Source organism: Miscanthus floridulus, chromosome 4 (genome assembly GCF_019320115.1).
Source record: "Miscanthus floridulus cultivar M001 chromosome 4, ASM1932011v1, whole genome shotgun sequence".
NCBI classification, from domain to species: domain Eukaryota; kingdom Viridiplantae; phylum Streptophyta; class Magnoliopsida; order Poales; family Poaceae; genus Miscanthus; species Miscanthus floridulus.
In genome coordinates, this window is record NC_089583.1 from 3,361,883 (window position 1) to 3,433,971 (window position 72,089).

Here is a 72,089-nt window from a genome sequence, read left to right on the forward strand (position 1 = left end):
CGAGTTCTAAAACTTTGTGGTTCTAAATTTTCCCATTTAAGATAGTTTGAGAGTTCAAATGTTGATTACAAAATTCATACATGTTAGTACAAAAGGAGAATATAAACACAAGTGACTTTGTGGTTCGGTGATAGGAGGTGGTACATGTGATAGTTCGAGTCTCCGCGACTACGTACATTTGTACCAAACGAATTTAGGGAGGGTTGACTAAGTCAACCACCACTAAAAATCATTTTCAGTGATGGTGGACTTAACAAATTTAGGAACGGTTGACTAAGTCAACCACCACTGAAAACCATTTTAACTGACGGTGGACTTAACAAAACTAACACTGAAAATATTTTTTTATGGGCGGTTGTGTCTTAAGAGAACTGCTCGTGAAAATCACTTCTCTTTACAATTGATGGCATACTAACGGGTTTTGAGAACCAGCACTAAGATCGTTTTTTACCGTGAATAAAAATCATTTCTATAGTAGTGATAATATACTATAGGTGTAGCCTGTCACAATATGTGAATATAATATGCCTGCCGTATAGTATAGTTGACAACGAACAAGTATAACATAGTTAAGCACAGCGCGACTTCCATCTGGGGTCTTTTTTTTTTAGTGCTAGTTCCGTATACGCATCAACTAGAGCCAGCTGCCTGTGCAAGCAAAAGCCAAGCGCACACACACAGCGAGAAAGAGTAGGATTATATTGTGTCTGTCCGAATTTATTAAAAAGCAACAATATTTATGACACAAAATATACATAGTATAAAAATATAATCTATATGGTGTATCTAATATAACGATTTTGATTTGGTGTCACAAATTTTGGCTCTCATCCACTAAAAATCATTTTTAGTGACGATGGACTTGACGAAACTAACCCTAAAAATAGATTTTTAAGGGCGGTTGTGTCGTAAAGAACTGCTCCTGAAAATCACTTCTCTTTACAGTTGATGTCATAGTAATCGGTTTTGAGAAACGGCACTAAGATCTCTTTTGACGGTGAACAAAAATCATTTCTATAGCAGTGACAATATATTATAGATGTAGCCTGTCACAATATGTTAATATAATATGCCTGCAGTTTAGTTGACAACCAAACCACTGCGACTGCCATATGCATGGGATTTTTTATTTAGTGCTAGTTCCGTATACGCATCGCCAGCAGCCAGCTGCTTGTGCAAGCAAAAGCATAGCACAGAGAAAGAGAGAGAGCAGGGTTGTGCCTATCCGATTTATAAAAGAGCAACAATATTTATGACACAAAATATACATAGTATAAAAATATATTATATATAGGGTGTGTAATATAATGATTTGGATTTTGCGTCATAAATCTTGGCTCTCATCCACTGAAAATAGTTTTAGTGATGGTGGACTTAACGAAACTTTACCCTCAAAATAGATTTTTAAGGGCGGTTGTGTCTCGAGAGAACTGCTCCTGAAAATCACTTATCTTTACAATCGATGTCATAGAAACGGGTTTTGAGAAGCGACAATAATATCCTTTTTGACCGTGAACAAATGGCATTTCTATAGTAGTGATAATATACTACAGATGTAGCCTGTCACAATATGTGAATATAGTATGCCTGCTGTATAGTTGACATTTACAAATATAATGGATATGGTATAGAAATTACAGAAATGTAAACGTACTGTTCTTTGATTCGGAGAATGGAGTTTTCATTACCTATGTTCCAGAATAATAAATTTTCAAACAAAATGAAAAATCCTTTCAATCATTGTTGGAGTGAATCAATTTCTTGTCAGAAACTGGACGACAATTCGTTTTCACCCACATATCGAACATACCTTTCTTTATGATGAACTAATATCAGAGACACGTCTATCCATATGTAGTCTCTAATATTTCTGTGACATGAATCCTTGAGGTTCGTCTACTCTAGGATACACATCATAGACGGCTTATAATTCAGAGACGCAACTCTTTATAGCCTGTTTACTCTAGAATACACATCAGAGATGAATTATAATTCAGAGATGTGGCACTTTAATTTTTAGCTCGTCACCATCTATTCTAAGTAATATAGCAAAGATGAGTATAGATGTAGAGACGTGTGTAGTTTTATATATACATGTCTGTCGGTACGGGACCCACGGGATACCTCGCAAGGAAGGGAGAAGATCTAGTCTAACTAGGATTCTTCCCCTGTAATCTTAGTAGTAGTATTATTCTGTAATCCTACTAGGAACTCTCATTGTAATCCGACTAGGATTCTGACCTCCTGACTATATAAAGGAGGGCAGGGATCCTAGGGACATGAGACTTTTACAACACAACACTGGACAATCAATCCAACGCAAAGGCTAACGCTGACTAGACGTAGGGCTATTACTCGATCAAAGATCGAGGGTCCGAACCAGGATAAATCGACTGTCTCTTGCGTTTACCGTCGAGTTCTGCATACGCTGAAGCCCGAACATACTGCCCCGGGTACCCCCGTGGCAGGCTATCGGTGGTCAAACATCGACAGCTGACACGCTAGGTAGGGGAAGTCACCAAAATTCTCCGCGCAAGTTCGATGGCTCAAATCATCATCAAGCCTACGTTTGCGTTCGAAGCCGGCGCGACGTTCATCTTTGGCTCTTGTCTACGTCGCTGATGGCACTAGAAGCTTCCACCGCTACATCGTGGAGGCCTCGGAGGAGAAGCATCTCGACAACAACTCCTGTCAAGAAGCTACGGAAGATTTCATCGAAAGATTCAACCAAATTTTCGATCTGAACAATACCAAGTTCGAGTACAATTCGGACTCCACAGCAACTCGGACTGGTCCTCACGAGCAGGCAACCCAGCCATCGTGCGGATCGGATACCACTCTGAGTCGATTCCCATTTGGACTCCGAAACGCGGCCATGGTCCATCAAACGGCTCTACTCAAGATCCAATCCGGATTGGAGTCAATTGAGGACTACAACCACGACTACGACTCGGACTATCTTGAAGAATCCCCTTTATCAGGACCGCTGCAGGGCCTGGTATCACATCAACACCACAAGGCAGATTTGTCTACTGGCCAGGCATGAAGCCATCCTTCCTTGTCCAGGACAACGAGTCATGCTTTATCGCACACTTGGATATCCTCCCATACCAAGAGGGTACTCCATTATCACCAATCCGTGAAGAAGATGGTTCCACGGAAGTCATAACCTCAAGCTCTAGAAGCCACTCCCCGGACAGAGAACTCTTTGCCGTAATCTCTTCGGCGGACGGAGCAGGAATTAGCGATCAACATCAACAACAGAGAACTCCCCGTCAGGAACGACACCCGGATGAAGTATCCCAAGACGAACTATCCGCCAACGCCCCTGGGGATGAAACTAACAGCCAAAGAACTCAACGACGAGCAAGGAACGCTCAGAGAGCAGAGCGTCGTCAACTACTCGGCTGCATGCCCAAGTACTCGGCCACGAAGCTCAAGCTAATGCTCGGGGGCTATAACCACTGGGGTCCCCTGAGTGCAAAATGTCAGGATCGCATGCTGATTCTACCACATGGTCATCAATCAAGCTAAGTCATGGTTTAATATTTTTTCAAAAATTCTTTAATCATCATATATCTCCGGATATTATCAATATGCCTCCGCGGCTCTACTACAGTTGCATCCCCGACTACTCAAGTCTTCTCTTAACGGTTGTTAATTTACACGGGTTGTTGAGGCCTTAATCCGTGAAGCCTACTCGCCGGAAAGGTGCGAGAGGTGTTTAAACGTAACAGACTACCTACCTAGAGAAATTACATAGCCTAATAAGAGCAAGACGCGAAAAAATTTAATATGCATTTTATAATATCTTCTCTTAACGGTTGTTAATTTACCCGGGTTGCTGAGACCTTAATCCGTGAAGTCTACTCGCCGGAAAGGTGCGAGAGGTGTTTAAACGTAACAGGCTACCTACCTAGGGAAATTACATAGCCTAATAAGAGTAAGACGCGAAAAAAATTAATATGCATTTTATAATACTGGGACATACTTCCAACTTGATATCTTGTATATCAATTATTACATACTTTCGTATAATTACTTTGCAGGGAACCATTTTCTGGACCACGTCATCAAATAAGGAGCTCGCCCACCGCTGGCTGCCTTACTTGGCAAGATCCTACATATCCTCAGAAGAGGTTTTCAGTTCTTTGAACAACTCAGATTCAAGACCCTCCAACTTTTTGTTCCAAATAGCAAGAGGCTCGGGGGCTACACTCAGTGAGTGCACTTTTTCTTCAAAAAAGCGCACATCACTCTAAAAAAAGCACATACCACCCGAAGATCCCAAGAAGCGCTACATGGTTTCACTCAAGAAAGCACTCGGACGACGCTTGTTCCTGCTCGACAAGACTTGAAGGAACAAGACGAGGCTTCCAGAACTCAACCATGAAGTGCTCGGGGGCTTGTCGGTGCGAGACCCACGGGATACCCCGCAAGAAAGGGAGAAGATCTAGTCTAACTAGGATTCTTCCCCTGTAATCTTAGTAGTAGTATTATTCTGTAATCCTAATAGGAACTCTCATTGTAATCCGACTAGGATTCTAACCTCCTGACTATATAAAGGAGGGCAGGAATCCTAGGGACAGGAGACTTTTACAACACAACACTGGACAATCAATCCAACGCAAAGGCTAACGCTGACTGGACGTAGGGCTATTACTCGATCAAAGATCGAGGGTCCGAACCAGGATAAATCGACTGTCTCTTGCGTTTACCGTCGAGTTCTGCATATGCTGAAGCCCGAACATACTGCCCCGGGGACCCCCGTGGCAGGCTATCGGTGGTCAAACATCGACAATGTCTCTTATTTACGGTATACTTCAGAGACGGTCACAGTTGTCACTGACGAGTGAAATTGTCGTCTCTCTATGTTAAGTGTGTTAGTGACCCGATGTTATGCCCCATCTGTGTTAATTTATTGCCGTGTCTTAGTGGATAAACTTTGGGTTTCTCCCTTTATGTATGCAAGGATTTTCATGTGCCTAATAGAGTCCTTGATATAAGTGTGCTGTGTAAAATCTGGGAAGCTTTTGCTTCTTGATGACCCAACTCTGAAGCCATCAATGAGACCGGGTAATTTCATTCTATTGATAAATCCAACGGTTTGTAACATTGATATGTAAGCGGCCATGACCTGCAGTTGGTTAGTTAACTAGTACATTAAATATAGTGCTTTTGAACTTTTTTCTCTCTGATCATACATATGGTGCACAATGAGATATTATAGTCATGTAGTGATGTGTATGACTAAATGGTTGTTGTGCGAACTAACTATAAATAAACGTGAGACACGGATTTGTATTTAACATGTCTATGATAAGGAACGTCGGAGGCATGTTCTAAAAGAACCATGTCTCTGATGCAAGGATATTTGCAGACGCGCCGAAAAACGAACTGACTACGAGGCGGGCTACATAAAAAGCGTACGTCTTCGATTAAGCACACAAAGATCATACTTTTTAACATCACCGTCCGTGACATTGATATATGGAGACAGGTTTTCTTAGTAAATGTCGCTACTGCCTACATATGAGAGACATTTTTTACTAGTAACCGTCTCTATTATGTTCATATCAGAAGCAGTTTTGCGTTTTTAACCGTCGCTATTACGAACATATCATTGATTAGTTTTTATTAGTAGCATCGCTACTGTGTATATATCAAAGATGGTATTTACTATTGACATCTCTATTATTTTCATATTTTTTTCAGAGACAATTTTTCATTAATGACGATCGCTAATGTGAACATATCAGAGACGATTTTCTTTAGTAATTATCTGTAGTGTACATAGCAGAGAAGTTTTTTTTCCTAGTAAGCGTCTGTGTGGTACATAGTAGAGATGGTTTTTTCCTAGTAACCGCCACTATTATGTGTACATTAGAGATGAGGTTTTCTCAATAACCGTCACTACTATGCATATATCAGAGACGGTGAATAACCTATCACTAATGTTGCCCACATCACATACGTATGTTTTGATATGCTTCTATTCACCGTCACTAATGTGCATCTTGAACCATCACTAATTTGCTTTTCTATCATAGTAATGGCTTCCCAAACACCAAATCTACCGAAGGCATCCACTAGCGCTGAGAGCCAAGGTGCCAATTTGGTGGGAAGTGGCGATCTGCTGGTAGTTATAGTAGATCCCGTGTAGGTGCAAGCATGTGAGGCAGTGTGAAGGGACAGAAGACGACGCCGGAGAGGGGCCTGTTGTGTGCTGGCACCCACGCCCAAGCCACCACTTGTCAAAGCATAACCTATTAATAACAATCGTCATTAAGCTATGCAAGGTGGAGAGAGGGTATCCTAGCTGGTGGAGTATTTGTTTAATTTTCTGGTATAACATAACTCTGGTCAAGATCTAGCTGCTAATAATACGCACGCTAATAATACATGCTTCAGACATGCGTGCTTCAGTATCCTAGCTGCTAATAATCCTTTTTATTTCGCAATGATAGAGTTGGGTATACATAATGTTTCGTACGTAGTGATAGAGTTGGGTAATTCAGACATAAATTTAGGATTTATTTTTTTATATATAAAAAATCTCTCATAATAACTGCCGGAGATGGATAATTTAGATTTAGCATGGAGAGGTTAAAATTTAAATTGTCTTTCATGTTAGATGTAGCTTGGCGTTTGATGGACGACCCCTCATCAATATATAGTAAACAGTAAGAAAAGTCACCTGTAGATGTATGTAGCTTTATTTTGCGTTGGATGGACCTGCATGGATCGGAAGACATGTAAGAATAGATGCAAGATCAGTGCCCGGCCGGCCTCTCCATGCCGTGATCCGTATTTGACGCGGAGGCAACATACATGTACGTTATTTCCAGATCAGATGGGGTACCGTGAATATAATATGCCTGCTGTATAGTTTTTTGAGGAAATGCCTGCTGTATAGTTGACAAAGGAACCAGTATAATTAATGTAGTTAATTAAGCACAGCGCGAGTTCCATCTGCGCGGATTCTTTCGTAGTGCTAGTTCCGTATACGCATCGATCGCCTATATATATAAGATGGATGGAGCCAGCTGCCTGTGCAAGCATGTAAGCCAAATGGATCACAATCACACACCAGATTAAGTGGCTAACCTACCAAGAATCAAGAACGCGCAAGAATGAACGCGATGAACACGAAGAGTCTGACAACTGCCGGATGGCAGAGCTATTTTACTCTGAATGTTCTGACAAGTACAAAGCAGAGAACAGAGAGTTCTCACGTGTTAACCACACCTTAACACACACGCTAACACAAACAGAAGTTAGCCTAGCACTTATATATGATAGATAAAACACTTAACACAGTGATACAAGGTGACTAAAAACAACTGCAGACAACTTGCATGTCGTGGGCGCGCTCACCGCACGCTGTCTGTCCATCAGAGTGCAACCGCCCATTTCAAACTCCCAGGCTCCTGCCTTGCGCTTGCTTTGGACTTCTGCTGCTTCCATGTCACCAACACATTGACAATTAGTCCAACATACTCCCCCCTAATGGTCCTGGGTGAGCTGATATCTCGATCCATAAATTTCATCAGTAACAAGTGGTCGAAGCCGCTGACACTGAACATGAAGGAAAATCCTACAAAGGGCTCTTCTCCGAGCAAAGGTCATCAACGAGGTGGCCATGGGACGAAAATAAGCAAAAATAAGCACCAAATGCTTTACACCCATCAATCTATGTAATGTGATATATATATATATACAAGGTAATTTCCAAATGTTTGGTCAATCGCCTAAGACCCTTTCTGGAACATGTCATCTCACCATGAAAGCGTGGATAAGTTGGGAGGAGAAATACCCAACTTTTGAATTGTACAGCGCTAGCGTGCAAGACTCGTCCAACACCTACCCAACGCAAAGGTCAGACACGCATATGAGTGGGCTAGTCAATACCGATCGACACTGTCAGCTAGCTTAGTGTTCTTATTATACATATGCCTGTGCCCTCCTTGAGTATGCATTGGAGTTTTTACAAGAAAGAAACGCATACATACATAGAGCTTGCTAGCACAAATACACAAATCCAGATCAAGCTACGATGGTGTCGCTAATGGAGATTTTCCTGTCTGCAATCTTAGGCGACCTAGCCACTAGATGCATAGATTTCCTGGCGAGCAAGCACCCCAATAAGCCTCCTGCGCTGGACGACATGGAGGATCGCCTCCGCAGGGTCCTGCTCCGGGCGCAGGTCATCGTCGACGAGGCCATGGGGCGGCGGATCACAAACCAGGCCATGCTCTGGCAGCTGGACGCCCTGACAGACACCGTGCACCGAGGCTACTACGCCCTCGACACCTTCAGATCCTTTCAGCAGGCTGAAAAAGAGGAGCCCAGGCCCAGCAGCAATGGTCAGACGACGATCGTGAGTCACAGGCTTTCTTCCCATTTCTCCAGAGTCGATCCATGTCTCTCCAGTTGGACAAGCAGAGCTGCACAGATCTCAAAAGAAATGCAGCAGGTGCTTGACACTTTGAGCGCCATGATCGTTGATGCACATGAACTAGTCCTGTTCTTGGCGAACTACGGTCGCCCCATGTACCGCCAGCCTTACAGCATGTATCTCCTGCTGGGAAACTGCATGTTTGGTCGCCAGATGGAAGCACAATATGTCATCGACTTCCTACTGCACACACAGCCTGCTGATGGTGTCAAAGAACCGGTGGAGGTCCTGCCAATTGTCGGTCCCTGCACAGTAGGAAAGAGCACACTAGTCGCTCATGTTTGTAAGGATGAAAGAGTCCGTGACCATTTCGCAGAAACCGTGTTCTTGAGCGACCATGACTTTGCGTATGATGGGCTAGCAGCTTTCAGAGAAGGATTATCTGCAAAAAATCGCACGTCATCAGATCATGGGACAAGGAGAATGCTTCTTGTTGTGGAGGTAGCAGGAATAGACCTCGACGAAGATGTATGGAACAGGCTGTATTCTGCATCTAAACATTGGATGCCCATGGGTAGCAAGATCATACTCACAAGTCGGTCCGTCAAGGTCGCAAAGCTTGGAACAACACAGGCTCTAACTCCGAAGCCTCTATCAAATGAGGCATACTGGTACTTCTTCAGGACGCTTGCGTTCGGAAGCGCAGATCCCACGTTGTCGCACCCAAGGTTCATCAATCTGGCCATGGAGACTGCCACGGCGCTGAACGGGTCCATGACCATTGCAAATGCCATTGCCCGTATGATGAGGGACAGCTTCGACGCCCATTTCTGGGGCAAGTTGGCAGCGTTCATGAGATTGCAGTTTCAGAAAAATGTGTCCAGGTTCGGTGAGCATCCATACGACCTTATAAGCCAGAACAAACCCGTGTATCTCGGGAGGATGAGGTCTGAACAGATGATTTGCTACCATCAGTACCGGCACTCTTCACAGAAGGAGGTTCCCAAGATCACCTGGCACGAAGTGATTAATGGAGATGCAAAGCTTCCTGCTGGGAGATTCCAAGTCCTGGCATGGAGTTCTCAGATACCACCTTACTATAGCTATATCTATGATTGTGAGGTTCAGGAGCTGAAATCTATAGGCAACAAGAGGAAGCGCTCCGCGAAAAACGGAAGCGCACCTTCGATATGTTTGTGATTGTTAGGCTATCATATATAGGAGTATAAAATGAGTGCATGTTTTCATAGGTATCCCAAGTTATTGGCATGGGCAAACTGTAAGGTATGTAGAACGTTTACAAGGCATACATATATACCCATAGTGTATTACTTACTACTCATTCCATAAGTAAACTGTAAGTGACCATTAGCAGTTCATATCATCCAATGGTGAAGAGGTTACCAGTGGTTTTAGTCCAGAGAGCATCCTCAGAATCTGGGTTTTCAAAAGTTGCACTGTTTTCAGCCAGGAAACGGGGCAGAGCCCACTGTTCCGGCGCTATTTTAGCTTTCGGGCTCCATTAGCAAGCTCACATGGGTCCACGACTAAACAGAGCTAGTAAGCCGTAATAGGTCTAGTTTCGGCCCAAGCCCAAAGAGCAACCTAAGGAGGATATATATATATATATATATATATATATATATATATATATATATATATATATATATATATATATATATATATATATATATATGAAAGGCCAACATTCCCTTTTCTTTGTTCCAGAAGCCCAGTCACCTTGACATTGGCCCTGGACCCACTTGTCATCTACTGTGGACATTTCACAGTTCAGGTAAATAATATCAATCAATTTTCAGAAATTCTAAGGAATGTTCTTGCTCTTTATATTTTCTGGAACTAAATCTTTCGGGTAACCTTTGGGGGTTCTGAAGGGGAGCCTTGGCGCAGTGGTAAAGCTGCTGCCTTGTGACCATGAGGTCACGGGTAAGTCCTAGAAACAGCCTCTTGCAGAAATGTTGCGTACAAAAGACCCAAGTGGTCGGACCCTTCCACTGACCCTGCGAAGCGGGAGCTACGTGCACTGGGGCTGCCCTTTTTTAACCTTTGGGGGTTCTACATTCATCCCTCCATTTCAACTCTGATTTCGATGATTATTTTTCCACCTAAAAATTCACCTCAATTGATGGCCTACACCTTCCCCCTAAGTTAATAATATACTTCGGGATTAATTTGAAACTATGTAAATTCTATTCGATATCAAGAGACTTTTCCAGCAGAAAGGCATGAAGCATAAAATCAGCATGATCTTTTCCTAAGAAAAAGGAATATAGTTCTAAAAGTGATATAGTTATTTCTATATAATCCCAAATCCATGATCTCAACCATCAAACCTTATGATCTATCACTTGGCTACAGGGTTGGTAATACTCTACGATATGCCTAATTAAAAAAGAATGCAACATGTCTCCTGTAGATTGTAGAATCTGACAAATCAAATTTCATCCACTGCCTTAACATATTGTTTGGTGAAATACACATGTTCACTAAACTACACATTAAGGGTGTTAGAGAAAACTTAATGCCTACCCTTTTGTACATATATTCCAAGTTTCAGTACATGTGCAACATACTAGAAGTCATGGCTATATATTGATGAAAAGATGTGAAAAAGTTCCAACTAATAATCTGAAAGATTTTGGGCATAGGTTAAGTAATCTGGTACAGAGTAGAGCCACAGAAAACTTTACCATCGGATTAGGAATTCTTTTATTCTCCCAAACCCTGTATAGATCCTGTCTTCTCAAGAAAAGGATTAACAGTGCCATAGTGGAGGATAAACATACAATTTTGTTCCCATTCATCAGTTCAGTAAACTCCCTCTGTTTTCAAATACTTGGCAACTCAAACTGGACAGAATCTTGCCGAGGCACTTTCAGAGCCATATAAGTCCTTGTATCTGAGTTATACATACTGTGGTTCGTGGGCACATCTCGCTGAAACCCCCTTGAGTTGGAGGAGACATCTATACTCTATACTAACTCTGCAGGCCAACAGACAAAAATGGAGTTGGAGAATTGCTGCCACTCTGCTTGGTAGCATTATCAATTCCAAAACGTGGATAGCAAGAAGATTCTCAACCAATGCAACCAAGATTTTACATTTCTGGACCGTTATTCAGTTAGTGGGTCAGTTAAACCATGACAAAATCAGTTGGAACCAAAGTTGGGTTCTCCTGATGCAAAGCATAAATCTTATCGGTCATTCCTTCCTTCCGATAAGCTTCCACCAAAATAGAGTATGTCAAAGCATCACGATCACACTGTGTATGCTTCATGTGCCTGAAGACCCTCTCCATCTCCATAAGATCATCTGCTCTTGCACATGCACCAAGAATAGCATTGTGGAAAGATGTATTTGCAGGCACATCAAGCCTCTCAGCAAGCTTAACCATGCCCACCACCTTATGAAATTGGCCTGCTTTGCTAAACCCATTTATTAGACAACAGAAGGTCTTCGTATCCGGCTTCATACCCTCAGAGCGCATCTGGTTAAATGTGTGCTCCATGTTTTTGGCATCACCCGCCTCAGCAAATGCCTCAATCACATTGTTGTACGTCGCAGTTGTCCATGGGAATGCAAGCTTGCGCATGTACTCCATGACTGCAGACATCTTATCATACATCCGCTTCTTCCCATAGGCACCAATCAGGATGTTCAGTGTGCGAGTCTCTGGTTCAATCCCATAGCTTCGGAATTTCTCGTACCACTTTTCCATCAATTCAACCTGGCCCCCGTTTCCAAACAGGCTTACGATAATGTTCATGGTCCAGACATCCGGTTTGCAGGCTGTGCTGTCGAGCATGTCGGAGAGCACTCTCTCCATGCCATCCAGCCGTCCAGCCTTTCCGTAGCCACTGAGGACAATATTCTGCGTGACCGTGTTGGGCGCTATAGAGCGCTCAGCCATGTCTTTGTACATAACATCGATGAGGTCAAACCTTGTGGCATCGACACAGGCCTTGATGATGGTGCTGTATGTGTAGACATCAGGCTGGCACAATGGTGAGCCCTTCATATCATTGAGGAGCTGGAGCGCCTCATCCAGTAGGCCACTGCGGCAGTAAGCCCCAATTAAGGCTGTGTAAAGCTCAGGGGTGGGCTGGCATCCTTGTTGCAACATCTCGTCGAAGAGTTGGTGCGCTCGGGCAGGCTGCCCTGATCGGCCAAGCAGCACGATGAGCTTCATGTAGGTGCCCACTTTGGGATGGTAGAACGGCTGCTCCTTGAGCATCTCAAACACCTGCCAGTACCAATTCGCTATTAGTGCCAGTAACAACATTTGCCACGATTTCCTTTCCTCAAACAAACAATTGAATCTAACTAGCAATTCAGGGGAACTATTGGATTTTTGGAGACGATGGAGCAGTGCAAACAAGGAAAATCAAATGTAAACGGTGGTGGTGTTTTACCTGGAGCGCCTCTTGCCAGTTCTTGGAGCTGACGCGGTCGGCGAGGGCCTCGGTGACGGTGCACGCCCACGCCTTGGCGTCCGCGCGGGCATCCAGCCGCTTCTTGACGTTCTTGAGGGGAGTCCTCGGCGTCCCCGAACCGGGGCCGGCGGCGGTCCCCGGGAACTCGCCGGCCTTCCAATGCCGCTTCCCCTGCGACGGGGCGGGGGCGAGGCAGCCGCCGCCGTCCGTCCCGGGAAACTCCCCGGCCTTCGAATGCCGCTTTCCTTGCGCGGGGAGACGTCCGCCGCCACCTCCATCGGCAGTAGCGGTCCCCGGGAACTCCCCCGCCTTCCAGTGCCGCTTCCGTTCCGGGAGCTGGGACTGGGACGACGGCTCCGAGGGGCGGCGCCTCTCCTGCGACGGGGCTACGCGGCCTCCGTGCCTCCCCGCGGCCGACGGCGCCACCGCGCCCCGCTGGAGAAGAAGACGCAGACGCGGCGGAGGCGGCGGCGGTACTCGGGAGTTGGAGAAGAGAGCAGACCCCGTGCAGGGGGATGCGGTGTAGGCTTGTGGGGCCATGAGGACGAGTGGAGTACTGGGGTGGGTTTACGAGAGCGAGAGGAGAGGGGGAGGAGGCGCGCCGGGAGGAATGGTCGTCGCTTAGCAGGCCGCGCGCCGGCGGCGGAAATGCACGGGGGCTCGCCGAGGCCGCACCGCGCGCGGCATGGACAGGGTTGCGCGGTTGGGAGCGGGGAGGAAACGGAGCTCGGCTTGGACGGTTGGACCTCCGCCGCAGTGCCGGCCGCTCTGGGTCTGCGTGGAGCTCGCCGAGGATGGAGAAGCAGAGCAGAGGAGGGGATAAGATTCAGGGGCCTGTGAGGAGATTCTGGGTCCACAAGTCAGTAACTTCAAGGTCAAGGGATGAATTTGGCTATGAAATAGAAATACCCCCTCTGTTTCAAAATGTAGATCGATCTTGCTTTCGTAGATACATTGATTTTAATATGTATAGATAAAATATATATTTAGATGTGTAGCATATCTAGAAAAAAAACTAAACGACTTATAATTTAATAAGAGAGGGAGTATTTTATTGTGACATTTGTTTGCCTGTGCGTGAAAATATTTTTAGAGTTTTTAAAAAATAATATATTTCTATAAAAAAATATGGTTTTTGAGTATGTATTTGGATACGATAAATTTATAGTTTTAAAAATCATAGTTTTGCTCAAACTATGGTCTTTTTTTCAGTTCTAGAAACCCCACTAGTAGAGCTATATTTTTAAACCATGGTCTTAACCATCTATATGTTCTGAAACCAAAGTTTCTTATCTTAATACAATTCCATCCAAGTAGGGACTGAGTTGTAACTCAAATCCTATGTGTAGTAACTATTTGGAAAATCATACGCCACCGAATTATGAGTAATAATCGTATTTTGATTAGGAGTTAGCCCAAGAAAGTTAATTTTAACCATTTACTTTTCTTACTATGCATTGTCAACTGCTCAAAAAATCTATATCATCTTAGGGACACTTTGAATACAAATCTTTTTATGCAAATTTTAGAACCTGTTGAAATTTAATGTAATCTGATTGATTGTTAGAAAAAAAATAACCTTCCATTGCAAAATACAGCTATGATTCCTGGATAGAGGGGGGATATGTAGTTAAATGGATGGGCGTTGCTACAGTCAAAGATAAATCAATCCATATATTTAGTTCCATATAAAAAAGCATACATGATACAAATGATCTGCACTGAAAAGATCACTCAACTCATGTTTTTTTAGTTCCATACAAATATATGCCCCAAATAGCAAAGCCAAATTTTTGCACGGCGAAATCTTAGCCACCAAATTGGTGGTCGTTTTGGCCAACTTGCCAACTTTGGCCACCTAAATTAAATGAACTAAAATGACTACCATGCCAAATTTTCGCGCACAACCAAATGACAGCTAAATGGCCCAAGCCAAATTTGGGCTTGGCTACCTTGCATATATTTTTCCACAAACCAAACACACAGAAACTAGGGGCAACTCTAGCTCTTGCCCCTCTCCAGTAACAAGTTATCTAATATAATGTAAGTGTTGTAGTGTTGCCCCCCACTTATTTTGCACAGAACCAGGAATTGCAAATAGATATGTCACAGATATAACACATCAGGCATATAACAGAAAACAGTCTATATGAAATGGTTTTTCGTGTCATCTTGCAGCAAAGGGAAGAGAACAGCCGTCACAACATAAGAACCAGATTCGGCCATTTGGGGGAGAAGTGATATGTTTTGTTTTCTCAGTGGGTCTTGACTCTTGAAACCCTGCAGTTATTTGCTCCGTCACAACCATCTTTAAATTCCAAGTTCCAACTGTCATCGAGAAATGAGGGGGGGGGGGGGGGGGGGGGGGGGGGGGGAGGATATTATTCTTCTGTTATAATGAAAAATGTAAATGGAATCAAACTTTTTATTAAACAACGCAACAGGCACACACTAAGAAATGTGCTAACACAAGTTTGTGACCATAATTTACACAGCAAACAAGTGGCATCCGTACCTAGAAAAAGATCCTGAGCTCGTTTGTCCCTCAAACTTTGGGCAGTGTTCAATAACTACATTTTTTATATTTGCAGTTGCATTTGGTCCACCAATTGATATAAGATCTGGACAATGACGAAACTGCAATCTCTGAAGTGATTTGAGATTACTGCTCCATAGGTGGCCAGGAACCGACACTATGCATTCACAGCCACGAATCTGCAGTGACTCGAGGGAGGTGAGGTTCTCCAGGCAACTGGGAAACCAGGCAGAGAAATCCCCACAACTCGATAACGTGAGGTTTTGGAGGGACGATGGTAACAACATTCCGCTTTGCCAGTCAAGTCTTGGACACAATGAAATGTCCAAATTCTTCAGGCAAGGAAAAGCTCCTAATCTATTTGTTGGCAGGGACAGCAAGCCACAGGCCCAAATCATAATACTCTCAATAGCAGGGAGATGTAGGAGGTCATAGATAGTTTCAAGCTTGGCGCAGTTCATAATGGTTAGGTGAGTGAGTTTCAGGAACTTTCCCATTATGCAGCGAAGGGAAGAAAACACAGCCGTAAGAGCATAACAACCGGATTCAGACATTCAGGGAGAAGTGATATGTTTTGTTTGTTGTCACTGGGTCTTTGAGCCCTGCACTGCACGTATTTGTTCCATCTGGACCATCTTTAATTTCCACCTGCTGTCATCAAGAAGACAGCACGATGAGTTAAAGAAAACAGACTATTCTTCTATAATGGAAAATGTACAAACACTCATGAACCTAACCCACCAAGTTACCCAGAAAGTAATAGTGTAACTGCAATCAGTAGTGGAACTGCTATGCTTTCAGAAACAATTAGCAGCTTAAGAGTAACAATAACTGGCAAAGACATAAATATGATCTAACTCATGAAAGCATGACATATAGAAACACTCACAAGTGTCCTAACATAGTTCTGTAACTGCAACCATAGTTTCTACTGCAAACAAGTGGCATACGTACCATACAAAAAGAGTGTGAGCCCACTTTCTCATGCAAGCAATCTACAAAACTGAGCCTCTCAGTGGCTAGTCAATTTCCTCCAACTCTGGGCAGTCATGAATACATAAATCTCTTATGTGTGCAATTGCGTCTGATCCACCAATTGATTTAAGCTTCCAACAACTAAGAAACTTCAAACTCTGAAGTGATTTGAGTTTACTGCTCCATAGGTGGCCAGGAACAGACACTATGCATTCACAGCCAATAATCTGTAGTGACTCGAGGGAGGTGAGGTTCTCCAGGCAACTGGGAAACCAGGCAGAGAAATCCCCACAACTCGATAACGTGAGGTTTTGGAGGGACGATGGTAACAACATTCCGCTTTGCCAGTCAAGTCTTGGACACAATGAAATGTCTAAATCCTTCAGAAGAGGAAAACCTCCCAATCTATTAGCTGGTAGGGACAGCAAGCCACTTCTCATAATAAAAATTCTCTCAATGGCAGGGAGATGTAGGAGGTCATCGATAGATTCAAGCCTATCGCAGTTCATAATGGTTAGGTGAGCGAGTTTCAGGAACTTTCCCATTCTGCTTCTAGCCTCGCCAGTGGATATAGGTTCCGAATCTCTAATAATTGTCAGAGAAGGACAAAAAGTGACGTTGAGCTCCTGTAGTAATGGAAAATTCCACGTTTGTAGTTCGACGGATTCCAAATAGTTTTCCGAGAAATGGAAGATAGTGAGAGAACTACACTCAATGTTGCCTCCGAGATTCCCAGAGTTCGTCAGATACAGCTTCTTTAGAGACGGGGCAAACATGCGTTGTGATTTGATCATTGGACAATGGGACACAAGCAGAACTTCAAGGAAACGCAAATCTCCAAACCTCTCAGCTGGTACTGATTCTAAACTTCTACAATAGGAAATTTCTATTTCCTTGATGATAGGCACATAAGCGGGCTGTAGAAATTGTTCGAGGCTTTTTAAGTTTTCGCAACTCTGAATGACTACATCAGTCAGGGACAAGAAAGTGCAATTAGTGTTGCCGTAACGGTGAATCTGCTCTGAGTTTTGTGGATGAGACCAGCTTGGAAGAGATTCACCATTATAGTTTTCTATCTGGAATTGCCCTCTCTGCCCTTCGTCAGTTGCACTTGCACCTTCATGCACATCCACTGAATGTATATATCTATGATGAAATTGATATTTCGCTGATTCAAATTTCTGCAGATTGATCAGCATGCCAAAGAAGCTAGGAATGTCATCAATGCTCCATTTCGTAGCATTAAATATCAGCATGTTATAGAGGCAACCGAATCCTGAAGGAAGGCTCATGCAAAGGCTAGAATCGAGGATTTTAAGGTACCGCAGTAGCTTCATATTGCCAATACTACCTGGTAAGCCCCACTTAGAGATAGAACAGACCATGACACGCATGCACAAAAGTTCATTACACCATTTCTCCATCACAGTATTATCAGTTTCACTCTCTAAAGACAGGTGGCAAAATAGGGTGCGCAGCTTTCTATGCTGTGCCATGTCATACTTCAGTAAGTCAGAACACTGAATATCTCCGCCTTTGACCACTGACAGATGGCGGACATTCTGAGGGATCTTAGGAATATCATTTTTTTCTTTTACTATAAAGCACTCGTCCTTTGAAACCAGTTGTGCCATGTCATGCATCAAATCATGTATTACATAGTTCTCACTGGACCATGGATTATATCTCTGAAAAAATGACAGATGTGCAAGTTCTTCAAAGTACTGACCACCAGTATGATGAAGTGAAATGTTAGGGTGATGTTCCACTAAGCCTTCTGCCACCCAAATCTCCACTAAATCCTCCTTTTTGAATATGTAATCTTTCGGGTACACAGCACAGAACGAGAAGCATCTCTTTAAATACAATGGTAAATACATGTAGCTCAACCGAAGAGCCAGCAAAATGTCGGTCTCCTTTTGTCGAAGCTCACACAGCTGACTCTTGAGAATCCTATCCCAATGTGCTAGCTCAAGGCTCATTCCTAACAGCCGTCCAAGAGTTTTTGCAGCTAAAGGAGAGCCTCTCAACTTTGGGAGTATTTTCTCACCAATCCGTTCCAACTCTGGATCAATGTTGGAGCTATTAGGCCCAAACACACAGAATTTAAAGAACTTCCGAAACACATCTTTTTTCAAACCCTCTAAGGGAAAGGGATCCATTGTACGCACTACATCAGCAACCTTCGGAGACCTAGTGGTGACAAGCATCATGCTTCCCTTAAGTGCATTTCTAAAAGGTGCACAGAAGCGCTTCCAATCCTGCTCATTTTCATTCCACATATCATCAACAACAAGTAAAAATCTTTTAGTGTTCAGGCTATTTGCAAGAGCACCCTGAAGAACATTCAGATTATTGTTTTTTGGCACTTTGCCACAAGATTGTTCTATGGCTTCTTTAGTCAACCTCTTGACATCAAAATCGTCTGAGACACAAATCCAAATTATCGGGACAAAGTGACGTTTCACTTTTTTACGTTTGCAAATATCTTGAGCCAAGGTGGTTTTTCCAACACCCCCAATTCCAACAATTGGCAAAACTGGAACACTCGTTACTGCTGCTTCATTAGTATCAATGGTAGCACAAATTTGGTTGCCTGGTGATGAACAGACTCCACTTCTTTTTCTCTTGTGTCCAGAAGGACCTGCGCTATTATTTGTTGGTACACCAAGCAACCTGATTAGCTTATCCTTCTCCTTACCACGGCCAAAAATCTTTGCCTCAGTGGGGAAAGAGGTGGTCTCAGGCCTAAATGATTTGTCAAAACGTGGAACTGCTTGAAGTAAGCCCATTTTCTCAAGCTGTCCAGAAAGATGATTGAGCCTCTTCTGGATATCAGCCACCTTGTTGAAGCTGCCTTGAGTGACACTGTGAAAGAAGTCAATGACTGGTTCCACTGAGATCGCATTACCCTCTACTGAAAGCTTCGTCTCGTACCATCTGAACTCATCTAGAATGTCTTCTGCATCATACACTGCATCTTTGAGTCTTGAAAGGAGACCAGCCACAGAATGATCATGGAACCTCCACTCTGCTCGATCAATGAGGTTGTACATTGCTGGTAGAGTATCACTAAGGAATTGAAGGTCACCGTGCAACTGCCTTACATCTCCATGAAGTTTTTCCTTTTGTGTTTCATTCAACGGAGCTTTTGGAAATGAAATGGCCAATGTAACCCACTGGAACAAATTGGCGCACTCATTCAAGCCATTAATGGCACTGGTGGTCATTGGTATGTTGATTATGTTCGCATTGGCTTGACTGAAAAGATTTCGGTTTCTCCTATCCTGGACAAACAGTGGATGTATTGAGCATTAGAGAAGTATATCTTGTGGTCAGATTTTCAATGTTAGTAAAATGTAAGTACGATATTGCAGTTAAGACGTCAAATATGTCACATTTTTTTGTCATAGAAAAATAATATGATTGACGAGTGCATAAACCCCAGATATCCTCACCAACCCTATTATCAGCACTCAAAGACAGGTTAAGCCAAGCCAATTGGTTACAACACTCGCGACTTAGGGGCGCTCGAGCCAACTGGAATCCCAAGTCGGAGGGCGCCAATCGACACTTGGGGGCTCCTGACTGGACCTTGTCAATAAATATCAAGCCACTGGTGTCATATGTGATCAATCTTGCATGTTCATCTCAGTAAATCCAATTGATGCCTCCACGCATGGAAATTAGTGAATAACTTGTCGCTGTGCAGGAAAATTTCTAACAGCAGATAGATAACGCACTACAACTATAAGAGGACACTAATTAAGATCAGAAAAATGGAGCATGAGTGGTTATTTTGTTCAGACATGCATATTAATTTGGACAGTCTTATGAAATGAAGTGTGGAGAGACGCAGTGCATATGGAGAGATCATACCTTCTCAATGACACTGGGGGGATATCCAGGAGATCTACATTTTAGTTCTACGGCATTTAGACTTTGAACTATCTCCAGTGAAGTAGGCCTTTTCTTTGAGTCAGGTTCCAAGCACTTCAGGGCTACAGAGATGCATTGTTCCACTTGTTGGATATGCATTTCCAGTGACATATGCATGGGTGTTATTTCTAGAAGTCTGTTCTTCCAACTTTCAACCACCTAAACATTTGCATAAGTAATTTCTCAAAGAAAACATTTGCATAAGTAAGGTAGAAAATTACGGTACGTAATAATACTGAATAATCTTACTTCGTCTGCATAGTTCTTGAGAGATGTTTCAGTTCTCTCGCCAATATTGGGATAGTCCCTGTGACCTGTGATTATCTCTATGATTATGACACCCAAACTGAATATATCTGCCTTAGACGAGATAATTCCGTGGTCTATGTATTCTTTGGCCATATATCCACTGCAGAAGAATTTGCATAATCAGCTGTAGAAAATGGTAAAAAATAAAGCTCTAGCAAGTGGCATAGCTTACAGCGTTCCTAGAAGCTTTTTAGCGACAGTTTTGGATTTTTGTTCATTCAAAAGCCTTGACAAACCAAAATCCGCAATTTTTGGCGTCATCGCGGCATCCATCAGTATATTTTGTGGTTTAAGATCCAGGTGAACAATATGACATTCATCATGAAGATAATGCAAACCTCTGCAAACTCCCCTAATTATCTCATATCTCATATCCCAATCAAGGACTGAAAAGTCATATGTAGAAGAAATAGATCAAGATACAGAACAAAAAAAAAATATAGGATCAGACATACTGTTATGGTACCATAGAACCACCACCTCGGTGTGGATGGGTGATAACATATTTTATTGTTATTGAATTCTGTAGCTATTGATATAATGGCACAGTTGCGTGTGTGTTCTAATCAAGTGAACTTTGGAAAGATCTTGGTATTGTATTTCAACATACCAGAAACATGCTTGTCAAGGCTTCCCTTACATTGAAATTCAAAGCAGAGCAAACATGCAGGTGTTTCAACCATAACATGTTCCCCACTCGGTAGCTTCATCACTTCCGACCTGGTTTGGACACAGTAACCTACAAGTTGCACGACATTTTGGTGCCTGACCCCCATAAGACAAGTGATCTCATTCTCGAATTGCTTATTATTGTTGTTACTGTTGCTGTCCAAGTCCAACAGATGTGCATCAAAAATCTTCTTTACAGCAATAACTTTACCGCTCTGGAGAACTCCCTGCATAGCATGTAGGTGAACCACTCATTATCTGTCTCTGTTGCCATCGGTTGAAAATTGGAGGGGAAGAGGAATGGTCATACCTTGTATACTACTCCATACGCACCCCTGCCAAGTTCTCGTTCAGTGGAAAAATCGCTTGTTATGACTTTCAAAAATTCCAGAGGCAAGGATATTGGTTCTGCAGTTGGATCCTGCAGCGTTTTCTCCAATTTTTTCTCCCATACTTCACGGTCACTAGCTCCACTATCCATTCCTGATTACTCAAGCACTTATAGGAAAAACAAATGTGGGTGCCTCAAGTTATGAAACAATTTCTCACAAAAGCATACAGCAGGACAAGAAACAAGCGCTCTTGTGGGCTAGCAAATTGATACGAACTGTTTTGAATGAACCAATATAAGAGTATCAAAAGATTGAGGGAATAAACAGAGAATTTTTACAGAGAATAAAAATGGCAACTACTAGATAAATCACATTTTTGTACTAAAGATAGTTAAAAAAAATCCTATGGATAAATGTAACAGTAAAATATTATATAAAAACATATTCACTTGTTTACCAGAAAGAAAAAATAAAGTTTATGCAGTGTCCACATGTATAATAATTATTGATAAGAGTTCTAAGCAACTGAGCAACCATGAAAAATGCAAGAGCAAAGCAACGAGAAATTGCTCACGAGAGAACAAAAAAAGGAAACCAAATTTTAGGAGAGATGGACTGACCCCTTATTTACATCAGTGGCGGACCCAAAGGGTAGCCCAGGTAGTCCCATGACTACCCTGAAATCTGACCCAAAGTTTATTTAGTACTCAGCATTTTCAATCCTTTAGCCTATAGAAAGTATGGCTCAATAAAAAACTGAAAGAAGCCCACGTTATCGTAGTCACGGAGTGTGCGCAGTCAAGGCCTGTTGTGCTCCTGCGTGGTGAAACTGGGGAGCAGGCAAGGCCTCCTGCCTGAGTCATGTGGCTTTACCAAAGTGGCTGGGCCGTTCGACAGCTCTCTCCCACTGGGGAAGCAGATGGGGACGCGCCTGGCCAGTATTGATGCCTAGTGCATGTGCTGCATGGCGCTGTGCTGTTGGGCTCTCCTGGAGTTTGCTAAGTGGACGTTGACTTCTCTTTTAAAATTAATATCTTTTGGATCCGAGCTCCCAATATAGCAAATAATATGTCTGTTTCGATTGTCTCGACGAGGTCTTCACAATGGTGTACTCCAAAACTTTGTTTGATACTATTTTTCTATAAAATAAATTTCAAATTTCTTTTATGTCCAATCTCCGCCAAGTTCATGCTTTCATGGCAATGAGAAAGCGCAAAGCAAAAGCCTTGAACTAGAACTTGTATTGTAATATCTTATTTATGTAAGACCTTATATAAGTTTGGTTAATTTATATAAGTTTTGAGCCTTCCAATTGTATTATCTCAATTTGGTTAATTTATAGCTATTTTACCGAACTTTTTTTTTTGAATTTTGTCGTGTTGCACATGAAATTTTTTTATTAGGACTACCCTAGTTTCAAATCCTGGGTCCGCCACTGGAGATGTATACACAGAAAATATGAAATGGGATAGGTCACAGGTAGGATCTGCTTCAACAAAGGGGATTAACAAAGGACAGAGGGGTTGAATTGAATCCATTCCCGTCCACTGAAAATCCTTTTGCTAATAATTAGGTAACCAGAGAAATATACGCCTCAGCAAACCAAACTACCCGATTTACAAATTAATAACAAGCAGAGGAGTGTAAAGGTTAAAGCAGAGAATACTTGGCGAAACAGCTGGGCATGCACCTACCTTTAACAGAAAACTAGGTAATAACAACTGTTGCATAGAAATATAAAATAACGGGATGTATGACTGATGCTAATTTGGTTATGTCTATTTGATTACCTTCTTATGTGCCTGATGATGTCAACCAACAAGTGCTGCCTGCGAACTGTGTTGGAGATCCATGAGTAGCAGATCTGATTTAGTATGACTCGCTAACAGGAGCGAGGGCACGCTCACCTCACCTCTGTAGTGGTTTGTTGGGAAAAAAATATCAGATAACTAGTAAAGACGAAAGGAAAGAAGTGATGCACCTTATAACAGAAAAATAAAGTAATAAACTGTAAAATAGTAAACAAATACAACACTGGTGTTTGGTGATGTCTTGTTTGATTACCTTTTTGCGTGCATTATGTCCATCAAGTGCTGACTGCGAAGTGCAAACTGTAATCAATGAGTAGCAGATTGGATCCATGACTTGCTAGGAGAGCATGCTCACCTGTGGTTTAATTTGTTGGGAGAAAAAAAGTCAGAGAACTAGTAAAGACGAAAGGGAAAGTGGAAACTCCAAAGCAAGAGAGTTGTGAGCTTACAGGCTCGATCGTGGGTATCTACATGCTACTTCAATGGTTCCCATTCAACACTTGCTGTCTGTGAGCTTCCAAGCAACTGCTTCTTACAAAAAGAAAAGCATAAGCGAGAGAAAAGAGAAAGAGATGAGAGAGAGGAGGCAGCACACGTTCACCTGTAAGTGGCTTGTTGGGAGAAAAACTCGTAAAGAGGAAAGCAAAGTGAAAAGGCCGAACCCACTGTGAGCTTTCAAGCATCTGATGCTTTACAGGCTTGGTGGTGATGGAGTATTACTTCAGTGGTCCTGAACATTCGCTGTGAGCTTTCAAGCATCTGATGCTTTTGCCAAAAGAAGAGGAGAACAGAGGGGCTTAGGCCCTGTTCAGATTCCACCCAAAATCCAAAATTTTTTAAGATTCCTCGTCACATCAAATCTTGCGGCACATGCATGGAACATTAAATGTAGGTAAAAAGAATAACTAATTGCACAGTTTGCCCGTAATTAGCGAGACGAATCTTTTAAGCCTAAATAGTCCATAATTAGACATTTTTTATCAAATACAAACGAAAGTGCTACCATAGCCAAAAGCCAAAAATTCCCGCATCTAAACGGGGCATCTGAACGCTATCTGGAGTCAACGGTGCGGTCTTCCCGTGTATTCTTTGCACTGATTTAATTTATTTCAGGCTAGAGAAAGAAATTATAAATTATTACCTTCCCCTGATCTGACGTTGCTACTGTCATCCATGTAGCCAAGTTGCAACTTTGGGAGCATTGGATTGGATCCCAATCCCATTGCCCACTAGAAATGGTGCAGAAGCAGCCATTTTTTACTCATCAAACCAAATCTGCTCCCGATTCGCAAATAGGAAGAGAAATAAACAAACCCCCAATCAAGACGTCTTGGAAGGAGGTACCGGACCCACACCGCGCTTCCGCATCGTAAAGCACGCCAAGAAACTCATCACCGGCAGGTCGGATGTCGAGGGGTCTCGGAGCAGAACAGCTCCCCAGACTGGAACGGATGGATCTACCGCCATGGGTAAACTAGTCCGAAACTAGTAGTATGTACAAGCTGCCTATATTAAATTGGAGTAGCAAGCCTTTTTTTTTTTTTTTTTGACAACAAACAAGCTTATATTTAACAGCACTGAGCAGTCAGAACGGATACAGAGTCCGTTAGTACAGATTGCAGTGCAGCCATCAGTGGGCACTGTGAGACATGATCCCTATTGGAACAAGAAAATCCTAGAGTAGCATCTGCTGGCTAGCTTAGACCAAAGTCCTGTTTGGCCAGTGTGTGAGCAGTATGGTTTAGGGTCCTCCCTATTTTTAGGATCTTTGCATTCCTCTGTCATGTAGAGTTGATGAAGATCTGAGTTGCTTGATCTTCCATTCTGGCGGTGTTGAAAGATCTGTGCTATTGAAATACTGCACCAGCTGTTGATTGTCAGATAGGAAATTTATGTTGTTCAGATTCAGGCGTTCAGTGATCTCTGCAGAGAGTGCCATAGCTGCAGCCTCTGCCATCAGAACTGAGATGGAGTCTTTCAGTATTGCATGGATGTAGAATTGTAGATGCTTTGCGCCGGATTCATCTGTGTGTTTGGATCCCATTGGTAGCTAGCAACCCAGACAAATGAACCACCAAAACCAGCCTATAGACAAAGATATAGTATGTATATACAGCTCTGACGGGGACCATTGTTCGCTTAGCTCATCCAAAGCCGAAAGTATGCCTGAACGCACCTGCACCCCGCACAATATTCGGAGCTGGGCAGGTATGGCATTCTTTTTTGGTTTTTTTTATTCATATCATTATAATTTTCGAACCTCGGAGAAACATCGTTACTATTCGTCTATTTTAAAGCATGCCATTATAATTCTTAGCTTCACACAAGAATGCCGTAGAATACGTATGAAGACAACTTGGGTCCAGCTGCAGACGTATATGACGACATGTATTCTCGTATGGACTTAAATGCCCTCGGCTCCCTATCCACAGCAGCCTCTCTCCCTCTCGTTAACGCACGAGCCCCACCTGTGATCTTCTTCCTCCTCCTCTTCTCCCCTTGCTGAGCAGCAGCCACCGCCGTCAAGCAGCCCCGGCCACGAAGGTGCACGGAAGAGCTGGCAAGCTGCCGCGGCCGCGGCCATGCGGGCTTGCGGGCGAACTGGCGAGCCTCTACCGCGACCACGAGCGCCGTGTGCGATCAGCCGCCGTCGCTGCTGCTGCCGGCGACGGGAGCGCCGCGGCGTCCGTGCCCACGCCCTTCAAGTCCGCGCCCGCGTCGGCCTGAGGCTGAGGGACAGGCGCGCTGTCGCCGTCTGGGTTGGCCTGCGACTGAAGGATGTGGAGCGGGAGCACGACGCCGCCAGAGAAGAGCTCATCGGCGGTGAGAAGCTCGCCGCCGCCCGCGAATCTGTGTGCGCGAACACCCGCTGCCAGACCCACTCGCGCAGATGCCCGCCGTAGGACTTAGGCTTCAGCCTGTGACCATGCCGACGGTGGCTGCTCGCCTGCGGTGCACATGGTAGCGGCGGCGGCTCGCCAGCTCGCCCGCGCGCACGCATGGCCACGGCGGCGGCGGTTCGCCAGCTCCCCCGCATGGCCGAGGCTGCTCGACGGCGGTGGCTGTACAACGATTGCTCGGCCACAGCGCGCGTGGTCGTGGCGGTAGCTCGGCAGCTCGCCTGCGAGCCCGCATGGCTGCAGCGGCGGTGGCTCGCCAGCTCGCCCGCGCGCCTGCGTGGCCGGGGCTGCTGCTCAACAAGGGAAGAAGAGGAGAGGAGGTGGAAGAAGATGACAGGTGCGGCCCACATGTCAGTGAGAGGGACAGGGGCTGCTGTGGATAGGGAGCCGAGGGCATTTAAGTCCATACGAGAATACATGTGGTCGTATACGGCTGCAGTTGGGCCCAAGTCCATACGTATGCTTCAAAATAGACGAATAGTAATGATGTTTCTCCAAAGTTGGATAGGGAGCCGAGGGCATTTAAGTCCATACGTATTCTGTGGCATTCTTGTTGGAAGCGAAGAATTGTAACAGTATGCTTCAAAATAGACGAATAGTAATGATGTTTCTCCAAAGTTCGAAAATTATAATGGTATGAATAAAATAATTTTTAGTTTAAATTTATAGCTCAATTTTTCTATAAAATTGTTTCCGATTCACCAAACCTATTCTTATCTCTTTCTAAAGGAATTCAAAAAACAAAATAAGAAAAAGAAAAAAATATTAGAATTCTAGATTTTCCAATTTCTCTCATTAAAATATTCCAAAATTAAGAATGGGTTTAGTTACTTAAATTAAAAAAGTGAATCAAAGAATTTCGGTATCTAGTTATTAGTTAAAAAAATATTTATTAAAATACAAAAAAAGATTGAATAATTTTACTTTCTAATCATTTTTGTATTTCTTTCTGCTAAAATAAAAGTTTTTTTTGTGTCCGCCGCCACCTCCATCGACAACAGCGGTCCTCGAGAACTGCCCCGCCTTTGGCCCTGTTTAGCATGACTCCAACTCTGGGTGGAGCTGCTCCACTCCAAAACTCCAGGTGGAGTTAGCTCTGGGTGGAGTTGGAGCTGTCTGATGATGGTGTTTGGCTGGGAGGGTGTCCCTAGCTCCAGAAAAGATGAGTTTGAGGGTAGATTGCCATTCTTGCTCCTGGTTCGACTTGAACTACTTCTCACAAATATGAAATGAAAGTACATGCAGTGGAGTCCAAAATAATAATAAATTACATGTCATTTGCCTAGAACCGAAATTACGAAATAAGTTCATAGTTCCAAAATAAGGTTGTTACAATAATTACTGCACTAATTCCATGCTAGGGCGATGGATGTAGCCATATTATTACGAAAGGTGTCCATAGTCACAAAGCTTGATTCCGAAGTTGATCCATCGGAGGCATGTTGAGACACGGCATACTTGTTGTACCTTTCCGGAATAGTAGGCATGTAGGTAGGATCTCTATCAAAATTAGCAAAGTCCACATCAACACTAGCATATTCACGTATAAAATTGTGTAGGACCATGGTAGCAGCAACAATCTTCTTTTGTGTGACCATTGAATAATCGGGCATCTTGTAAAGGATTTGTCATTTCATTTTTAATACTCCAAATGAGCGCTCAATAACATTACGAACAGATAAGTGTATACGGTTGAACTTCTCTTTTGGAGTATTTGGTTCCATACCTCGATGCTACTCGGGTAAGTGGTATCTTTCACCCTTGTATGGAGGTAGGTACCCCGGACGATTAGGATAGCCCACATCTACAACATAGTACTTGCCTACAAGTATGTAAAACAAGATAAGTTTGTGCATTCAAGTATGAAAAAGAACGTAAGCAAAAATATTTACCTTGAGGAGGATGTGGGAAGACATCTACATCTGCTTCCAATGCATGGTACAATACACTAGTGTCATGTAAAGAACCCGGTTGACCCGCAGCCACATACGTGAAGCGCATATCAAAATCACAAACGACAAGCACATTTTGAGTTGCAATTCCAGTCTTACCAATATATCTCACTTGTTCTTCAGGTGATAAAGACACACGAATATGGGTTCCATCAAGTGCACCAATGCAATCCTTAAAATGTGGATATGCTCTCTTGTCATTCCTAATCCTCTTGTGCACATTGCGAAAATTAGGATATGTTGGTCTCAAGAATTCTTGTGCCATGGCAACCACACAATCTAGAACTTCATGAAATTTTCTACTAATGGTTTCACCTGAGTGTTTGAACTTATTTTGTCCTCTTCTATTTGACTCACACTCACCACATGTGAATAGGAAAATGGCCAACATTTCATATGTATTAATGTGTTTCGATGGTTTTAATCCGTACCTCTCAACCAACACATCATGAAGATCATAAAAAATAACCTCATTCATCCGAAGCATTCGATGACACTCCCCTGGAATGTTTACCGTCTCCATCAGCCATCCCATTCCACTTTGTTGTGAAAACATGAACCTCGGTGGTGCCTTGTCCATATACAAGTCATGATAACTTTGTGCTAGTTTTGCACTGCTCTCAACCATTTTTAAAAAAAAAATTCCATCACTAGAATCATCAGACTCACTTGAAGACATCTGTGAACATTGACATAAATGAAATGTAAGATACAACTGCCATACATAAATGAACTGCAAGAAAATAAAATGTAGCATACATGCCACAAAAATAAAATGTAGCACAACTGCCATACATAAATAAACTGCAAGAAAATAAAATGTAGCATACATGCAACAAAAATAAAATGTAGCATACAACTGCCATACTCTCACTACCATTTCTATTTTTCATATTTATCATTGTACTTCCTCCTAAGCCAATTGAACCTAATCTCATTAGTAGGCAAGGTCATGAACATCTCCCTTTGCTCCTTCTTCACAAACAGTTCAGTTGTAATGTAATGTTCATTGCTATCATAGCCGGCCCCACAAGCAATCACAACCTCCATCACTTCATCAATAGAGTATTTTCCATGTCTCTTCGAAACATATTCATTGGCTGAACTTGTCATATTGTTTACTGCTTCTTGAATTAGGAGTGCAAAACTAGCAACTACTAGATGAATCACATTTTTGTACTAAAGATAGTTAAAAAAAAATCCTGCAGCTTTTTCTCCAATTTTTTCTCCCATACTTCACGGTCACTAGCTCCGCTATCCATTCCTGATTACTCAAGCACTTTTATAGGAAAAACAAATGTGGGTGCCTCAAGTTATGAAACAATTTCTCACAAAAGCATACAGCAGGACAAGAAACAAGCGCTCTTGTGGGCTAGCAAATTGATACAAACTGTTTTGAATGAACCAATATAAGAGTATCAAAAGATTGAGGGAATAAACAGAGAATTTTTGCAGAGAATAAAAATGGCAACTACTAGATAAATCACATTTTTGTACTAAAGATAGTTAAAAAAAATCCTATGGATAAATGTAACAGTAAAATATTATAAAAAATGCAACAAGTTACCAGATAGAAAAAAAAAAGTTATGCAGTGTTCAGATGTATAATAATGATTGGTAAGAGTTATAAACTCCTCCATAGGATGAAAACACAGCAAGTGAGCAACCATGAAAAATGAAAAAGCAAGCAATGAGAAATTTTCTTGCGAGAGAACAAAAAGGCAAAATCAAATTTTAGGAGAGATGGACTGATCCCTTATTGAGATGTATTGACAGAAAATATGAAAACGGGATAGGTCACAGGTAACATCTGCTTCAACAAAGGGGGTTCACAGAAGACAGAAAGGGGTGAATCCATTCCTATCCTCTGAAAATCCTTTTGCTAATGATTAGGTAACCACAGCAGTATGTATACGCCACAGCAATCTAAAGTACACCATCTACAAATGAATAACATCCACTGCAGTGCAATGGTTAAAGCAGAGAATACTTGGCGACCTTTAACAGAAAAACAAAGTAATAACAACTGTACAATAGAAAACAAATTAATCCAACACGACGGGATGTATGTCTTAGTATTTGATTACCTTTTTGTGTGCCTCCTTTGTACCAAGTGCTGACTGCGAAGTGGCAGCTTTGCTCGATGAGCAATTAGCAGATCTGATTCATGACTTGCTAGAAGCACGCACGGGCTAGCTCACCACCTGTGGTTTAATTTGTTGGGGGATAAAAAATCAGATAAGTTGCAAAGATGATAGAAGGAAAGTGGAAAAGCCGAAGCGAGAGAGTAGTTTGGCTTACAGGCTCCATCCATTGCGGAGGTCGACATGCTACGATTTCAATTGTTCTGCTTCAACACTTCCTGTGAGCTTCCATTCACCTGCTGCTTACTGGCTATGTCTATGTGCTAGAGAGAAGAGGAGAACCGAGCTAGGGGCTTACTGGCTAGATCGACCGTCTCTGAACTCTCTCAGATCTGGAGGCTTCATACATGTAACCTTCCTGGAAGTGCCGTAGGCAACTGTGGGCTAGGACAGTCTTCCCCTGTATACTTTAATTTGATAACTTCCACTCATTTAGTTTATTCCATTGGAGGCCAGAGAAATTGTCATCTTGCCCTGATTCAACGGGCAGTTTAGACTATATATTCTGTATCAATTTTTTGTCGCAAGCCTTGGATCCCATTGGTAGCTAGCAACCCAGGAAAATGATCCGTCAAAACCAGCCTAGACACCAGCAATCAGGACTTGGGCAAACACAAAGATATGTGTACACAGATACAGCTCTGACGGAGACCATTGTTCGCCTAGCTCATCCTCGCCGACCAGTAGGCTGACCGTGCACAATCGGAGCTGGGCAGGTATGAGATTCTTTTTGCTGTGAGGAATATTCGGAGCTCGGCTTAGACCTCCGCCGCAGTGCTGCCGCTTCTGGGGCTCGCGGGGGAAGAGACGGGGCAGAAAGAGATGGTCGGAGACAGGATGAAGCAGAGGAGGGGATAGGGACAGATGAGAGTGTGCCCTCTGGTTTTTGGGTTCAGTGATCAGTGACTTCAGGGGACGAATTTGGCTAGTACGAAAAATTCTGTTGGCTCATGGTCCACTTGACATCGAGCTGAAACTCAGACCGATCTGTAGAGTACGTCGTACTCCTAGATGTTTGGAAAATTATATGCCACCGAATTAATTGCACGCCAAACACCTTTTGCTGTTATTATAAATGAATCTACATTGCTACGAACATCATTCAGGAGCAGAGCACATTTTTCTACCCCAACAAACCCACCCCTCAAAGGTTGCGGCTAAATTAGTCTACAAAATCCTACGACGGCACTTCAACTGAATAGCCACCTTCACGGTGTGAAATTTGTGGAAAGAGCCAAATCGTAATTTTTTTTAGGATAAACACCTAACCATGCAGCAGGTGGCCGAAAAAAATCGAGGAATGATTAGTGTGTGTTCTCTTCTGCAGAATCCCAAGAGCTAATCCAAAACCACCTGCTCAATTGATAAGCATAGCTTTCATAGCTGCTTTATGTCTACCTAAAGTTGTGTTGTGTTTGGGGGCTCTCTGGTGACCCGGTGGACGAGCCCTTTGCACCAACGTGCTGGTGGTGCTTCTGTGCCACCGTTGCTTTCTATACATATAAACCCTCCCTTCCTCTCTGCCTGCTTGATCAAAAGACAAATCCTGCCATTAAGTTTTAATTTTTTTTCTTTTGACATGGTCAAATCTTGTTCACTAAATTGGTGTCCCTCATTTAGGCCAGCTTTGACCACCCAAATGAACTAAGGTGGCTGACGTGGATAGCTACCATGCCAAATCTTTCACATAATCAAATAATAGCTAAAATTGGTCAAATATGTCAAATTTTGGCTTAGCTACCTTAGGCATATATTTTCCATGAACCAAACACACCCAACAAAGAAGGGGGAGTACTCTGACTCTTACTCCTCTCTAGTAGTAAATCAGTAAAACGAATCATTTGTGAATGAGTATTTTAGATGAAAGACCTTAGACTTCTAACGGAGTGTGCGAAACTCTCATGTTGCAACTATACAATAAAATTGTGATATAATGTAGTAAGTCACATGTATACAAAAAAGCGTAACAGAGGGTGCAATTATGTTTGTGTTCTGCCCCACTTATTTTGCACAGAAACTGGATTTCCAAATAGATAAATGTAACACATTAGTCATATAACGTAAAACACAATATATGAATGTTTTACGTGTCATCTTGCAACCGAAGGAAGAAAACAGCCGTAAGAACATAAGAACCAGATTCAGCCATTCAGGGAGAAATGATATGTTCTGTTTGTTCATTGTGTCTTCAGGCCCAGCAGTCATTTGCTCCGTCTCAACCATCTCTAATTTCCACTTGTCATCAAGAAGATAATACACGATGAGGAAGAATGAAATTAGTCTTATTTAACAAAAATGTAAATTGAATCAAACTTTTTTATAAACACAACAGAGAAGCTCGCATACACACATACACACTCATGAACCTAATCCATCGAGTCACCAATTACACAAAAAGGATACTATAACTGCGAGTGGTAGTGGGACTGCTACGCTTTCAGAAACAACTAGCACCTTAAGGGTAACAATAACTGGCTAAGACATAAATATAATCTAATTCATGAAAACATGACATATAGAAACACACACAAGTGTCCTAGTTCTGTAACTTTAACCATAGTTTATACTGGAAACAAGTGGCATATACGTACCATAGAAAAAAGAGCACGAGCCCACTTTCTCGTGCAAGCAATCTAGAACAATGAGCCTCTCCTCATTGGTTGGTCAATTTCCATCAACTCTGAGCATTTGTCAATAACTAAATCTCTTATATGCGCAATTGCGTCTGGTCCACCAATTGATTTAAGCCCTGAACAACAAAGAAACTTCAATCTCTGAAGTGATTTGAGATTATGGCCAGGAATGGAACTATACAATCACAGACACAAATCTGCAGTGACTCGAGGGAGGTGAGATTTTCCAGGCAACTGGGAAAACAGGCAGAGAAATCCCCACAGCTCGATAACGCGAGGTTTTGGAGAGATGATGGTAACAACATTCCACTTTGCAAGTTGAGATTTCGACACACTGAAATCAACAAACCCTTCAGATGAGGAAAACCTCCTAATGTAGTAGCTGGCAGGGACAGCAAGCCACATGCTGAAATCATAATACTCTCAATGGCAGGGAGATTTAGGAGGTCATCGATTGTTTTAAGCTCCTCGCAGAAGGTAATGGTTAGGTGAGTGAGTAACGGGAACTTTTCCATTCTGCTTTGGGCCCCACCGTGGAAAAGGAAAAGGTCAGTGGATATACGTTCTGAATCTCTAATGATTGTCAGAGAGGGACAAGAACAAATCTCGAGCTTCTGCAGTAACGGAAGATTCCACATTTGCAGTTCGATGGATTCAAGAGGGTAGTGCCATAAATGCACGATGGTGAGAGAACTACACTCAGTGTTGTATCCAAGATTCCCAGATTTTGTCAGATACAACTTCTTTAGGGATGGGGCAAACAAGCATCGTGATTTGATCTTTGGACACTGGGACACCCTCAGTACTTCAAGGAAACGCAAATCTCCAAACCTCTCGGTTGGTACCGATGCTAAACTTCCACAGTGGGAAATTTCTTGATAGTCACATAACCTGGTTGTAGAAATTGATTGAGGCTTGATAAATTTTGGCAACTTTGAATAACTACATCAGTCAAGATATCAATGGTTCTGCTTCTGGCCTCACCATGGAAAAGGTCAGAGGATATAGGATCTGAATCTCTGATAACTGTCAAAGAGGGATAAGAACTGATCTCGTGCTCCTGCAGTAACGGAAGATTCCGCGTTTGCAGTTCGATCGATTCATGAGGGTAGTTTGATAAATGCAAGATGGTGAGAGAACCACACTCAGTGTTGCCTCCAAGATTCCCAGAGTTAATCAGATACAGCTCCTTTAGGGACAGGGCAAACAAGCGTCGTGATTTGATATGTGGACATTGGGATACCCTCAGTACTTCAAGAAAACGCAAATCTTCTGTTGGTAACGATTCTAAACTTTCACAGTTGGAAATTTCTATTTTCTTGATGACAGGCACATAAGCTGCTTGTAGAAATTGTTCGAGGCTTGACAAGTTTTGGCAATTTCTAATTTGTACAGCAGTCAGGGACGAGAAAGTGTTGTCAGTGTTGTCATAACTGTGAATCTGCATTAAGCTCATAGGATATGTTATGCTCCTGATATTGTCCAAATCCTCAAACCAAAGTGACGTTATATTTGTCAAGTTTTGTGGATGAAACCCTCTTGGAAGATCTTCACCGTTGTATTTTGTTAACTTTAATTGCCTTATCTGTCCTTCATCAGTTGCACCTTCACGAATATCCACTGAATGTATATGATGAAACTGATATTTCACTGATTCAAATTTCTGTAGATTGATCAACATATCAAATATAGGAATGCTATCAATCTCCCATTGCTTAGCATACAATATCTGCATATTGTAGAGACAACAAAATGCTGCAGGGAACCTCTTGCAAAGGCAAGCGTTGAGGATTTGAAGGTACCGAAGATGCTTCATATTGCTAATACTATCTGGCAACCCTAACTTAGGGATAGAGAAACAGACCATGACACGCATGCACAAAAGTTCAGTACACCATTTCTCCATTGCAGTATTTCCAGTTTTACTCTCTAAAGATAAGTCGCAAAACAGGGTGTGTAGCCTTTTATGCTTGCATAGATTCTTAGGGATCCTTCGAAAATCCTTTTTATCTTTTATTACACAGCACTCATCTTTTGAAACCAGCTGTGCCATGTCATGCATCAAATCATGTATTACATATTTCTCCTTCATCCATGGATGTTTCTGAAAAAAATGATAGATGTGCAAGTTCTTCAATGTACTGACCAACAGTATGTTGAAGTGAAACATTAGCTTGGTGTTGCACAAAGCCTTCGGCCACCCAGATTTCAGCTATTTCTTCCTTTCCGAAATTGTAATCTTTCGGGTATATAGCACAGAACGAGAAGCATCTCTTTAAATAGAATGGTAAGTACATGTAGCTCAAACGAAGAGCTGGCAAAATATCGGTCTCCTTTTGTTGAAGCTCCCACAAATGACTCTTAAGAATCCTATCCCAATGTGTTAACTTTAGGAGTATTTTTTTACCAATACGTTCCAACTCAGGATCATTGTTGGAGCTATCAGATCCGAACACATAAAGTTTAAAGAACTTCTGAAAGACATCTTCATTCAAACCCTCTAAGGGAAAAGGATCCATTGTACGCACTACATCAGCAACCTTCAGAGACCTAGTGGTGACAAGCATCATGCTTCCCTGAAGTACATTCCTAAAAGGTGCACAGAAGCGCTTCCAATCCAGCTCATTTTCATTCCACATGTCATCAAGGATAAGTAAGAATCTTCTAGTGTTCAGGCTATCTGCAAGAGCAGCCTGAAGAAAATTCAGATTATCATTTTTTGGCACTTCCCTAGAAGATTGTTCTAGGGCTTCTTTAGTTAACCTCTTGACATCAAAATCATCTGAGACACAGATCCAAATTATCAGTTCAAAGTGGCGTATCACTTTTGAATTGTTGCAAATATCCTGAGCCAAGGTGGTTTTTCCAACACCCCCAATTCCAACAATTGGTAAAACTTGAACACTCGTTATTGTTGCTTGAGTACTATCAATGGTAGCACAAATTTGGTTGCTTGCTGATGAACAAACTCCATTTCTTTTCCTCTTGCGTTCAGAAGGACCCGCGGTATTATCTGTTGGTACACCAAGCATTTCAATCAGCTTCTCCTTTTCCTCATTACGACCAAAAATCTCTGGCTCAATGGGGAAAGCAGTGGTCTCAGGCCTGAATGATTTGTCAAACCGTGGAATTGCTTGAAGTAAGCCCATTTTCTCGAGCTGTCCAGAAAGATGATTGAGCCTCTTCTGGATATCAGTCACCTTATTGAAGCTGCCTTGAGCGACACTGTGAAAGAAGTCAATGACTGGTTCCACTGAGATCGCATTGCCCTCTACTGAAAGCTTTGTCTCGTACCATCTGAACTCATCTAGAAGGTCTTCTGCATCATACACTGCATCTTTGAGTTTTGAAAGGAGGTCAGCCACAACATGATCATGGATCCTCCACTCTGCTCGATCAGTGAGTCTGTACATTAATGGCAGAGTATCACTAAGGCATTGTAGGTCAGTCTGCAACTGCCATACAGCGCCTTGAAGTTTTTCCTGTCATGTTCCACTCCGCTTCGATTTCAAAGATGATGTGGCAGATATAACCCGCTTGAACAAATTGGCACACTCATTCAGGCTGTTAATGGCACCAATGGTCTTTGGAATGTTGATTATGTTCATAATTACTAGACTTTGAAGATTTTAGTTTCTCCTGTCCTGGATAAACAGTGGATGTATTGAGCATTAGAGAAATATATCGACTGGTCTGGTTTTTAATGTTGGTAAAAGGTATAAATACGAATAATGCAGTTAATACGGCAAATATGTCACATTTTTTTGTCATAGAAAAATTATGAGTGCATAAACCCCAAATATCCTGACCAAGCTGATTGGCTTATGATGCTCCTGACTTAGGGGCACTCCAGCCAACTAGAATCTCAAGTCAGAGGGCGCCACTCGACACTCGAGGGCTCCCAATTGAAGGCCCGAGTGAAGCACTTTAGCCCTAAATGACCGGCACACCAGAAGTCAAGCAATAAGATGAGGGCTGACCCTCGACCGTGACACCAGGTCACCGTCCCACCAACCCAGCATGGAAGTCGAAGTCCTCGCCATCCCCTCGGACCCTACCAAGCGACAGAGCTCAAACCAAAATACAAGTTAACACCTGCTATAGTAGCAGATCAAGTGAAGTTAGGCCATAGTGGTCGATCTGAGTACAAATGATGCAGGAGAATCACTGCTACAGAGAATCACCACTACAGCAGAACAGTCCTGTCGGACATGCCAACACGTATAGGAGCAGCAACACTACCAACTACATGTATTTGTAACCCCACCCACCATGCTATACAAGGTGGGTGGGGAACCACTTCTAACACAAGCCATAACCAGTTTGTATGCTCAATTCATAACACACCTCTTGTAAAGAGGTAACACTTTCATTCTCCCCAGTAATATGAGAACTACTCGACCACTTGAAATAGGGAACCCAGCCTGAACCAGTCTAAACATCTGTGTCTCGTGTGTTACCCATCATAGTTCTATGCGTGACACACAATACTAGTCGGTTGTACAAAACACCGACAATGGGTTTCCCTGAAGCTTGCTTTATATGAATGTTTCCTATCCAAATCAGGAGTTCATGGTAGGAGAACAAGTGATCATTGATCTGGATGGTAAACATGAGGCGGAGCTTGAGTTTTAGAGAACATCCTTGGCTCATCTCATGACCGGGATGTCACTCATGATCTTCCGGTCTTTCATAACCAGCAACATGATGTGAGTGCTCTGGAAGATAATTTTTCTGAGGAAGAAGTACTATCAAGGAATTGCGACTTGACAAGGCTCTAGGACCTGATGGATTTAGGATTTACTAGCTGCATCTATAAGTATCATTGGTGCATTATTAAAGAGGATCTGCTAGCAGTGCTTAATGTGATTATTCAACATGGCCATGTTTCAAAATTCAAGCTTGACCTTTTACCAAAAAAGGCTTATGCTATACAGATAAGAAATTTTGTATTCCTAATTGACAGTTGTGCTAAATCAATTGCTAAGGTAATGACTAATAGGCTGGTATACAACCTAAGCTAGTTTTCCAAAGAGTGTACTTGTAAAAGGGAGAATCCCAAGACAATTGTCTTCTTGAGTTCTTGTTCAACTAATGGCCAAGTGTTTGCATTGAAAAAGGAACATCATATTCTTCTTAAACTTGACATTTCTAGGAGCAACTCTAGCAGGACCCGTATCCTATTTTTGGGTGTAGGGAAAAACAATTCTAGCAAGGCACCAACTAAGGCACCCAAAGGTAGAAGGACATCAAATTTTCCCCTTAGGCTCTCATTTCTAGGCTCACCAAGGCCACTCTTCTGTTGCTACCATTCCCCTCCCTCCTTTCTCATCTACACCTGTACTCGTAGTCATGCTTCGGGAACACAGGCTTCAGCTAAACCTCATCAAACAAATATCAAGCCTCTACTGTCATATGTGATCTTGCATGTTCATCTCAATAAATCCAATTGATGCCTTCACGCGTAGAGAGTAGTGAATAGCTTATCGTTGTAAGGTCTAATTTCTAACAATAGATGCAGATAATTGCACTACAACTATAATGGGGACGCTAATTAAGATAAAAAAGATGCATGAGTGGTTATATTGTTCAAAAATGCATATTAATTTGGACACTTATGAAATTTAGTGTGGAGAGGGTGTGTGCACATTGAGAGATCATACCTTCTCAATGACATTGGGGGTATTTCCTAGAGACGTACATTGTGGTTCTACTGCATTTAGACTTTCAACTATGTCCAGTGAAGTAGGCCTTTTATTCGAGTCAGGTTCCAAGCACTGACGAACTAGGGTCCTAGGGGTTCCCCATGGGGGTACTACCTAGATGGGCCCTGGGATGGCCCACGATCTGCTGAAGGACGCGAGACAAGGTGGCGTGGACTTCAAGCTATTCCAGATCGACTTAGTCGGCTTACTATAAAAGCTAGATTCTGTAATAGGTCTAGGACTCTTCTCTTGTAACCGACTAGGACTAGATACATGCCCTTATCCTCTCCCCTATATAAAGAGAGGTACGGTGCACCCCCTTGTAACCTTAACAATCATACAATCAATCCAATGCAAAAGGCTATACGCCGACTAGACGTGAATGCTATTACTCGATAAGAGGGCCCGAACCAGTATAAATCGTTCGTCTCTTTGCATTTACTGTCGAGTTCTGCGTACACCGATGCCCTTCGAACATCATCTCGTGTAACCCTGTGATGAGTTGTCGGTCATCAAACATCGACAGCTGACGCGCTAGGTAGGGGCATTCGGCGACTTCACGATCGAGGGCTCGGCGGACCTCGACGACATGATTTTCTCAGCGGGTATCACCTTCATCTTTGGCTCCTGGATCTGCAAAGCAGATGACAACCGCAAGCTCCAAAGTTATCTCATGGAGATCCCGGCACCTCAAGTTTCACCAGACGTCTCGATGACCACGCTGGATCAACTCACCGAGAAGTTTTTGCACCTCTCAATCTCAGATCCAACTCGAATTCAGGAGGTCACCATCAACCATGACTCCTGCTCGAACACGTCATCTTTGTCTAAGCTAGAGATCCCATCTAAAGTCCAGCACGAAGATCCAGTTCGTTTTCCACTCGGACTTAAGAACTTGGCTTCAATCTATCAAGATACAATCAGCTACCTCGTGCAATCTGAGCAAGAGATCCCTCTTACAGGGGCCCAGAGAGGTTTGGTTCTATTCATCACACCTGAAGGAGGCATCGTCCATTGGACAGGTGCTCGACCTAACACTTCTTTAACAGACCCATCTCATCTAGTTGGCATGGTGGAACTCTTGCCTTATCAGGACAGCAGAACTCTTCCAGCGAACAACAACGATCACGGTTCTACAGAGATCTTGGACATCGCGATGACTGTGGAATCTGGAACTCACTCAGCCATGAGGCACTCCAGAGAAGTCTTTATGGCTGGGCAACCACCTTAGATCCCTATGCCTAATCCACTAGATATCCAAGATGGAGAGGAAGCCTTGTCTGACATCTTCCCGGACACTGTGCCACCCAACGGAGAGATGGATGAGCAAGACGGCTAGGGAAAAGAAGAACAGAGCTCGACAGGCTCGATGCAACCGCGCCCAACACCGAAAGGAAGAGTGACAGCAGTATCAGTCAGCTTGTTGAGATGTTGAACGATGGTGCCTGGCTGCAGAGGCAGCATATGAACAGTGTCTATGGGATGAAGAAGTAGAACGACAACGCCAAGACCATGATGCCGCTAGAGCCTCTACATCATGCAACCTTGAACCTGAGTTCATGGAAGTAGCTGGCCATAGGGTCTTCACTATGCCCTACGCCAATGTCTACGCCCTGGTAGAAGAGATGGCGGCCATAGAAAACCCTACTCCAGATTAACAACGACTCAAAGTCATTCTGGAATCCATAGCGCTTCAGATGCAGGCTGCAAAAGTGACATCTCAAGTTAACCCTTCCCGAGGGCCAGAGGCGCGGGCACTAGTCCACTCTCGTCTAGGACCACAGGGTAACCAAGGAGGAGAACATCGAGTACCAGCCCACTCCCATCTAGGGCCGCAGGGTAACCAGAACAAAAATTAGGGTGTCGTATAGTCGGCCTATCATGGGCACCAGTATAGCAACAAGGAAGGCAAAGGTGAGTCCGAGTACAGAGAGGCCGACATCTCACCGGACAAGTTCCCATGTTTCCATAACATACTACTCTCTGTCTATCTTCCCTACAAATTCAAGTTGTCCAACCATACCAAGTACGACAGGAAGACAGAACCTAACCAATGGTTGCACATCTACTCTCAGTCCATCGAGTTGGCAGGCGGCGATGACGACATCAAAGTGTTATACTTTCCCATGGCACTCGACACCGTGCCTCTTGCCTGGTTTGATAAGCTACGAGCCCACTCCATCGATACTTGGGTACAGCTTCAGCTCAAATTCTATGAAAAACTTTTGCGGTGTCCTCACCCACCCAAGTACTCGGAACGAGCTTAGATCTTTCAAGCAAAAACCAGATGAAACTTTCTAGCAATATTATCATCGCTTTGCTGAGTTATGAGCCTAAGTCTATGATATCACAGATAGGGAGGTGATAGATCACTTCACCAATGGGATCAAATACAAATGGCAGTTTGAAAAATTCTGTGACGATAATCTAGAGATCGTCAAGGAATTTAAGCATACAATACAGAAGATGATTGCATCTAAAGAGCGTAGTCGTGAACGATTCCCACATGGCCAACAAGACAAAGATTACAACCCCAAAAGCAATCAGGGTGGATAGTCCGGTAGAAAGAGAGGACCCGACAACACCCTTGCTTCCATGGACAGGTCCAAGAAGTCTAACAAAAACAATAAGAAGTTCAAAGACCTCAAGAATTTACCCTGCCCTTTCCACAAGAACACCAAGCACACGACGGCCGAGTGCAGACAACTACAAGAACTAGGTTTCTACGGCAAAAGCAATAAGGTCAAGGGTAAACCTGATAACAACAAAGATGGAGACAACAACCCTGACCCTAGCTTTCAACAGTCTAAAGGCCAAATCACAGTAATCTTTGCGGGACTACCGACTTCATCAAACAAGAGCTCAGAGAAGTTGGCTCTTCGGGACATCATGACAGAATAGTCCTCAACACCAAAGTACCTTAATTGCTTCGAGTACCAGATCTAGTTTTCTAGAAAATATCAGTGGACTAGCGTGACTAACGTCGGCCACTATCCACTTGTCTTGGGTCCAACAATAGCCGGCATGACAGTCCCTAAGGTCCTGATCGATGGCAGTGCGGGATTGAATATAATATTTGTAGATACGCTGAAGAAGATAGGCCTGGACTTTACCAGCCTACTTACCCCCACTGACATCCCTTTCTATGGGATAGTACCCGGCAAGGCTGCCATGCCACTTGGACTGATCACGCTCCCGATAACATTTGGCAACCTAAACAATTTCTTAGCGGAGTTCATCAAGTTTGAGGTGGCTAACTTCGAATCATCATACCATGCTATCTTCAGTCGACCTACTTTGGCCAAGTTCATGGCCATACTACATTACCCGTACCTCTTGCTCAAGATGCTGGGTCCCAATGGCGTACACTCCTTCTGAGGTGACCTTAAACGCTCATATGACTGCGACACAGAAACCGTCTAGATCGCAACCAGAACATAGCAAGCCTATGAAGCATAGGAGATTGCAAACATTGCACAACAGACTAAGCTAGAAGACATGGAGGTTCCGACTAAGAAGGCGGGAATCATTGCACCACCCTCTAAGACGGATACCATCGAGATTGATCTGGGTACTGGTGATCCCTCTAAGATGGCTATCATCAGCGCCCACCTTTTCAAAGAATAGGAACTCGCGCTCACCAACTTTCTTAGGGAAAACAATGATATCTTCGCATGGAAGTAGCCATAATATACAAGATCTGGGCTATAGTATACGAGATCTTCGCTCACCAACTTGACACACAGTTCTTATTCTGTATACCGAGTACTGGGCTATAGTATACGAGATACGCCTTCTACTCGGATGGCTTACATCTCCTTGGTCGGGAGCCAATTACCGACATTTAGTTTAACTATTGCATGTCATCCTAGATAGGGTGATTCCTAGAAGCAAGTAACATGATTCGTTGGCTATGGGACGGGATCTTAACAGCAAACAATCATTATATGGGTTCCTTGAACAAGTGACTTCGAGCACTTAACATCGACGGAAGGGTCTAACATGATTCTAATCATAGCAACTACGTTGATCAATTTTTTCTCAGCTACTCAGCCTTACACGCCTTTCTAAAGGACTCCACAAGATAGACTTACAGCCTAAGTAGACTACAATCTTACTCAAAAGATTACCAAGCCTAAAAGATGCTAACTTTGTATGGACAAGTTAGCTCGAATAAGCTGTCTCTGGCGTTTAAGTGCCCTAACAAGACGTATTACTTACAGGCTAAGTTTTTATTCAAATAACAACCTATGCAAGCAAAAGAACATTATTTCTTACAACGTGCCTACCTGGCACACATGCTTAATTTTTTTTTTAAACTTACACAACCTATTCGTCAGGCTTCTCCATCCTATGGTCTAATTAATCTGTTATGGTGGTTACAAGTAACTCTGCCTATGGTGGGGCTCCTTTGGTGTCCCAGCATAGCAGGTCCCAAGCCCTAGTAAAGGAGGAGGGTTGTGTTAGGTGTGGCGAGCCAATGTAAAAACTTAGCCACTTTTATGGAGATGAAATCCAAAAGAATCCCGTTGGGGCGTAAACCTCTTGGCAACGCGCCATATTGGAACCTGGGTATGGTGTTAAATGAGTAAGGGCCGAGTCATCAGCCCTGTGATGCACCGTGTCATGATCTGGACATGGTGTCAAGTGAACAAGGATTGGGTCGTCGCATCCTTAGTGGCACGCCACATCGGCGCCTAGGTGTGGTGCAAAATGAGCAAGAGTCTTCACACCTACCTTGGTGGATGGGAAGGGTAAGGAAGCTAGTCGAGCCAACTAGGATCCGTTTAGGTAGCTGGAATGTAGGGTCCCTTAAGGGTAAGTTAAGAGAGTTAGTGGACACAACTGTTAGGAGGCGTGTAAATATCTTATGCGTCCAGGAGACTAAATGGAAGGGGTAGAAGGCAAAGGAGGTGGACAATATCGGATTCAAGCTCTGGTACATAGGGACAACTTCAAATAAAAATGGAGTAGGAGTTTTGATTGATAAGAGCCTCTAGGATGGTGTGGTGGAGGCGAGAAGGCAAGGGGATAGGATCATCTTAGTTAAACTTGTCATTAGTGATATGGTCTTAAACGTAATTAGTGCGTATGCCCCCAAGTAGGCCATAATGAGAGTGTTAAGCGGCTTTTCTGGGAAGACTTAGATCACTTGGTTAGAGCTGTCCCTAGTAGCAAGAAGCTCTTTATAGGAGGTGACCTTAATGGTCATGTAGGTACATCAAGTGCAGTTTTCGAGGTGGTTCATGGGGGTTTTGGATATGGTAGTAGGAACTAGGAGGGACAGGAAGTCTTAGACTTTGCCATAGCTTTTGATCTGATGATAGCTAACACTTTCTTTCGTAAGTGATAGTCCCATTTAGTGACCTTTAGTAGTGGCCAGTACTCTAGTCAAATCGACTTTGTCCTTACAAGAAGGAGGGTTAAACGAACATGCGTGGACTGTAAGGTGATACCTGGAGAATGTGTGGTCACTCAACACAAGCTGGTGGTGGCTGACTTTTGCTTTCTAGTGCAAGGTCGTGGGAACAAACAAGCTAGGGTTGCTAGAACGAAGTGGTGGACATTAGAAGGGGAGGCATCAAAGGTCTTTAAGGAAAAGGTCATTGAAGAGGGCCATTGGAAGGATGAAGACGATGCAAACAGCATGTGGGAGAAGATGGCAACATGCATTCGGAAGGTTGCTTCAGAGGTGCTTGGAGTGACCAAAGGGAGTGGATGTGACTCGAAAGACACTTGGTGGTGGAATGAATATGTGCAAAAGGCTATTAAGGAAAAGAAGGAGTGCTATAAACGCTTGTATCTTGACAGGTGTGCAGACAACATAGAGAAGTACAAGGTGGCAAAGAAGACTGCAAAACGAGCGATGAGTGAGGCAAAGGGGCGGGCCTATGAGGACCTTTACCAACATTTGAGTATGAAGGAAGGAGAGAATGGCATTTATAGGATGGCTAGGGCTCATGATAGGAAGACAAGGGACTTCAACCAAGTCAAGTGCATAAAGGATGAGAGGGAGCAGCTCTTGGTGAAGGAGGATGAGATTAGACATAGATGGCAAGATTATTTTGATAAATTGTTCAATGGTGACAACAAGAACACCACTGTTCTGCTGGACGACTCGTTTGATGATACTAACAGACGCTTTGTGCGGAGGATTCAAGAATCGGAGGTTAGAGAAGCCTTGAAAAGGATGAAAGGGGGCAAAGCGATGGGCCCTAATGGTATCCCAATCAAGGTGTGGAGATGTCTCGGGGATATAGCTATAGTATGGCTAACCAAGATGTTCAACAATATCTTTCGATCGAACAAGATGCCTGAGGAGTGGAGAAGAAGCATATTGGTACCAATCTACAAGAACAAGGGAGATATCCAAAGTTGTACTAATTTTCGGGGAATTAAGTTGATGAGCCACACTATGAAGTTATGGGAGAGAGTCATCAAGCAGCGCCTATGAGGAATGACGCAGATATCAACAAACCAATTTGGTTTCATGCCTGGAAGGTCAACCACAGAAGCAATCTTCTTAATAAGACAAGTTATGGAGCGGTTTAGAGAGCAGAAGAAGGACCTCCGCATGGTTTTCATTGACATGGAGAAGGCTTATGAAAAGATACCAAGAAATGTTATGTGGTCAGCTTTGGACAAACATAAAGTCCCATCAAAGTACGTGACCCTCATCAAGGATGTGTACAACAATGTTGTGACTAGTGTTCGAATAAACAATGGTAACACAGATTACTTCCTGATTAAAATTGGACTTCATCAAGGGTCTGCCTTAAGCCCATATCTCTTTGCCTTGGTAATGGATGAGGTTACCAGGAACATACAAGGGGATATCCCTTGGTGTATGTTGTTCTCTGATGATGTAATGTTAGTGGACGAAAGTCAGGCGGGAGTAAATAGAAAACTAGAGTTATGGCGGCAGACCCTTGAGTCTAAATGTTTTAGATTGAGCAGAACTAAAACCAAATACATGAGATGCGACTTTGGTGGAGCTACATAGGAGGAGGGAGATGTGAGTTTGGAAGGTTAAGTAGTGCCTAAGAAGGATACCTTTCGGTACCTAGGATCGATGTTACAGAGGGATAGAGATATTGATGCGGACGTTAGCCATAGAATCAAAGCAAGGTGGATCAAGTGGTGACAAGCTTCTAGCATTCTCTATGACAAGAGGCTACCACAAAAGCTAAAAGGCAAGTTTTATAGAACGGCAATTAGACCGGCTATGTTGTGTGAAGCAGAATGTTGGCCTACAATAAACATGTTCAACAACGGAGTGTTGCAGAAATACGTATGTTGCGATGGATTTGTGGTCACACAAGAATGGACCGAGTTCGGAACGATGATATACGTGATCGCCTAGAGGTAGCACCAATTGAAGAAAAGCTTGTCCAACATTGGTTGAGGTGGTTTGGCCATGTCCAAAGGAGACCTCCAGAGGCACCAGTGCATTGTGGAGTCCTAAGCCAAGCTAATAATATGAGAGGTAGAGGAAGACCAAAATTGGCATGGGGGGAGGCAATAAAAAGAGATTTGAAAGCTTAGGATATACCTAGAGATCTATGTTTGAATAGGAGTGCTTGGAAAGTAGCTATTGAAGTGCCTGAACCGTGACTTGGGGCCCTTGGTGGGTTTCAACTCTAGCCTACCCCAACTTGCTTGGGACTGAAAGGCTATGTTGTTGTTGTTGATGGTGGTGGTTGCAAGTACGTCGAGTTCCTCTTCAACTCTTTCCATGGCAGCAAGATGGTCTTCATCATCATAGTCTATGGCTGCCTGATGGAGATCCACAGCCGGATATAGCACTCGGAGTGTACCGAGTACATTCTGGACGCATACCTTGGCGGCTCCACGTACATAGCTCTCGAAGCGATTGGGGATGTCTTTCACTATATCCACCCACCTCTTTTCACCATCTTCTGGCCTACGGAAGAGGAGGGCGAGTGGCTTCATAGCTTCCCAGAGCGTGTTCCGCTCTGACTGTGCCCTCTCCAGTTGGGCCTTCATGTTGGTTACTAACTTCAGAGCCTGCATCAGATCACAATCAGCTCCTTGTTTATCAGCTTAGCTTGAGTGAGTTCTTCACTTGCTCATTCAGTTACCTCTTCGGTTTGATTATGCTTGGTTCTCAGAGCTTCATTCAGCTCCTTCACCTCACCTTCCAACCATCGGGTTCTGATCTGCTCTTCTGCAAAGAGGACCATACACGATCATTATCATGATCACCGACTACTACATGTCAAGAACTGCAGGGAAGTCATATAGTTCTCTTACCTTTTAGCTTAGTATCAAAGAGCTCGGCCTTCTCTGTCATCTGCAGCAAAGAATCAAAGGCGTCATTCTTTCTAGCTTTAGCGGCTGCCTTTTGGCGCTCAACCTCACCAATTTGAGCTCGAAGGATGTAGAGAGTCTTCATGCTATTTTTGCGCAGACATCCACTCGACCTCCTTCTTGGCCTACTCCTCCTTCAACCTGGTGAGCTCCGCTTGGGCTTCTTGAACCTTGACGGAGGCCTTCAGCTCTGTTTCCTAGGTATATGACTGTTCAAGAGATAAGAACCTAAAAAATATTAACACATAAGAAGCAACAAAGTACAAGACTTACCCTAAGCTGGCCGTCAAAGATAGAAGCCTGGTTCAATAGCCCGGACCAAGACCTCATCAACCTAGTGAACTCCGGACTCTATGCCTGGAGCTAGGTACCCGGTCCGGTAACTAGGACAACATCCTTCTCCTCCGCTTGCTGGGCGCTTGTCGTCGGCACATCTGGGGAAGGAGCACCCGACGCAGCAGCGCTTAGGTCAGCCCTTGTGCTCCGCACATCTTCATCAGTAGTAGCCTCTGCAGGCTCTGTCCCCGGCTGCTGGTGCGCTTCATCATGAATAGGTACCGCTACCATGGCTGTGGCACCTCTACACCCTCTGTAGTACCCAGCTGCATAGGTTGCTCTGCTTCACCATCAACGGATGTTGGATCCTACGCCTATGGTGTCTTAGTGGACCTGGGTAGAGACACAGGCCCGCTTGCCTAGACTTTTTCCACCCGGACACCATCGGTACATGGGTTCTCTTTAACCCAAGGCTCTTCACTCTGCGCTCGGGTACTCAGTGTCTTTCTTACCCTGGTATAAGTAGCAGTCAAGTGATGTCCTAGAAATGAAGTAATATATAGAAGAAACTTCAACACCTACTTGGCACTGGTTCTCTTCTTTAGGGTGGGCTTCCCTAGTGATATACCACTAAACGATCCACCTAGCTCCAGGCTTGATACAGATGCTGACAGCACTGAGTCCTCCTAATGACTCATAGTGATAGCATCATGTCCAAGTGGGATCCCATCACCTTGAGTCGGCACTTGGATGCTCAACAAGTCTGGTGGTGGCATCCTACCAAGAGCAAATAAATGTCACTAAGTATACCTATGTTAGAATTTAGTAACAAAATTTTACTCGGAAAGAATACTTACTGTCTAACAGTAAATGAGGTGTCTTCCAACTCTTTCGGCTATTCCTCCACAGCGTCATGTGCAGTAGTTGTTCAAAAATTGGATTTAACACAAGGTAAAACTCAGACTACAAGGAGATAGTTCAGACATCTTTTACCTGGTCTAAGTGTGCAGGCTCGACGGGGCCTCTTGGGCACTGCCTCACTCCCGGCGGCAACATTGGCCTCCAACGATTGTTTCCCGCCAGCGGCTCCCTACCTGGCACTTGGGTTTGCTTGGACTATGAGGATGTTTGAACTCCCTTCAGATTCACCCCTGGCTTCCTGGTCCACACGGACAACAAAGGCGGCGCTCCCTCCGTCTGCTCCGCCGGACGCCACTCCGCTTCCACCAACTCCTCTAGAGTCGGGACGCGGAGGATGGGTAGGCAAATCATTGAAATTCCGCCTTAACTCCTGCATCAACACATAGGGGTTAGTTTTTCAAAGTATTAAGATATTTACATATCACAATGTCAATATACTTACAGTGGCTGGCAGATTCTGATGATCAAGCTCTGGGTACTAATATGGTATCACCTGTACCGACGCAAGAACGTTCTGAATTCTCTCTAGAACTTCATCCTCTGTTAGTTCAGCAGTGGTTACTCGGGCAGGGTCCTCTAGCATAGTGTACTCAAACCCTAGTGTATCCTCTCCTGAAGAGGTTGTACTCGGCGCCTGGTGAAGCTGGCAACCACTCCAACTCCACTAAGGCCTTGGTCCTTCATGGCTCAGATTTGCTTGAGGATGGGATGAATACCTTCAAGTTCCGTCACACTCAACGTCTCTTTATCCCAGTGGTTGTTTGTGTACTGGTGCGGTGTTGCTATGCACCTCTAGGGGGGCCACATGTTCCCCACATAAAACCACTCGGCCCTCCAGTTCTTTACAAAATCCACTAGGGTATAGTGGACATACTCATTCTTCCTCCCCACGTAGAATTGAATACCAGCACCCCCCAAAACACTTGGATTTGTGGCGTTTGGGTGTGGTTTTAGTTTGAAAAAGTAGCGAAAAAGAGTGATAGATGGGGGCATGCCAAGGAAAGTTTCACAAAAATGAACAAAAATAGAAAGATGCAGGATAGAGTTAGGATTCAAATGATTCAGGGTTATGCCATAGTAATGCAAAAAACCCATGCAAAAAGGGACAAGCAGGCAACCCTAACCCATGCTAGATGAACGACACAAAGAGAACAATCTCTCCTAGCTCAAGATTGGGAATACGGTGCTCTCCAGGCGCCTTCCATTCCCCAAGTTTCTGCTCCGACAGATAGCCCTGTTCATGGAGCTTCTAGAGATGCTTTGGCTTCGTGGTTGGCGATGGCCAGATCTACAAAGCAGCGGCCATCTCCGGCACCTCCAACGCCCTCTTCTCGGTTACTTGGCGGCGGTGCTCGAGTTCTTGCCCTTACCCATCAAGCAGAGCTTTTTCTAGATCTAGGGTTTCAAGGTGCGAGATTGGCAGCGCTCATAGTGGCTCGGGTGCTTAGGCAAAAAGCAAATGGAGCAGAAGAAGATGATGCATAGGAATAGTTCCCTTTTTATAGGGTTTTCACCATGTTGTGGCCCGATAATCACACCAATGGGCATGGCATTTCGGTTTCCCTTCCATTTTAATGTGGCTGCGTGGTTGATACGATGGCTGCACGCCTTTTTAGGATTTCCAACGCGTCACAATGTGTTCAGACTTATCCTTTGGATTCATTCCCTCCGGGTACCTGCCACGCTATGACCATTATCTACATGGCCACATCATGAAGTACCCGGATGATTGATGCAGTACTCGGACAATCGCTTATCAGTATGCACTAACAGTGCAATACTCGGATGAAGATTTTTTATTCAACAACCGTTCAATGAATACAGAGTTGCACACTTTACAAGATTCAAGACCACTCAGAATAATGAGCGACCATTTATTTAGAGAGTTACAAGTATTAGATACAAGATCTTTTCAGTCAATAACAAAGACAACACCTACTCGGATAAAATAGAGTACTCATACTCTAAGTGCTTCTTAGTAGGTACTTACGTACCCGATGCACCTGGATCCAAGAGGAGAAGAGTAATGCATCTGGGTAGATAATAGAAGTGCAGTGTGTCCTTGCCTAGAACCTTGGGTAGACTGTCCGGCTACAAACATTTGTTGACCAACTACCCTAGGGAGCATAGCTACTGCAAGAGGAAGCCTGTAGGCTAGTATGCAGGATGAGCTACTCGCACATCTTGCCACCCAGCCGACGCCATCTGTACACATTCAGGTTCGAGTACGACCCTTCATGAACAGACATCGATAGGCACCCTAGAAGAACTAACATGGGATTGCTGGATGTGCCACCCTACCAGCCATCATAAGACTTCTTCTAGTTGTAGTTCTAGACTCCTCTACTGTGCACAACTGCGGGTGTAGCCGACCTCTAAACCCTCTCACAAGAATTCTTCTAGTCACTACAGCTCTTGGTTATACCAACCGAGTACTCTTGGGGGCTGGTCTACTTCGCTCACCAGCATATTTGCAAGCTTGAAACTTTGAGCCACTTTGCTTCTTCTACAACTGAGGTTCAAGTGCTCACCAGGAGGATTTTATAGGCGTCTTGGTGTTGTCTATGGACCAGGTTCACGCGGAATACACGGACAAGCTACTGACTCCTACATAGGTTCACGTGCTACATTACAAAGGTACAGTGCATCCCACTATACCTTTTCAGTGTACAGGCAGCCTTTTCCCAGCGCATGTGAAGTCTGAGTACACCCGGTGCCACCTTTGATGGTATATTCCCATGAATATCCTGAGCTTCTTTGGACCAACTATACTAAAGCTTTGCATGTGACTCTGACATGTCTTACCTACTTTTGTACAAGCAGACATGACAATAATCTTCGCTGACACTCTTATCTTCGAGTGTATTCTTTTCAAATCCTTATCTCGAGTACAAGTACTCGGACACAGGCTCGGGGGCTGTAGGGTACATATCCTCTACGGATATTTTTTCTTTTAGACCCTCTAACTCTTTGTTTTGCAAACAGCAAGAGGCTCGGGGGCTACACTCAGTGAGTGCACTTTTTTGAAAAATGCATGTCACCCGGAGGCTTTATAGAGCACCTCATGGCTTCACTCACGAAAGCACTCGGACTACGCTTGTTTCTACTCGGCATGACCAGGAGGAACAAGAAGGTTTCTGAGTTCAACCATGACACGCTCAGGGGCTTGATGGACCAGGGTCCTAGGGGTTCCCCATGGGGGTACTACCTGGATGGGCCCTGGGATGGCCCACGATCTGTTGAAGGACGCGAGACAAGGTGGCATGGACTTCAAGCTATTCCAGATCGACTTAGTCGGCTTACTATGAAAGCTAGATTCTATAATAGGACTATGACTCTTCTCTTGTAACTGACTAGGAGTAGATACGTGCCCTTACCCTCTCCCCTATATAAAGAGAGGTATGGTGCACCCTCTTGTAACGTTAACAATCATGAAATCAATCCAACATAAAAGGCTACACGCCGACTGGATGTAAAGGCTATTACTCGACAAGAGGGCCCGAACCAGTATAAATCGTTCGTCTCTTTGCGTTTACTGTCGAGTTCTGCGTACGCCAAAGCCCTTCGAACGTCGTCCATGTAACCCCGTGACGAGTTGCTGGTTATCAAATATCGACAGGCACTTCAGGGCTATATGATGCATTGTTCCACTTGTTGGATATGCATTTCCAGTGACATATGCATGGGTGTTATTTGTAGTCTGTTCCTCCAACTTCCAACATCCTAAACATTTGCATAAGTAATTTATAAAAAAAACGTTTTCATAAGGTAGAAAATTATGGAACATAATACTGAATAATCTTTGCTTCATATGTATAGTGCTTTAGAGATGTTTCAGTTCTCTCGCCGATATTGGGATAGTCCCTGCGACCTGTGATTATCTCTATGATTATGACACCCAAACTGAATATATCTGCCTTATAGGAGATAACTAGGTAGCGTGCCCGTGCGTTGCCACGGGACCGTAAAACTTTTATACTAAAAACACACAGATCGTACGATAAGATAACAATACTGTAAAAATTAAATATCAACGTTAAAGTGACATTTGTTTATTGTTTTCTCACTTCGGAATACAAAGATAACTCTGTGCTTTAGCTTCACACATGTTCCATACAAAATCCATTTGTCATATTCAAGAGAAATTAGCACAAGCCTAGTGCAAATTAAAAATTTGACATCACTGGATCAGATATTATTAGTTATCCTTGACATGTACAATGAAATTGATTCTTACTGGTGAATGTACCAATAGTCTATTCATACAACGGTGATGCAAAAACTTTGCATTCAGAATGACCAAATAATGATCCCGAAGACATCAATATACAACTCACATAGTTGTCTACAAACAATGGTAACCAAAATCGCCTAATCGAGCTGAATGGTCGATGGGTATTACAATAGTAAGAATAATTCCATCCATTTCATCAGAGAAACAGTAATGAAACCTTCAGGATCTCAAACATAATGTAAAGTATATTGATCTAAGAGGATGTAGATGATTTACTGGGAACCAAAGAAGATATGACAGCCATCTTGGTTGAATCATGGCCGGCGCCTGTTCACAGGGGCCAGATATTATCCAGGAGGCAGATTCACAGAATCACAGTATTATCTAGAAAAGCATGACACAAAAAAAAAACAATTTCTTGTTCAGGAATCCCAAGAGTAATAATCTATGTTTCGTACTGAACTACTAATCTATTCGACACTAAGGAACTCAGGTCACCTTAAAGAACATGTCCTAGTCAGTCCTACTCATAGATGCATCGACAACCTAGAGCTTGAAAGCTGCATTCTCAACATCAATGAAATTAAGTCATAAGTGCCGCTGCCTAACCTAGCTGGAGGGGTCCACTGTTGCTGACCAAGAACGATTGTTGTCACTGCAGATCTTGAGTTCTGGTAGTTGCACTGGTTATGCAGTGGCCATGTTTTTAGTCAGGATTCAGAGGTGGACTCTGTCATTCCATGTCAGTCTACTCAGCCATCTTTTTACCAATCAAATTATGAGGACAGTTTCATGAGAAAAACAGTCAATTAGATAAGTACAAAAAATATTCATTATTAGAACATGTGGTCCTATTGGCAACTATCTGGAATAAAGAGCGGTTACCATCATTGGTCAGGAAATCCAAAAATACCATGAATTACCTATTTACAAAATAGGCTATTTTGGCTTATGTAACCACTCCATAGTTCCACTATAGAACTCGCTTGCCTCTTCCAGGAATACATATGAGAAAAATGCACTGCTCCCTCTTATTAATTAGTAAAAAGTCAAAGATAAAAAAAACATGTCAGATTTGTACAATAAACCGAGAATTACCTAGCATGTCACACAAAGCTGAAACAAACGAGAATTACCTAGCATGTCATACAAAACTGAAAGAGAGCCAAGTCCCAATCCCAGACAAAACATGTCTGCAGATATGGAAGCAATTTACTCTTATCTAGCAGAAATCTAAACACTATTCTTGATTTGCGTAGAGAGTAAGATCTTTGTACCACGAATAAGAAACTTCTCCAAAAAAATCTACCAATATTTACATCGCTCTGCAGTCTACATCCATGAAACCAGTTTTAGAGGAATGGTAAACACAACATTACTTGACCCGGACATCCATGAAACCAGTTTCATTAGCATATATTTTCAAACTTCAAAGCCCCTTAAATCCAATAAGCACCACTTGTAGTGATATGTACCGATGGGAATTAAGCACTAACTATGTGATAAAAAAGTACAATAACAAGATATTACCGAAGGTGAGAGGACACTCAAGTTGTATACCTGTATGTACCAAACTGTCATCAATACATAAAGAACCTGAAAGATCTGTTACTTGTGTGCTATTTTTCCATCTTGCCTTAGCATCCAACCTCAAAGAAAAACCCACCAAAGACCGAATGCTGACACACAATCTCAATCATTTATAGCCCACAGAGATCCTTCATCACATCTCACCAACCTAAACCCCCGGTTAGCTCGGCGCCGGCCGCCGGGGCGGAATCCCCTGTTTCGCCAGCTTGTTACTGTTGCAAGAAACAGAGCACTTGTTCTTGCTAGAGCTGTCGTCTCAGAATCGTTATGATAAAGCACTTCACTTGATGTGCACTCATGCTTTGAAAGCAACAGAGTACGAATTTTTCACATACATTATCTCAGAAAGATTTCAATCAAGGTATATATATATAATAAAACCAATCATTTATTCAGTGAATTTCATTGTTGTTTCGTTGTTTATTTTTCAACATTTCCTATAACCCTGAATTTTAGAACTTTCCAAGGATTCAGGTTCGGTTGACAGTTAAGTTTAACTTTAACTTCATGTGCATTCATGCTTTGAAAGCAACTAGAGTATGAATTTTCCACACACGCGAAAGGAAAAAAGAAGAAGGATCCCAATCAAGGCAATATATATATATATATATATATATATATATATATATATATATATATATATATATATATATATATATATATATATATATATATATATATATATATATATATATATATATATATATATCAGTCGTTTATTTAGTGATTTTTTTTTTACTTTTCACATTTCCTATATCACACGTGCCTGAATTTTTAGACCTTCCCAGGCAATGGGGTTAGACTGTCTCCAATAACGTTACCTAAACGCAAAAAATACGTTGGACACAGTGTTTTGCGTAGCGAAAACACCGGTCCAACAGAACACCCAAACATCGGACCCATTTTGCCTATCAGCCGAAGCGAAAGGCAAATACGCATCTTCGACTGCAGGCGACGCAAATCTCTGCCGCGGGCGCGAGCTCCGGGCCGCAGGCGCGGCTCCGCCGGCCGCGAGCTCTGCCGGCCGCGAGCTCCGCCGGGCGCGAGCTATGCCGGGCCGCGAGCTCCGCCCGGCACGGCTCTGCCGGCCACGGGCGCGGCTCTGCCGGCCGCGAGCGCGAGCTCCTTCCCCGCCGAGCGCGAGCGCGAGCTCCGGGCCGCAGGCGCGGCTCCACCGGGCGCGAGCTCTGCCGGCCGCGAGCTCCGCCCGGCACGGCTCTGCCGGCCGCGGGCACGAGCTCCGCCGGGCGCGGCTCTGCCGGCCGCGAGCGCGAGCTCCGCGGGCGCGGGCTTCGCTAAGCGCGGGCGGGAGCTCCGGATCCGGCCGGGAGAGGGACGGCCGGGGAAGAAGAAGAAGGGGAGGGAGCGCCGGATCCGGCCGGGAGATGGGTCGGCCGGGGAAGAAGAAGAAGGGGAGGGAGCGCCGGGGAAGAAGATGCGTTTGACGGTTGGAGAAGGCAAGTTTTGGGTGCCCTCTCCTTTTACTGTCCGTGACCCAAACCGCTGAATGGGTCTTCGTGCTGTTGGAGATAGCCTTAGGGATAGGTAAGACAGTGAGAGGCAGAGAGTGAGAGTGCGCCCTCTGTTTTTTGGGCCCACAGATCAGTCAGTTCCAGAGATGGATTCAGTTGTGAAAAAAAATATCGGGTCATGGTCCACTTGTCACTGAGTTGTATGTCAAGCGCACCCTGTGCATGCCAAATGTTTGGAAAATTATATGCCACAGAATCATACACCTTTGTTGATCCAGTTAATTATTAATGCCTATGCATTACTATGAAGAAAAGACCACTCAATTCATATGTACACTATTTAGTTCCAGAAAATTCAGGATTTACCATACTTGATACAATGATCTATAGATAAAAGATCACTTAACTAATATATATTTAGGTCCGTATGAATTCAGCAATATATGCATACCTCGAGCCCCCTACGTCTCATATACTACCTTTGTCCATTTAAAAAAAATGCAATTCTATGTGTATTTTTTCCACACCGAATTCTATGTGTATTTTTGGTTAATGTGTCCAAAAAACTAGTCAAAATATATAGGTAAACATATTAATATTTATCACCAAATAAATATAGTACGAAAATATCTCATGCCAAATCTAATGATACTTATTTGATGTTATAAATATTAGTATTTTTTATTTACTAGTAAATGTGTACGTGTGTTGCAACAAAATCCAATACATATTAGAACCAGACTCTGTATCATTTGCTAGATACGAGTTGTTCTAACTGTTAAGCACGACTCATGAACCCAGACCACATATTAGATATACATGCTAAGCATGGTCGCGAAAAAAATCCAGGTCACATATTAGATATATAGAGCACGATCCAATACGTTTTAGAATCGGACTCCGTATCGATCATCGCTAGACACGAGTTGTTCTAAACTATCTAGTTAAGCGGAGGTGGACAAAAAATAGAATAAAAATCTTGGCTCTTTAATATCAGAGACGACTCCCTCAGTGCCATTAGAAATTTTGTGACTTCTCTATGCGCCATTGAAACTGCTGAAGTTCCTTGTCAACCATTGCAAAAAATATATTAACCCCCTGTATGACACTTTCGACATGTTCCGTTAGTCTTTCACTACTACACAAAATCTTTTGCGAGGCGTTTTCAAAATTTCTCGCATTTGAAATTCAAAATTTTCAAACGGCCTCAGATGGAGAAACAACTAAAACTGGTAGTAACGAGGAGTTTGAAACTGGGCGGTGATAAGCAATCTGTAGCAGTAGTGTTTGCCAAACGGGGCGTTCTTGTGCTAGCACCTGGCGGAGTGCAACCTCGTGGCCGCGGCGGTGATGACATAACAGTCCTACACTTGTTTTCTCCTTCTATTGCTCCTCGTATTCACAGATTAGAGCAGATGGAAACAAATTTTATTTAAATAATATTAGTTTAATAAATAATTACAAATTTAGATGTTATTTTTTAAAAATTGCAAAATTAGTACCCTGTCGACTATCCAGCACCCGATTGGTGCAGTTGGCTTTTAGTTGGCCGATAGGCATATCGACCCGTGGCTAGCCGACTAGACTGCTTGCCAGCCAACATGCAAGCGAGCAAGTCACCTTTGGACTAATTTATTGTCTATTTTTTCCGTACTTTCTTGTTGATCCCCAAAAAAGTATTTAAATTGTCAGCGCAAAAACGTGGCGATGCGCCTGACACACAGCAAGCCGGAACGATCTGCTTGGAGTAAGCCCGGAGATCTGCCTGACTTCAACATTGGACCAGTCGATCCTGCGAATTCCCAAGGACGTGCCAGTTAATTTGACCTGCAATTGACAAGGGGAGAAAGTTTATCAATAATTTAGGGTGAAACATGTTAGTTTTGCCCAGACAGTTCCAAGTGTGCCGCTTTGGAAGCAGCCAGACGGGAAAATCGACTAAATAGCCGATATGAGAAGAAATCGGCTGTTAAGAACTGTAACGCTCGCGGGTCATGATTGATTTTATAGTAACGAATGCAACGCGTCCAGTTTTAATGATCCTTTCCCTTAAGCTATTAACATGTATGCGTCAAAGATACATCACTGGCTAAATTAGATTTTGATCAATACGTGGTGGAGCCAATGAATCCGGTGAAAAGGGATATGCCACGCAAACAATGGACTGTTCGATACAGACATATCTACGAACCGTCTAGATCTAATCTATTACCGTCAACAGTGCGGTTCGATCGGATCGATGCAGCTATGATGATGATGATAGTCTAGACCAGAAAATTCATAGAACCGACCATACTTCAACAGATTCATGAAAGCGTGCCATATCTGTGAAAGCACAGGCGATTCGGCTAAAATAGCCGATTCAGGTAGAAAAGAGATTATAACGTGTGAACAATCGACTATTTAATATGGACAGATCTACAAACTCATCAAATCTAACCTGTTATCCTTAACAGTGGGGTTCGACCGGATCGATGGCAGCCATGACAAAGATAACAGATCAAACCTTTAAAGTAAACAGATCTATTCACATTTAACGGAATCATGAAGACACACTATAAGCGTTAAAGTATGGGCGATCGGCTATTTAGCCGATGCAGCATAGCAAACAGCCAAGGTCACGCCTGGTCAAAAGCAAATCTACCAGCTAGCATACTCCGATTTAAAGTGCTAACAGTGAGGATCGACCGGATCGTTAGAACCATAATAGCAAGCTATAGACCAGATTCAACTAGCTAGTAAACCTTATCAAGATCAGACATGCCTTAGCTGCGTACTATGCACGATCAAGATCGAAGTAGAACGGCCGATAAAACATAATCTGTCGTTTAAAGTAAGAACCATCGTAATGTGACAAAATAAACGATGAACTAAAAGGATGTGAGGCCGATCTAGATCGATCTCGATCGGGCAGGTTGATATTGCTGAAGCTAATGACAACAAGAACATCAGCAAGATCGGTAACTTAATGAATCTACCCGAATGATACCACCCTTAGGTAGAGCTGATAACTTGACCTTAATCTAATTCGAGCAGTGGAGGTCAAATTTAACCGATGTAGCTGTACTTGAACTAGATAAGGATCGATAACTAACTTATACTAGAACTCGTAAGAGGTCAGCCGGACCGATGCAGCCTTACAAACAAAAGTATATGCCATGACGGTACTTATAGACAAGCCAGAGGTCGACCGGATCGATGCAGCCCTACTTGTTGAAGAACTCGCCGAGATCTACAGTACTCCTACTCCTAAGGGTTGGCGTGAAGCCAAAAAAGAAGTAATTGGTATTGATTGATTAGATGTCTTTTACAATAGCCGGGGTCCAATATTTATACCCAGGACTTAAACATGAATCCTGCTCAAACACGACTTATTACAATCTTTGAAATAAAAGAAAACATTCCTAATTTAAGATAACTTGGACTCCAATCCTTTCCCTTTTGTAGAGTCCGACATTTTTCTCCCTGACGCCATCCGTATGTAGTCCGTCGATGTTGTCTGCTGACATCATCCATAAAATAGCCGATTCCAACACTGCATCAAAACTAGCTGATATCAATTCACATCTGATCGATTCCTTGATGATACAATCTTAGGAGCTTTGAGTTCCTGCGTTCTTCTTTCACAATTTTGGGGGTAAACACATGCCCCTAATTTTGGGATAAAAGTAATTTTATTCCAAAATTACCACGCTTGTACCCTCGATGGATCCATGGTCACGGGTAGAGAACCTTGACCTGGGGCCTACTATCTGTCATCTTCACCAACGTCCTTGCCAACTTATGAGCCCACACTTTAAAGCTTCACGAGAGCACTATTACTTCACAGGCGCTTGGATTCAATCTTCCAGACCGACTATAAATGCTTATCTGACCCTAGCAAGAGCGACCCAACGACTCAGTTATGTTTCCCTTCTGCTTGCTTCCTTGAGTGCCCTTGGCTCTGTTAGACCCTCCATGGTCTAATTCCTTACTATGAGGGTCTTGAGTGGTTAGAACAATTCTTGTGCATAGGGCGATTGTGTCGCTCATTTCAGCGCCTTGTCGAGAAAGAGGATCAGCTGCTGTGGTTAGAAGAATTCTTGTGATGTCACCTGAGTTTTCTCACCATTAGCGTAGAGTTGTCCTAGTGTTTGCAAGGGTTCAAATGTGTGGACACCTTCCCCTTGTTTACTCTATCAAGTGCTCATGGCAAGAAATCGGTTGGATATATGGGCATCTTTTTAGCAGGCAGGCTTTTCTCTCCCCTGATGCTTCTTCTATCAGCGGGCCGATATGACTCAGTCCATGATGACCTTTGGCCTTGTGGGGATCCGAACTCCCTTCAATCCAAGGAAGTCTTAGTGGGTTGATCGTCATTTAATGTAAACTTCTTGTATCAATCCCACGGTATCTGTAATTTATGGGAAGCAATAAGTCTGAATCCGTTGTGCTTCCATGAATCGTTCCCTAAATTTTCGGAGTGTTGATCTGTTTCCATAATTGACTTCAATTCCATACCCCTGATGAAGTCTATCTTCTCATCTCCCGGGCTATATATACGGGCCATGGTTGTGGATCGAAAAACAACCTGCTTCATCCCAAACCTTATGTGCCTTTGGTGCGATTTGCTTTCTAATAGGCTCAAAGATATGGAGAGTGGCAAGAGGCCTGCTGAAGAGGCCCTTGACGAGTATGTGCCATCACACTAGCATCTTCGTCACCCGGAGAATGCAACCCATGATCTTGGGCGGATGAACTTTCATCTAAATGCGCTGCAGGACGCTCTCATCATCTCAAAACATGGGGCCAACTCCACTCAAGCGAGGCTGGCTGAGGCCGAGGCTAGAATTATGGGTGAGATATCCACCACAATTCTCCATTTCTTTTAGTGTTGTCTTCAAGATCTTGATTATCCCTTCCTTGAATCTTTCTAGACCTATTGGCCCAGTTAGAAAGCCTTCGATCAGCTGCAAAGTATGCGGCAGGATTCGTCAATGCCAGGGGTGTTGTGCTGGTGGTTCGCCTGTACAATGTCCCAAACCGCATCAGAGAAGTTGCCCTTCACGGTGTTCGTCATGGTGCTGCCATGGCATTGGCTATTGCGCAAGCTCGCTCTAGTCACGAGCTTCGACTTCTTCCCCATGGTTTCCCAGCCACTGAACACCCTGAGGACCATGAGTGCCTAGTTAAGGACTTCTTCAACACTACCAACTCTGTAGCCCTTGCTTCCCAGGCCGAAGACATAGTGAACAAAGTGTTCTCCGGCCCTTAGTTTGTAATAGGAGAAGCTAGTAAACGATTTCTTCATTATAAGTGACTCCTCTTTTTGCCCCATGTGCCAATTTGTAAGCAGTTATCTGGCCTATTGCGTAGTGTTTGTTTTTGCTCTATAGGCGATGCATATCGCATCAGCTTTAACCCCTTTGGGTCTATTTTTGAACTAGAGGCGATATCCTTCTGGTACCGGCTATTAGAACTGATGACTGAATAAATCGGCTATCAAGTATTAACCCAAACGCTAGGATAGTATTTCTTTAGATACTTTCCATTGATTGCTCTATCAAACTCCTCTTCTCCTCCTAGCGTTTTCAAACTATAAGCATTGCCAGGCGCACAACGTTTAATCCGATAAGGTCCTTCCCAATTAGACGACCATTTACTGAACTTGCTATCTCTTGACCCGATTGGTAACTTCACCTTCCAAACCAAGTCTCCTTCAGAAAATTATTTGCTCTTAACCTTCTTATTGTAATACTTCGCAATCCTTAGCTTATGGGCTTCGATATTTTCAAGAGCACGCAGCCAATGTCAACTTAAGTCCTCTAAGTCATCCATCATAAGATTCTTGTAAACTTTGGTTGACAAATCATTTTGTAACATGACACGTCTCGATCCAGTTTGAATCTCCCAAGGAAGGACTGCATTATGACCATACACAAGTTCATAAGGTGACGTTTTAATCGATCCATGATAGGCCATCCTATATGCCCATAATGCCTCATTAAGTGTTGAATACTACTTCCTTGGCTGCTCTTCGATCTTTTTCTTGATCAGCTTAATCATAATTTGATTGGACGCCTCTGCCCAGCCATTAGCCTGAGCATAGTAAGGAGAAGAATTTAATAACTTAATTCTCATACTGGTAGCAAAATCTCTAAACTCTTCTGATATGAACATTGTCCCCTAATCAGTAGTAATAGTTTGAGGAATCCCAAAACAATACACAATATGTTCCTTGACAAAATCAACCATATTCTTTGTGGTTACCGTCTTTAAAGGAATGGCCTCAACCCACTTAGTGAAGTAATCTGTTGCTACTAATATGAACTTATGTCCTTTACTTGAAGGTGGAAAGATTTGGCCAATTAAATCAATTCCCCAACCTTGAAACGGCCATGGTTTGATTATTGAATTCATAGCCGATGCGGGAGATTTCTGAATATTACCAAAATATTGACAATCCTGGCACCCCTTATAATATTCAAAACAATCTTCTAGTATTGTTGGCCAGAAATATCCGGTCCTGCGAATAACCCATTTCATCTTATAAGCCGATTGATGGGCTCCACATATCCCTTCATGTACTTCACCCATCAACACTTTAGCTTCTTCTTGATTTAAGCATGTAAGCAACACCCCATCGACTGTCTTGTAATATAGCAGATCATCTAGTAAAACATACTTAGTCGATTTATACCTTAGTTTCCTGGTAACCTTCTATGATGGATTTTTAAGGTAATCTGCTATTTCAACTCTCCAATCATTAGTCAAGGTTTCACTACTGAAGATCTCTTAAAACACTCGATAACCTGACGCACTTTGAGCTAACCGATTAACCTCTTGATTCTATGCTCTCGGAATATGCTGAAGAGAAATATGAGGAAACTCCTTGAGTAACCTCTGGCATTCATCATAGTATCCCCTCAGAATATCATCTTTACATTCATATATGCCGATCAACTGATTAATAATTAACTGTGAATCTCTAAATACTTCAATTGACTCAGCCTTTACTTCATGAAGAGGCTGAAGTCCCTTAAGAATAGCTTCATATTCTGCTTGATTGTTGGTAGTCATTGGTTTAGTTCGAAAAGCAAACTCAAAACTCCCCCCTGAGGTGAAACAATAACAATACCAATGCCACCACCTTGCTTGCATGATGATCCATCAAAGAATAGCGTCCAAGGTATCAGCTCTACATAGCCAATACTCGGTTTATGATGCTAAGTGATAAAATTGGCTATTACTTGCCCTTTGACTGCTTTAGCCGATTCGTACCTTAAGTCAAATTCCGACAATGCAAGAATCCACTTCCCTATTCTCCTATTTCATATCGGCATTGATAGCATGTGCTTGATCACATCAGCCTTTGAAACAACTATACACTCAACCGATAACAAGTAATGTCGCAATTTAGTGCAAGAGAAATATAAGCACAAGCATAACTTTTCAATAGGAGAGTATCTTGTTTTTGGATCCAAAAGCCTTCTACTTAGATAGAAAACAACTCGTTCTTTTCCTTCAAACTCTTGCATTAAGGTCTATCCAATTGTTTGGTTATCGGCCGACGCGTACAACTTAAAAGGCTTACCTTGCTGAGGAGGGACCAGCACGGGTGGACATTTCATATATTCTTTTATCTCCTCAAACGCCTTTTGTTGTACGTCACCCCATTTAAATTCTTGATCATTTTCAACTTCAACAAGGGAGAAAACGACAGAACCTTTTCTGACAAATTTGAAATAAACCTCCTGATAAAATTAATTTTACCAAGCAAAGATTGCAACTCTATTTTAGTAGTCGGGGGCACTGCCTCATCAATTGCTTTCATACTTTTTTGATCAATTTCGATTCCTCTCTCATGGACCATAAAACCCATAAACTATCCAGTTGATACTCCAAAGGCACATTTATTGGGATTTATCTTTAAACCATGTTTTCTTGTGCACTCCAAAGTCTCCCGTAAATCAGCTAGATGTTCCTTGTACCCTTTAGATTTTACCATCACATCATCAATGTAGATTTCAATAATCCCGCTGATCAACTTATGAAAAATATAATTCATCGGCCTCTGATAAGTTGCACCGGCATTCTTCAAACCAAAGGTCATCACAACCCATTCAAATAAACCGATTGTGCTAGGGCACCTAAAAGCTATTTTTGCTATGTCCTCCTCAGCCATAAAAATTTGATTATATCCTGCATTGCCGTCCATAAAACTAATAACCTTGTGCCCAGCTGTGGCATCTACCAACGTATCAGCTATCGGCATCGGATAACCATCCATGGGTGTAGCCTTGTTCAGATCTCTGAAATCGATGCAAACTCTTAACTTCCCATTTTTCTTATACACAGGAACAACATTCGATATCCACTCTGCATATCGGCACGGTAGGATAAATTTCGCTTCTAGTAATCTTTCAGTCTCCTTTTTTATATCATCAAGAACATTTGGGTTAAATCTCCTCGGAGCTTGTTTAAATGGGCGATATCCAGGTTTGATTGGCAACCGATGTTCAACAATTGATCGATCTAGACTAGGCATCTCATAATATTCCCAAGCAAAACAATCTTTAAATTCCTTTAATAAATCTACCAACTCTTGCTTATACTCAGGATCCAACTTAGCACTTACATATGTTGGCCTAGGCCTATCTTCAGGACCAATATCTATCTCCTCTAATTCATCGACCGACGTAAAGCCATATCCTAGTTTACCATCTGTACCATCTATTAGATTATCCATTAAAACAAACTTTCAGAGTCGACTGCTTGGATTGGCTGTTGGCTTTCATCATTGATCTTAATGAAGCCTCCTTCCCATAGCTTGCCAGAAAAACAATCGAAGTCTTCCAGTTCCCAATACATTGGATCAGCTGTTGCTATACTCACAGAATCATCAGCATGAACCAGCTCAACATCATCTACATGCCACTGAATCAAGCATTGATGCATAGTCGATGGTACACAACAATTTACATGAATCCAATCACAACTAAGGAGTAAACTATATGAACCCTTTCCATCAATGATAAAGAACGTAGTGAGTAAAGTCTTACTTCCAATTGTCAACTTAACGTTTATTGCCCCCCTAGTCTTGGATGCATTATCCACAAAATCCTTAAGCATCATGCAGTTTCAATCAAATCTCCTGGTCTCTTGCCAAGTTTGCGAAAAGTAGTATAAGGCATAAGATTAACAGGAGCACCTTCATCCTCCAACATTTTGCTCATCGGCTTCCCATCAACGAAACCTTTTACATATAAAGCCTTTAAGTGCCGATGCTTGACTGGCTTATCGAATATAGGTTGTTGTATCATTGTCAACTTGGCAACTATCTCCTCATATTCTGATTCATCAAAATCTAAATAGACTTCTTGATCTGCTGGAGCTCTAAATTCTGACGGCAACAGAAAAAGCCATTTGAATATTAGCCGATGGTTGACCCCTATCGACTGTTTGTTTAGCACACCACACTTGAGGTCTACCAGATTTCTGAGTCTATTCTAGCTCTCTATTCCTTAGGCGTTGTACCCTTCTTTTCTGACTTCTTGTCAAACCTCCTGAACACCATTGCCCTTCCTACCAAATATACTCTTTCTCATCACCTTCTTCTTCATAATCAGCCCAGTTTTGATCAACAACTCGCTTCCCGAGCCGATCATGAACACTTCTATTTTTAAGCGTCGATCCATATTATTATGATGACACTAATCTCGAGCATGGAGAGATCGGTGGTTGGCTTGAGATTGCCTAAACTCCCAATATTGCTCACTGCACTCTGGGCAATTGTTTCTAGTAGGCAATTTCAAACCTCCATTCCAATAATGTATGAAGAAAGGACAATTCCAATGTGATTTAGCTTGTTTTATTTCATATCTCTCCTCTTCTTGTTGACTCTAGTATTCTTTCTCTTCTAACCAACGCTGATAATTCTTTTTCTTCTGCCGTTGCCATTTATTCAACAAAATTCGAGATATGACACGCGGCCTTATCGGTTCTTCTGTTGGTCGTGATGCCTTTTAATCTCTCTATATTCATCTGCCGATATTTGCGTCTTTGGATCGATGGTTCCAGTTTCTTTTGCCCTGGTTGATGTTAGGACTTTAGTCTTTCCCTTGAACAACTTAACATCGACCATATTCTGATCCCTTGGGAAATGATTATCATCAACTTTCATCTTCTAAGGTGTATCAAATTTAACCTTCCCTTGCTGAATAGCCCTCTATATATGTTGTCGGAAAATTCTGCACTCGTTAGTAGAATGAGAAGTAGCGTTGTGAAATTTGCAGAACTTCTTATTCTTCAACTGATCAGGAGGTAACATAACATGATTGGTGGGCAACTTGATCTGTCCTCTCTCAAGCAAGAAATCGAAGAGCTTGTCCGATTTTGTGATGTCAAAATCATAGCTCTCCTCAACCCCTTTTCCCCAAGGATTTGGCACCGTCACTGTCTTCTTACCCTAATTCCATTTGGCCGTAGCAATCTCTTCTTCTTCATCGTCCTCATCGCCGTCATCCACTGAATATGGATTATAGGCTTCATCAATTGTGGCACTCTTCTAGAATCGGGTATCTCTACGCATATTCTGGAATTAGCTATTGAGTGTTGCCACTCATTGAGCCAACTGACCTAAATTGTCAAACTCTTGCCCAAGCAGCTTCTCCCTCCATGTTGGCAACATTCCTTGAATAGCTAAAGCAGCTAGCTAATCATCAATTTGATTCAATGAGAAGCACAAATTTCTGGTCTCTCAAAACCTCTGAAGAAACTCGGCACCTAATTCATTAGTTTTCTACCTTATGGTCGTCAAATCTATGATTTTCTTTTCTCCTATCCCAGTATAGAAATATGTATGAAACATCTTCTCTAGGTCAGTCCAATTGGCAATGGAATTAACTAGTAATGATGAAAACCAAGTAAAGGCCGGTCCTAACAGGGACAAGGAGAAGAAACAAACTCAATGAAACTCTTCAATGGATGCTTTGCCCAACTGTGTAAGATATCGACTGACATGTTCGATTGTACTTTTGCTATCTTGGTCAGTGAACTTAGCAAACTTCGGGAGCGTGTAATTTATAGGAAGAGCGACCAAATCACACTCTAGATATGGACGTTTGTACAAAAAGGTCTGCCCTTTTGGTTTCAAACTAAATTGATTCTTCATCATCTCGGTCACTCTGAGCAACAACTCATCAGCGTTTGAATCTGGATTTCTCTGCAATTGTTGACCCATCTACGGATTGAAATTTCAGGTACCTTTATACCCTAGATTTGGGATCATATGAAGGGTATTGTAATCTGTGCCATAATGATATCCTTGTGGAATCTATATCTATTGGGTCCTTTGCTGATTTGCTACTTGAAGTCTCTGGTTGTAGATGTTGGGATCTATATCTCTATGAATCCTTTGAACTGATGGTGCTATTTTTTGAGCCAACAACGGTATTTGGTCTGATGTGCCAAAATTAACCACTTGATTCTGAACTTGCCCCACCGGCTGTTGCACATACTGCACTGATGATCCAGGATTATTTTGTATTTGATTAGTAGTGATACCTTGAACTTGCTTAGATAAGCCCTGGACTGCCTGGACATCATCATTACCAGTTAATGCTGCTTCTTGATGGCTAGTACCGGCTTGATTAGTCCCCTGAGTCGACGGATGTAGAATGTTGTAATAAGCCAGTCCAACCTGATCAATTGGACATCCATGAAACACCTCTTTCATGGTATTGTAGAATGTGTTCAAGAAAGCTGTATTATGGTTCAACATGGCATCATGAACATATTTGTTTATAGCATCTATGAAGAAACGTCTATCATCAGCCTCATATGTATCTGACTGTCCATGCATCAAAACTCTTGGTAGTGGATATTTTTGAACAACTTTATTGTCACATGTCTTAGTGTAGGACAACAAACACTTGTTTTGAAATTCTTCTATAGCTTTACTGATGATATCTTTATCCTCATCAAGTAGGTCTTCATAATGCACCATAAGAATGTCCTTGTGAGTTGCCATGATGATTGTGGGGTCCCACCAGGCGTGCTAGAACATGTGTCGATGGAAAAATATGGCGATGCGCCTGACACACAGCAAGCCAAAATGATCTGCTTGGAGTAAGCCCGAAGATCTGCCTGTCTTCAACGTAGGACCAGTCGATCCTGTAAATTCCCAAGGTCATGCCAGTAAATTTGACCTACAATTGACAAGGAGAGAAAGATTATTAGTAATTTAGGGTGGAACATACTGGTTTTGCCCAGACAGTTCCAAGTGTGCCACTTTGGGAGCAGCCAAATGGTAAAATCGACTAAATAGCCGATACGAAAAGAAATCGGCTGTTAAGAACTATAACGCTCACGGATCATGATTGATTTTATAGTAACGAATGCAACGCGCCCAGTTCTAATGATCCTTTCCCCTAAGGTATTAATATATATGCGTCAAAGATACATCACTGGCTAAATTAGATTTTGATCAATACGTGGTGTAGAGCCAATGAATCCAGTGAAAACGGATATGCCACACAAACAATGGACTGTTCGATATAGACAGATCTACGAACCGTCTAGATCTAATCTATTACCGTCAACAGTGAGGTTTGACCGGATCGATGCAGCTATGATGGTGATGATAGTCTAGAACCAGAAAATCTATAGAACCGACCATACTTCAATAGATTCATGAAAGCGTGCCATATCTGTGAAAGCACAGGCGAATCAGCTAAAATAGCCAATTTAGGTAGAAAAGAGATTACAGCGTGTGAACAATCGACTATTTAATATGGATAGATCTACAAAATCATCAAATCTAACCTGTTATCCTTAACAGTGGGGTTCGACTAGATCGATGGCAGCCATGATAAAGATACCAGATCAAACCTTTAAAGTAAACAGATGTGTTGGCGTAAAAACGTGGCGATGCGTCTAACACACAACAAGACGAAACGATCTCCTTGGAGTAAGCCCGAAGATCTGCCTGGCTTCAATGCAGGACCAGTCGATCCTGTGAATTCCCAAGGGCGTGCCAGTCAATTTGACCTGTAATTGATAAGGTGAGAAAGTTTATCAGCAATTTAGGGTGGAACATGCTGGTTTTGCCCAAACAGTTCCAAGTGTGCCGCTTCCGGATCCGCCAGATGGGAAAATCGACTAAATAACCGATACGAGAAGAAATCGGCTATTAAGAACTGTAACGCGCGTGGGTCAAGATTGATTCTATAGTAACGAATGCAACGCGCCTAGTTTTAATGATCCTTTCCCTTAAGCTATTAACATGTATGCGTCAAAGATACATCACTGGCTAAATTAGATTTTGATCAATACGTGGTGTAGAGCCAATGAATCCTGTGAAAAGGGATATGCCACGCAAACAATCGATTATTCGATACAGACAGATCTACGAACTGTCTAGATCTAATCTATTACCGTCAACAGTGAGGTTTGACCGGATCGATGCAGCTATGATGATGATAGTCTAGAACCAAAAAATCCATAGAACCGACCATACTTCAGCAGATTCATGAAAAGCGTGCCCGAACTGTGAAAGCACAGGCGAATTGGCTAAAATAGCCGATTCAGGTAGAAAAAGGATTACAGTGTGTGAACAATCGACTATTTAATATGGACAGATCTACAAACTCATCAAATCTAACCTGTTATCCTTAGCAGGGGGGTTCGACCGGATTGATGGTAGCCATGATAAAGCTAACAGATCAAACCTTTAAAGTAAACAGACATGTCGGCGCAAAAACGTGGCAATGCGCCTGACACACTGCAAGCCAGAATGATCTACTTGGAGTAAGCCTAGAGATTTGCCTGGCTTCAACGCAGGACTAGTCGATCCTGTGAATTCCCAAGGGCGTGCCAGTCAATTTGACCTGCAATTGACAAGGAGAGAAAGTTTATCAGTAATCTAGGGTGGAACATGCTGGTTTTGCCCAGACAGTTCGAAGTGTGACGCTTCGGGAGCGGCCAGACGGTAAAATCAACTAAATAGCCGATACGAGAAGAAATCGGCCGTTAAAAACTGTAACGCTCGCAGGTCATGATTGACTCTATAGTAACGAATGCAACGTGCCTAGTTTTAATGATCCTTTCTCTTAAGCTATTAACATGTATGCGTCAAAGATACATCACTGGCTAAATTAGATTTTGATCAATACGTGGTGTAGAGCCAATGAATCCGGTGAAAAGGGATATGCCACGCAAATAATCGACTGTTCGATATAGACAGATCTATGAACCGTCTAGATCTAATCTATTATCGTTAACAGTGAGGTTCGACCGGATCAATGCAGCTATGATGTTATGATAGTCTAGAACTAGAAAATATATAGAGCCCACCATACTTCAACAGATTCATGAAAGCGTGCCATATCTGTGAAAGCACAGGCGAATCGGCTAAAATAGCCGATTCATGTAGAAAAAGGATTACAGCGTGTGAACAATCGACTATTTAATATGGATAGATCTACAAACTCATCAAATCTAACATGTTATCCTTAACAGTGAGGTTCGACCGGATCGATGACAGCCATGATAAAGATAATAGATCAAACCTTTAAAGTAAACAGATCTTATCACATTTAATGGAATCATGAAGACACACTATAAGCGTTAAAGTACGGGCGATCGGCTATTTAGCCAATGTAGGCATAGCAAACAGCCAAGGTCATGCCTGGTCAAAAGCAAATCTACCAGCTAGCATACTCCGATTTAAAGTGCTAACAGTGGGGATCGACCGGATCGTTACAACCATAATTACGAGCTATAGACCAGATTCAACTAGCTAGTAAACATTCTCAAGATCAGACATGCCTTAGCCGCGTACTATGCATAATCAAGATCGAAGTAGAACGGCCGATAAAACATAATCTATCATTTAAAGTAAGAACCGTCGTAATGTGACAAAATAAAAGATGGACTAAAAGGATGTGAGGCCGATCTAGATCGATCTCGTTTGGGCAGGTTGATATTGCTGAAACTAATGACAACAAGAACATCAGTATGATCGGTAACTTAATGAATCTACCCGAAGGATGCCACCCTTAGGTAGAGCCAATAACATAACCTTAATCTTATTCGAGCAGTGGAGGTCGAACTTAACCGATGCAGCCGTACTTGAACTAGATAAGGATCGATAACTAACTTATACTAGAACTCGTAAGAGATCGGCCAGACCGATGTAGCCTTACAAACAAAAGTATAAGCCATGACGGTACTTACAGACAAGCCAGAGGTCGACCGGATCGATGTAGCCCTTCTTGTTGAAGAACTCACCGAGATCTACAATACTCCTACTCCTAAGGGTTGCGTGGAGCCGAAAAAAAGTAATTGGTATTGATTGATTGGATGTCTTTTACAATAGCCGGGGTCCAATATTTATACCCGGGACTTAAACATGAATCCTACTCAAACACGAGTTATTACAATCTTTGAAATAAAAGAAAACATTTCTAATTTAAGATAACTTGGACTCCAATCCTTTCCCTTTTGTAGAGTCCAACATTTTTCTCCCTGACGCCATTCGTACGTAGTCCGTCGATGTTGTTTGTTGACGTCATCCATAAAATAGCCGATTCCAACACTGCATCAAAACCAGCTGATATCAATTCACATATGATCAAGTCCTTGATGATACAATCTTAGGAGTTTCGAGTTCCCGCGTTCTTCTTTCCCAAATTTTGGTGTAAACTTAAATATCTCAAAAATATTGTAATTTTCAAAATAGATGTTAAAAATCAAACATAACCCAGGTGTGTGCTGAGAAAAAAAGTTAGGGCTGTGAAGATTCAAACTCAAGACCTCTCACTTTGGCCCTTGCACGCGTTGCCATCTCAGACCTCCCTTTAGTCTCAGCTGCAATTTTAAGCCGGGACTATAAATTCTTTTTGGCCATCGACGAAAGGCGTTTCTCTACTAGTGATGGTTTAGGAAGTAGTGTTTTCTCATGAGAGAGAATAATATTTTCTCCTGCTCAACCAATCCAAATCAATCCCACGTCTTACTAATGTTGTTAAATATATTGGAACTTTGAAAGAGCAGCAGCAATAATCCTTGGTATTTAACCCTATATTTACCGTGTGATTCTCGGAAAGAAGCCATGTCCACGTCACCAGAAGATCTCCTTGCCGTCCGATCTGCCATTCAACGGCTTCTCGTCTGCTTCTATTTGGCTTCTCCGGTTTCCCTCTGAATCCGGACAGACAAATATATACCAAGCTTCCGCTTCTCTTTCCAGATGCTTCTCAAAATATCTCGCTTCCTCTTCTCTTCCTCTCTCCCCTCGCTGGTCCGCTCGACCGCCGCCGCTCCCCGACCTGCGCGCGGTGGCGGCAATCCTCCTCCTCCACGCCACTCTCCCCTCGTGCCGCAAGGGTAGGGCGACGGAGGCCCACACCGGGTGCTGCGCTAGTGCAGTGGGTGGCAACGCCGGCCACGGGGGCCCCCAACGGCCGCCGTCCCCGGCCATGGAGGAGCCCGAGCGGTCATGGTGCTCGCGGCGCGGCTTCCCCCCG

At 43.0% G+C, this 72,089-nt stretch overlaps 3 protein-coding genes, 1 long non-coding RNA gene and 1 pseudogene across 12 annotated transcripts; 1 reads left to right on the top strand and 4 right to left on the bottom strand.

Annotated features, from left to right (window-relative positions):
• Positions 1-7,195: 7,195 nt before the first annotated feature.
• Positions 7,196-13,706, bottom strand: LOC136549334 (pentatricopeptide repeat-containing protein At3g06430, chloroplastic-like). Of its 2 annotated transcripts, XR_010781876.1 has the most exons (3): positions 12,832-13,706; positions 11,110-12,662; positions 7,196-7,524 (listed from the first exon to the last, which is right to left on the bottom strand). XR_010781876.1 is itself a non-coding variant. In XM_066540572.1 (2 exons), the coding sequence occupies exons 1-2, from the start codon at positions 13,390-13,392 to the stop codon at positions 11,553-11,555; spliced, it is 1,671 nt and encodes a 556-aa protein (XP_066396669.1). In that variant the 5' UTR covers positions 13,393-13,706; the 3' UTR covers positions 10,106-11,552. The 2 variants fall into 2 exon arrangements, 1 of the variants encoding a protein (XP_066396669.1); XM_066540572.1 differs by lacking the exon at positions 7,196-7,524 and having other exon boundaries at positions 10,106-12,662.
• LOC136549335 (putative disease resistance protein RGA1) lies at positions 7,707-10,008 on the top strand. The gene has a single exon (XM_066540573.1). The coding sequence runs from the start codon at positions 8,057-8,059 to the stop codon at positions 9,596-9,598; it is 1,542 nt and encodes a 513-aa protein (XP_066396670.1). The 5' UTR covers positions 7,707-8,056; the 3' UTR covers positions 9,599-10,008.
• Positions 13,707-15,253: 1,547 nt separating the features above from the next.
• On the bottom strand, positions 15,254-24,153 carry LOC136549336 (disease resistance protein RGA2-like). Of its 8 annotated transcripts, none has more exons than XM_066540575.1 (11): positions 24,025-24,153; positions 23,873-23,948; positions 23,677-23,778; positions 23,403-23,526; positions 21,591-21,778; positions 21,222-21,507; positions 20,784-20,997; positions 20,552-20,711; positions 20,243-20,461; positions 16,343-19,650; positions 15,254-16,039 (listed from the first exon to the last, which is right to left on the bottom strand). In XM_066540575.1, exons 5-10 carry the CDS (start codon positions 21,759-21,761, stop codon positions 16,408-16,410), a joined length of 4,293 nt encoding a protein of 1,430 aa, XP_066396672.1. In that variant the 5' UTR covers positions 21,762-21,778; positions 23,403-23,526; positions 23,677-23,778; positions 23,873-23,948; positions 24,025-24,153; the 3' UTR covers positions 15,254-16,039; positions 16,343-16,407. The 8 variants fall into 8 exon arrangements, with proteins under 8 accessions (XP_066396672.1, XP_066396674.1, XP_066396675.1 ...); XM_066540577.1 differs by lacking the exon at positions 24,025-24,153 and adding an exon at positions 22,233-22,296 and having other exon boundaries at positions 23,873-24,009; XM_066540578.1 differs by lacking the exon at positions 24,025-24,153 and having other exon boundaries at positions 21,591-21,763; positions 23,873-24,009.
• Positions 24,154-27,593: 3,440 nt separating this feature from the next.
• On the bottom strand, positions 27,594-31,057 carry LOC136550805 (uncharacterized). The gene is made up of 4 exons (XR_010782370.1): positions 30,577-31,057; positions 30,363-30,479; positions 28,216-28,954; positions 27,594-28,145 (listed from the first exon to the last, which is right to left on the bottom strand). It is a non-coding gene; the product is annotated as an uncharacterized lncRNA (long non-coding RNA).
• A 2,479-nt stretch (positions 31,058-33,536) lies between these two features.
• LOC136547903 (putative disease resistance RPP13-like protein 1) lies at positions 33,537-52,411 on the bottom strand (annotated as a pseudogene).
• Between the last annotated feature and the right edge of the window lie 19,678 nt (positions 52,412-72,089).

Bases quoted from the DNA above. Each gene is read 5' to 3' on its own strand.
- LOC136549336 (XM_066540575.1), bottom strand. From the start codon at position 21,761: ATGGATAGTGGAGCTAGTGACCGTGAAGTATGGGAGAAAAAATTGGAG. The intron at 20,998-21,221 runs GTATGTTGAAAT...ATGACTTTTCAG, and splicing joins CCTTGACAAGCATGTTTCTG to TCCTTGATTGGGATATGAGA. The intron at 20,712-20,783 runs GTAAGCTATGCC...ATTCTTCTGCAG, and splicing joins AAAAAGCTTCTAGGAACGCT to TGGATATATGGCCAAAGAAT.
- LOC136549335 (XM_066540573.1), top strand. From the start codon at position 8,057: ATGGTGTCGCTAATGGAGATTTTCCTGTCTGCAATCTTAGGCGACCTA.
- LOC136549334 (XM_066540572.1), bottom strand. From the start codon at position 13,392: ATGGCCCCACAAGCCTACACCGCATCCCCCTGCACGGGGTCTGCTCTC. The intron at 12,663-12,831 runs GTAAAACACCAC...TGGTACTGGCAG, and splicing joins ACTGGCAAGAGGCGCTCCAG to GTGTTTGAGATGCTCAAGGA.